The sequence below is a fragment of the Pogona vitticeps genome, chromosome 1 (genome assembly GCF_051106095.1).
Source record: "Pogona vitticeps strain Pit_001003342236 chromosome 1, PviZW2.1, whole genome shotgun sequence".
In the NCBI taxonomy this organism is placed as follows: domain Eukaryota; kingdom Metazoa; phylum Chordata; class Lepidosauria; order Squamata; family Agamidae; genus Pogona; species Pogona vitticeps.
In genome coordinates, this window is record NC_135783.1 from 319854571 (window position 1) to 319926394 (window position 71824).

The 71824-nt window shown below is 42.7% G+C and overlaps 2 protein-coding genes and 2 long non-coding RNA genes across 7 annotated transcripts in view; 3 read left to right on the forward strand and 1 right to left on the reverse strand.

Annotated features, from left to right (window-relative positions):
* LOC110079080 (uncharacterized) overlaps positions 1-24 on the forward strand; it is a 6882-nt gene extending 6858 nt beyond the window's left edge. For both annotated transcript variants that reach the window (XR_002300550.3, XR_013544901.1), the window contains one exon: positions 1-24. This exon is cut by the window's left edge and continues 1390 nt beyond it. This is a non-coding gene — a long non-coding RNA (uncharacterized LOC110079080).
* A 6710-nt stretch (positions 25-6734) lies between these two features.
* On the reverse strand, positions 6735-12868 carry LOC144589048 (uncharacterized). The gene is made up of 2 exons (XR_013544913.1): positions 12514-12868; positions 6735-11840 (listed from the first exon to the last, which is right to left on the reverse strand). It is a non-coding gene; the product is annotated as an uncharacterized LOC144589048 (long non-coding RNA).
* JDP2 (Jun dimerization protein 2) lies at positions 12858-34174 on the forward strand. The gene is made up of 4 exons (XM_072986444.2): positions 12858-13226; positions 24735-24958; positions 32337-32441; positions 33018-34174. The coding sequence occupies exons 2-4, from the start codon at positions 24758-24760 to the stop codon at positions 33201-33203; spliced, it is 492 nt and encodes a 163-aa protein (XP_072842545.1). The 5' UTR covers positions 12858-13226; positions 24735-24757; the 3' UTR covers positions 33204-34174.
* Positions 34175-64011: 29837 nt separating this feature from the next.
* The window catches only part of LOC110079107 (basic leucine zipper transcriptional factor ATF-like), a 107713-nt gene continuing 99900 nt past the window's right edge, over positions 64012-71824 (forward strand). The window contains exons 1-2 of one of the 3 annotated variants that reach the window (XM_020793915.3): positions 64012-64506; positions 66384-66488. In XM_020793915.3, coding sequence (XP_020649574.1) covers positions 64441-64506; positions 66384-66488 — 171 coding nt within the window. In that variant the 5' untranslated portion in view covers positions 64012-64440. Of the gene's footprint in view, positions 64507-64583; positions 64762-66383; positions 66489-71824 lie in introns of those variants that run through there. The other 2 variants (XM_020793914.3, XM_078392921.1) reach the window with 2 other exon arrangements.

Below are 71824 nucleotides of genomic sequence, written 5' to 3' on the forward strand. Positions count from 1 at the left end.
GGAAAGAATGGGTGTAGTATCCCAAACGTGGTTGATGATTTCACTGCAAGACCAGGCAGAAGGAATATATGGTTTCCTCCTCCAAGTTCCATCTGTCAGTTTATTATTTTATGTTGGCAGAATGGTAGGGAGGTGTGGCCTGGAATATCAAAGAATTAGGTGAATCAAGATTGAGATAGCGAGGAATTGAGGAAACCTGTTTTGGTCAAATGCACAATATTGTAAAGGCTTGTGCTGTGCTGCTTAATATATCCTTCATTTTGATATTTTCATTACAACTGCAGAAAGAGTCTTCAGGGTGGCTACTCCCAGGTTGTCTCTCTTCCAAAAGAGGCTTGATTGCCTTACTCTCTGGTGTCTTTCTGCTAGCATTCAAAATACCTCTTTATTCAGGCAGCCTTTAGCAACCAAGTGATTATTGAGAAAATGGTTTTATTTGAAGGTTGCTGCACTTTTCCCTCTGGTGTGGTGTTTTTAAATGGTTACATTTTGCTGGTTGTTTTAATCAACAAGATACTCTGTGTTGTTCTTACATTCTATTTTTTTATTTTTTGCTGTGTACCAAGGGGCTTCTGACTTATGGTTACCTTATTAATAAGCAACCTCCAGAATGTTCTGGACTTAGCAACCCTGCTCAGCTCCCGTAGACACAAGCTTGTGGATTGCTTTAGAGATTCAGCCCATTTCGTATTTGCTTTTCCTCTTTTCCTGCTGCCTTCAATTTTTCCCACCATTATTGTCTTTTACAGAGAGTCTTGCCTTTTCATGATGTTCTCAAAATAGGATAACCTGCCTCCAGAGATATTTCAGGCTTGAATTGATCTAGGACCCACTTATTTGTCTTTCTGGCAGTCCAGAGTATCCTCACTGCTCTTCTCCAGCATGACATTTCAAACGAGTAATTTTTTTCCTGTCAGCTTTCTTAACTGTCCAGCTTTTGTACTCATACACAGTGATCAGAAATACAGGAGGGTGGGTTATTTTTTGTTTGTTTGCTTGCTTATCTGTTTATTTATTTGATTTATATAATACCCTTCTAGCCATTCATGACTCTGGGCAGTACACAGCAAAAAAAATAAAAAATAAAATGTGAGTTATATAATTAATAGAAACACTAAAAAATCACAAATAGAAAGAAAAAAAGATAAGACAGGTGGCAATAATCATTACAAATAATAAATTACAATATATTTTTCTTTTATCCACTGTCCCAGCTACTTGGAGATAACCTCCCCAAAAGCTTATCTGAACAGCTGTTTTAGAGAATTTTGAACGTATGGCGAGAGGGCACCTGCTGTATCTCGTGCAAGAAAGCATTCCACAAAGAAGGCATCATTGCTGAGAAAGCCTGGTTTCTAGTTGTCATTTTCCAGGCTTTAGGTCTGTGAGGATTGAATCAGATGGGCAGCCAGTCTTGACAGATGTTCAGACAAGTACTGAGGCTTTGTATGTTAGAACCCAAGACCTTAAATCTGGCACAGAAGCAGAGTTGGAGCGATAGGGTCCAACATCCTCAACCCAGTCAATCTGTATTCTGGATCTCCTGAAGCCTCTGTACCAGTTTCAAGGGAAGCCCCAGGTAGAGTGCATGGCTGTAGTCAGTTTTTGAGACTACCAATGTGTAGACCAATGTTGCTAGGGTTCCGTCATCCAGGTAGGGGCACAACTGGGTAAAGGGCTGAGCATGCTACAGCGGAGACCTGTCTTTTCATGGTTAGTGCTGGCTCTAGGATCATGCTCAAACTGCACATCTGATCCTTAACAGGGAGAGTAAATTCCCACTTGATCTTGGTCTCCAGTGACACAGCCTTACACTTCATGATTTTTTAAAAATTATATTTTAGTTGTATCTGTTTTCCTGCAATGTTTAAGGTGCCTTAAGGTGTATTGGGGAAAATATGGGAGATAAAATAAATTAAATTATAATCAGACATTTTTCAGTGAATCATTTCTAGCCATTCAGTGTTGTCCTGGAAGCCTGTGCCTATATATAAATGAGCAGAAAGCAGACTTTTTAAAGGATATCAAGGGACCCTGACGTGAGGCAGCAGGGAGTTAAGTAATCTTGAATGAAGTTTGCTTACAAACGCAGAAGCCTGTGCTAACAACCTTGCTTTGTGTCATTCGGAAGCATAGGCTCCAGTCCTTTCCGATTTCTCACCTGTCCAGACTCGTTGAGAGAGCAAATGTATTTTTATTGAGGGCTGAAAAGAAAACGGCACCTATTACAGCATAATCCCTTCTTCAGCTTTAACCCTTCATTTGCAGTGGTTCTCAACAAGATATCCCCGGACCATAAACACTGTGTGCATTTGTCCAAGATTATGAATACTATATATATAGTATGCACACAGTGTTTATCTCTCTCTCTGTCTGTAGTTATTAACCCTTTACTTGCTGGTACAGAGATGCTTTGTTTCTGCATATTTCTAGCTTTTGCAACCTAAATCACAATTGTTTGTGTGTGTGTGTGTGTGTGTGTGTGTGTGTGTGTGTGTGTGTGTGTGAGAGAGAGAGAGAGAGAGAGAGAGAGAGAGAGAAGAACATATATTAGTCCATGAAAGCTCACATTAAAATATAGCAGGCAGTTTTTAACGTGCCACAATGCTTTTGTCTTCTTTATTTTTCTTTTGGTTTTGCCTGATATGCTAGCACAAATTAACATAGCTCTTTTGAAACTATACTGTAGTTAATATATATTCCTATGCTCCTAATCTGTGTGTAACATGCAGTTGCCAGTGCTGCTGTTGCTTCTTTGTTCATGTCAGAAGTAATCTAATGGTGCTTTTGGAGTGGAAGACCAGCGAAAAGGGTGCTGTCATTACTCAGGGGATGCTTGAATGTCCTCACATTGTCCTCACATTCTTCAGGGAGGCTCCTTTGTGTCCCCGAATGGCCAGTGCTGTTGTGGGATGTCTAGAAACCCAGGTCCCAGTCCCATCTGATCACACTGTTCAGGCAGACAACTAATTTCAGCCCAAATTATCTGACAGGTTTGTTGTCAGGTTTGTTACTAGCAGTGGTATAGTGAAGCCAGTGGTTCTAGGGTCAAAGCTATAGGACTTTTTGAATAGTAGGGAGTATGACATCATCTGTCATTCATCTCAAGCTTTCTTATTTCATTTGAGCTACCACTGTTACAATAGTTGTGACAGAAATGGATTTTGCAGGATCAGTATATGGTTGAAAGCTAACCCTGTGATAATTCAAAGTACTGTATTTGAGAGTGGTGATTAATAGGTGATTAAGAGCATTAGATTTAAAAAGAATTGCCTGTCATTTCTTGTAAGGGGGCCATCCAATGGTGAGTGTTTTTAGAGTTTCTTTGGGGGAAGGAGGGCTATTACAAGGACTATCATGATGAACACCTGCACTTTAAAATTCACCACTACTCTGAACTCCCTTGGAGGAAAGATGGATTAAAAACATTATAAAATGAAATCAAAGTCCCTTCATTTGCTATCACCAGTACAAAAGTTGTCCGCTTATAGAAAGAACACTTTCTGAAAAAGTCAATGGCTTTGGACACAAGGACCTGACAGAATGCCTGCTCTCATGACAACTTGTCCATAGTTAAAGATTAGTGCGAATTTCTATATATTTGAATGTACTTTATCAGGAAAGACTTGGGTCCACAGCAGTCTACCCTGTTTTGAATTTGTTAACTGGAAGACTTTGTTGAAATAAAAATGTGCTCAGATAGCAATTATTCAGATTGTCATTTATACTGTTTATTGCATGGCCTGTGTTTGTGTTGTGTCCCGATCTTAAGGTATTGCAAACACCAGGCAAGGCACTAATGGGTTTAACACAATGTGCCTCAGTCCAAAACTTTAGCTGTTGTGTATCAATCCTGTCCTAGCTAAAACCAGATATTGTGGCACTGGCTAGTGTTGTAATGTTTCAGGGAGCACAGGCCACTTGATCAGATGCAAGGAGTGCCACCTTATTTGCCATGGCACTATAGTGTTAGGACTTTGGTCTATACAGTCTCAGCAGTGTTGGGGAAAGTGCGACCCTCCAGATGTTAATAAACTGACTGGCTGAATAGCAGTTGAGTGGACTGGGAATTCAATTTCTCACTGGGCCTCCTGGAAAAAGAGCCAGCCTGTGTGGCCTTGGCAAGCTGCACTGTCCCAGAGTGATCCTATAAATGGTAAACCACTCTAAATACTATATACTTAGGAAACAAGTTGATTCTGCTATACGGCAAAATCAGGTTATAACCTTAGAACTGCAGAGCTGGAAGGATCCTGTGACCATCGAGTCCAGCCTTGTCAAGGAGGCACAGTGGAGAATCGAACTCCCAACCTCTTGGCAGCAATACCGAAACCAGTGAGCTGTCTGGCAATTCTATTGAAGGCATGTAATTATTAATATAAAAGCTGAACATGCTGGATAGGGCTCGTGGGAATTGTAGTCCAGCAACATGGGACTAAAGGATTTTTTTGGGGGGGGGTACTTCCCTCTCCTTTTTCTTCTGCAATGTTATACGTATTGGAAGAAATTGCCAGCAGAGGAAGACATAGTTCTTTGATGAGAGCCAACCTTATCATTAGGCAGGGTGAGGTGATCTCCTCAGGTAGCAAATGCTGGGGTCAGCTGTGGCAGGTTCCTGTTACTCCAAGATAACTTCTTGTTATCTACCCTGTGTTGCACAATGTTCTCCTGTTGCCAGTGCTAAAGTAAGACTGAACTGCCATCCAGCTGAGCTTCTGCACAAGGAATGGAGTGGGGATGAACACTTTCAGTGTGGGCAGGAAAAAGTCTTGCACCAACCGTCTACAGTATATGAGAAACAATCTTATGACTGACTACTGACTTCACCACTTCAGTATCAAGTCAAAGAAAGGCTTCTGTGATTTTTATAATGCCTTGTCTGATTGACAGGCCCGGAAATCTCAACATTGCCCACCATTTTGTGCCTTTAAAAAACACAATGCCTGATCACCGGCTCTAGAACATTGTATTTGCTTGGTATCCTATCCTGTGAGAGCAGCAGGGTATCCACCTTCAAATGAACCCTGTTTTAAAACTCAGCAGTCTTTGTCTCCACCCTTTCTTATATAATATTGCGGGCAACCATCTTTCGTCACCCAAACAAAGGTGCTGCACCTTTACTTTATCAGCTGAATAATGCACACACTTGGCAAATACAGTTAATCCTGTCACTGCATCATAACCACTAAAACCACATGGACAAAATCTTCAGGCCTGGAATTTCTGCCTGCCCTGCAGCTTTTTCTGCCAATAAAAAAAAAAGTGAATATGAGAGCGTATAAATCTTTGACTATGTATAGCACCACCCCCGCAGAGGGCAGGGGAGCCCAGCTGATTGTAATTCACCAGGGTTCCCACTAAAATAAATCGTTTATTCACCAAACGATGCTTTTTCTTTTCAGTGATCCATGCTGAAATTGCCACAGACGGCTTTATGTTGGAATAATGTTTTGAAGAGCTTCCACTGAATTCCCTCAGCACCCCCGCAAACCCCGGAAGGGTGAGGAGTTATGAGCCTTCTCCTTCTCTCCTCAAGAGATCATTTGTGGTCCCTGTCGGGCTTTTGCCTTTCATCCCCAGCTCCCAAGCCTTCCCGCCCCCTTCGCGGCTTGTTCCCTCCTTCCCTCCCTCTCCCCCAACTTTCTTTTGATTTCTCGGAAGAAATCCCGGCCTCTGGCCTCCTCCGGCTGCAGTGTTGTGATGTTGTTTTCCTCCCGTCGCTATGGCCAGGGATTTCCAGCAGGGAGAGAAAAAGGGCGGGAGAGACGGGAAAGGAGGCGTGGTTCCAGGCGCTCGGAAGGGAAGGCCAAAGGGGAGCCTCAGGGAGCCCGAGGGGGACGGAGGGGCCGAAGAAGGAAGGCCGGGAAGAGGCGGGCAAGTCGCTCCCCGTCACAGGCCAGGGTTGCCGCTCTCTTCGCCCCGACGCGGCTGCTCTGTTTTCAACACGTTTAACAACATCCACAGAGCAGGAATTCTGTTCCAAACAACTGCTGAGGGGAAGGGGAGGAGTAAAGCTTATCGAGACTAGAACTTAGGAAAGTTACTTTTTTGGACAGCTCCCATACTTCTCCATGGCTAATGACCATACCAAAAAAGTAAAATTTCCAGTCTCTGATCCAGAGACTATTGTAACACTATGTATTGAGGCAAACCATACTTTTCTAAAGAAAACTTTCAGCAAAATCCGATGCCTGTCTACTCAAAAGAAAGTCCGAATGAGCTGGACGAAACTTAAATCCAGGTCAGTGCATATAAGATTGCACAGGTTTAAACAACAATATTCCATCAAACTAGTTAAAAGACAGAGTTACTCATGTTATCCTTTTGCCTTTGAGCACCTTTACCTCCTGTCTGACAGCTTGGTATTTTGCATAACACATTTCACCGGATCTGTGGTTGAAACAAATACATTCTCTTAACTGATCAGCTTTTACTAATAACTGCTGTTCTCTATTTATTTGATTGAGGCCCAGTGTAGTAGAGCATAGACTGATCAAGACAAGGGGATCTGCATTCAAATCCCCATTCAGCTATGAACACTAATGGGGAGAGGATGGCACCAGCAAAACCATTCCTGAAATATCTCACATACCTTGGGTTACTGTAGGCGGCATGTAACATGATGTCACATAACACACACTCATTTGTTCATTTCTTTACCTCGATTTAATTTCTTCAAAAGTCCGATTGTTGTTCTCAAATTCAACACAGCACTCCCCAACTAGTCATGGGGAAAGCTTCTTACTAGTGAGATTTCTGTATGTCATTCAGGTCTTAAATGCACAGAAACTCCTCCATAAAAGGCTAAAGTAATAAAATCATTTTGAAAAACTTGAGTTCTTACAGTGTTTAATGATGACTTAACAGAAATAAAATTGTAGCCTGTCAAAAGGAAGACTGCACCATTTCATTTATTTTCTTGTCGGCTTCCCATTGATATCTACTTGATTGCTACATGAATGAACTGTTGATAGGTAGGCATTTGATTTGATCTATCACAATTTTTCTCAGGTTCTTAAAATACAGCAGCGGTTCAGAAACACCATTGTTAAAAATTTCACCATTCCTTTCATTCCAGGAAGCACCAGTTGAGAGTGCTAATACAAAAAGTTATTAAATAACTAAATATTGTTATTTGGGAATAAAATAAACTTGAGCACAAAGCAATTTTCTAAATTGGAAAATCTGAAATCTGTTCATGGTTTTCAGATTTCTGTTACATTTTACTAATTGCAATTAAAACATAGGTACCACACTGATAAAATTGTTATTAATTATTAATCATGCTTGCCTCAGTCAGCCGAATGGTAGGGCTCCCCACAAACAATAGATTCACTTTTGTCAATTTAAACTTTTACCTAGGTGGAATATAGTAGATGTTCCTCCCCCCCCCCATTTTGTACTATATTTCACTAGTTATTAATTCTGTTAAAATACATTTTTGGTTATTCTTATTTTTTTCTGCTACAGCAGAATAACCCCTTTGCTGTTCTGTTTTTCTCAAGGTGTGATATAAGACAAGTATTTGATATATAAGCATTTCTTTCTGCCTAAATAATTATCAAGGCATTTGAAAACTAATGATAGAATTTTATGCCTGGTGTTTGCAGAAATAATAAGAGACAGTGGAAAGTAAGTGTCAAAATCTAGCTAGTGGTAGGTAGTCGGGCAAAAAATGGCGAATGCAGCTTAGCACAAAGTGCAGATTAACACTGGCTAGTCTGATAAATGTATTTATTCTACATGGTTTTAGGGTTGTATACCACTGTAACTGATGCTGGTCTGTTCTAGAGAATACTGGGAGTTGTAGTTTAGTGCTTGCATTTCTCTGCTAGAGTTCTAGTTCTAGTTCCTGGACAACACCACTAAGGTTCTCCAGGCCAGAATTCTATGTAAGTGCCTCACCAAACTACAAATCCCAGGATTTTTTTTAGGATGCAACCATGCCAGTAAAGTGCCATCAAATGGCTAGAACTAAGTGTAGTGTGCAGTATTGGCAAAATAAAAAGGGGGGGGGAATAAAAGAAAAAGAAGAGAGAAAAAGCAAAAAACGATGACACTTCAAAGACTAACAAATTTATTTGTGTGAGCATCTGTAAATCAAAATGCATTTCTTAGATAAAGTCATGGCCAAAAGTATTGGCACCCTTGCAGTTATGTCAGAAAATGCAACCCTTCTCTCAGAAAACTGTTGCAGTTGCATGTGATGCTCCTTTAATTTGTATTTAGACACACCTGTTGCAAGTAAGAGGTTTGGGCAAAATAGTAATCACACTTGTAACCAATTAAGATGGAGAAAAGTTGAGAAATATTTTTGGCCATGACTGTATACTAAATAGAGAATCCAAGGAAGAGAAAGAGAGGAAACACTTCCATGCTGATAGGGTCAGAATTATTAATAGTACCACTCCTCTACAAAACAGTGGTGTGAAAATAGATCTCAGGGAAGTAGGATTCTTTGGTTGAGACTACAGGTCTTTCTTATGATATACAAAGAGTTAACACTGTGAACCAAAACCACTGACATCATCACCATCTGTGAATGAAGCAGACCATGTCCCATGTGATGCTCAGACTCCTTCACATTTGACTTGCTGTCAGCATATTTCCGCTAGTGATGGAATGTTTTCTCAGGTCAAACGTTGATATTGTCTGGGCTTGTTCAATTGGATTCCAGGGTGTTAAAAATGCTGGTGGCCCTACAGAATTTTGTGTATATCTTTACCACTATGGATACTAAATCTTGATAAACACAGCTGTGAAGTTGAGGTGGGTAGGGGAGACAAGTCAAGTGAAGGTATTCTGTACATCGTTATTACATAAAGTTTGTAACTGTAGGGAATGATGTAACAAGGAATGTGACCATTTATGAGAGGAGTAGCATAAGGGCAAAGTTTGAGAAAGGATTCACGTAGTCACATGGTTTTAGTCATAGGATATCTCAGATATAGTATATATGTTGTGAATGTATTTATCATCTAACTGAAAATGCTTGGCTGTGTTTTATGATAGGCCAGTCCTGTTAGAATGTTATTTTTTAAGATCACAACTCCCAGAATTTTTCAACCAGCATGGCCAATGCCCACAGTACAGTAGTTGGGAAACTTTGGAAGTTGTAGTCCAAAATGTAGCTTTCTCAAGTTCTGAACCCATACATGCTTAGTGCTTAAATAAGTTCCATTCTGCTCAAAGAGGTTTATTCCACAGTAAATATGTATAGGATTGAAATATCTGTGCAGAACAAGAATTAATGCTTTTTAGTGTCCACTGTCTGTTTTTGTGTTTCCTCCTCACTCCGAAAGCACTTTCTCAAATAAGAAAAATGTTGTTGATTGTGCATTTCCATTAAGGTCTTTCATGTACCATATTCTTTGTATCTCTTATTTCTTCATCGTAATGTTTCATCTTCTTTCATTTCTCATTTAGCTTATTGCCATGCAGACAAAACAAAATTACATTCAGTAATAACATCACCACAGGAGAAAAACTCAATAAAACACTGCTTTTGGTGGTATTTTATGGAGGGGAGTGTTGGGAGTCTTCCAGCCCCTTTTGCATGCACTGGAACTCCTGATTATTCCCAACTGGTGCCACCTCCATCAAATGGTGGTTTCCCTTTGTCAGAGGAAAGGCAGCCACTGCCACCACTGTTCAAAGGAGCAGTTTGCTAGTCGTCCAGTTCCTCACCTTTCAACTGAAGTTGCCTTTTGGCACAGTTCCTTTCATTGGTGAAATGCTTTTAAACCAAGCAGACTTATACTGTATCTGTGACGTGAATGTGTTTCCTTCATGCCTGCATTCACCAAAAACCTGAACTGGGATTTAGGGTTTCCTGTCCCAAGAGCATGCATACTGCAGGTTCTTCATAGGGGAGCTAAAAATAATAACCAATTTTTCTCATGCCTCACTACTGGCCAGGCTAGCTGGGGCTGATGGGAACTGGAGTCTAACAAGATTTATAGGGTGAGAAATCCTACACCCTTGCAACACCTTCCTCATAAAGGTTCAATTGCTATCTTATACTCCAGACAAAGTGCCCAATAAATTAATTTGGGGCCACATTTTAAATCAGGATACACAAACATTTTCCTGTAAAAATAATAATCAGGGAGGCAGAAGTGGGAATCTGTGGCCCTCCATATTCCTCATCACACTTCCATTGCTATCCTATACTCCAGACAAAGTGCCCAGCTGAGGTTACATATTACAGTACTGATAAATGAAAGGGACATAGTCAATTTTTTTTTCTCTTTTGGAAGGGGAATAAATTGTGCTAGATTATTGTTGATCGTAAGAGTAGTTCTGCTCCACTGCTGCAATATTACTGGAATGGCCAGGATGGCAGTGAAAGCGTGGCAGGAGGTCAGAGAAGTGATTTTTTTTGTTTTGTTTTGTGCAAAAGGACAATAAAACTGCTTTTTTTTAAAGACTGGAAAGTCAGCCAGTTTTTCAGGGCCAGCTCTACCACTATGTAAACAGGTAGCTGCCTCAGATAGCAGATTCTGTATGCCATAAAAGATTGACAAGGTGTTCGTTACTTAGTTGTTCCTTGTCCTGTTTCTAATGCCTGTAATGTAAATAAGTGCTTGTGGATTTTTCCGCCTCAGGTGCCCAAATAATTTGTAAGGCTATGGATACAAGGGCCCTCAAGCTGAGGCAGCATGATTTGCCACTCCACCATAGGCAGCCTAATATCTTGGACTAGCTGTGGATGCATAAGAAACACATCCATCCTTTTCTGAACCTAGTTACAATCATAGGCATACCTTATTTTTCTTCTTTGAAATGTTCTTTAAAACAATAAATTCATTTGGGGCCACATTTTAAATTTTAAATCAGGACACATAAAACATTTTCCTGTAATCCTTCTGGATAAAGATCTAATAGTGGATTTGTAGTGTCTATTTACGGACTCTGTTTATTCTGGTTTTCTTAAAATCCAGGCCTGGCAACTGGTGGCCCTCTACATGTTGTCAGATATTCCCACCACCCTTGTCTATATTCCAGATGGTGTTGGAATTGCAGTCCCACAACATCTGGAAGACCACAGGTTACCAACAAGTACTCTAGTACTTCCCTTTCTAGAGAAGATAACAAAACAAAACAAAAGGAAGAAAACAATACAGAAAGGAACAAAACAGGAACAAAGTAAAATACGAAAAAATGCATCTGGGGTAGAATTTGTCCTTCATTGAAACATAGCAGATATGGAACAAAGTTCTCAATGTCTAGCGTGAAATTAAGTGAAGGAGAATAGCTTTTACTGAGCAAAAAGTTTCCTGTCCTCATATTTTATAGGAAACATTGGAAATGAACCACTTAAAATCAAAATATCAATCATATGTTTTAAAAAAAGAGATTACCGTATGTTGATCCACAGAAGTAAACCAGCTTTTAAACAGGCCTCTGAATAATAATAAATAAATAAATAACAGATTTTAATAAGACAAAATTGAATTTTGAAATTTTAAAAGTAAAATTTGAAATAAAGCAACATCCAAAATCCACAGGATCAACTATAAATGCAAAAAAGAAAGAAATAAAATGTTTAAGTTCTTCAAAACTCCTGCATCAGTTCCTGTTTTTTACCACCACACCTGCAGAAGAGTTCTAGAGAATGTAAGGCCGGAATCCAATTGTGACTTTCAACTAGAGAAGATCCACTGAATAGTGCTGGTGGCTCCATGTTCAGCAGTTGGTTTAATGGGCCTAATTTATCTGATATTGTCAGCTGGACTGAAGCCAAAATATTGTAGCAACATATCCATCTCAAACTTTTTGCTGGCAGTGTGTCCGTTTATCAATCTATTTCTTAATAACCTCCATATCTGCACATTTGTCTATGTATAACAAAAAAAACAACAAAAAGTATTAGAGCATCATAAGGAGTAGCAGATTTGTGTTTTTAGCTTTTTCTTTTGTTCTCATTTTATTATATGTCCTGAAATATAACACAGCTGTCTCTTTTGGTAAACCACTTCTTTACCTGGAAAACCTTTAAAAAGGGTTGCCATAAGTCAGAATTGACTTGATGGCATGTGAATATTATTATTATCTCCTTGAAAATTGCTAGTACCTTGAATAGTTCTACTGTTAGATCCAAGAGAGTGTTGTGCAAATGTGATTTTTGAAAAATCGTGTTGCGTGTGGAACCATTGACAATAAGAAACTTCTTGGAAGTTTGGAGAAGGAAAAGAGAAAAATCCCTAAGACTAGAGTAATATGAGACAAGATCGGCAGAAAGGGAAGGGACAATTTAGTTTATCACAACCCCTCCCCCTAAATGACTGTAGACCTGGACTGAAATATTTGGAAGGGCAGAGGTTTAGGAATGGGATCAGAATTACTGGATCTTTCCTGATTTCCCAACCGGCAGCTCTCCAGATGTGCTGGACTACAAATCCACTAATCCCCAGTCAACCCTAGTGTTTTGCGTGTGCGTCAAGCCCGCCCCGCCCCGCTTTTTATCTGTAGACGAGGGAAGATGCTGGGGCCGAAATCACGCCCTCTGACCTGAAGGCACGCTCCCTTTCTTACTCCGGATGTGTTATGCAACCCAAGTCAGCATTCTGCACATGCTCAAGAAGCACTCTCTGTGTGTGTATGTGTGTGGCTCGGCACATTCCAGAGTCCTGACACTGAAAATAGGTTCCGGGCCTGATCGCTGGCCTTTCTTAGGAAAAGAGGCGGCGGCTGGCGAAGGACGAGAGCCGGGCGAGGAGGAGGAGGAGGGCGCCCCGAGGCGCTGCCGGTAGCCAGCCGGAGCGTTGCCCTTGGAGGTGGTCCCGCCTCCCGGGCCGGCGCTCTCCTCCCCTGCGGTCCCCTCTTCTCCTCCCACCTTGACGTCTGGAGCTGGCAGCCCGGCAGGTTCCGCATTCCCGACCCCTCCCCGCCAGCCCAGGGGCCGCGCTATATAACCGGGGCTGATGCAACCTCCCCAGCCGCCCGACGCAGCCGACGGGAGGGACGCCGAGGGAAGGAGCCGGGTCGCCGCGACGGGACGGCAGTGGGTGCCGGCGCCGCTACCACCGCCACCACCCCCGCCGCTACCCGGGCGTCTCGGGGGCCTCGGCGACCGCCCTCGGGACCGGCCGAGGCGCGGCGCGGCGGGCCCGAAGGCGAGCGGGGCCCGAGAGCTGGGCGGCTGCGGCGGAGCTGAGCGGGCAAGCCGCTTCCCGCTGCAGCCGGGCCCCCGGGGCACCCCCGCCGCCTGCGCCGTCAGCTCGGTGGGTGCAGCAGGAACGGCTCGCGGTGGGGCTGGGGCGGCTCGGCGGCCGGCTGGCTGAGTGGGTGGGTGTGTGGGTGTGTGGATGGCTCAATGGATGGATGGCCGGGCGGGCGGGAGGGCGGCCCGCTTTCGGAGGCGCCGCGCGCGTGGAGCAGCAAAAAGCCTCCTTCGGACGGTCCGCGCCGGGCCCTTTGAGCATTTCCCGCGGTCGAGATGGCTACCTCCCGAGCAACCTTTTTTCGACCACCGTCGTGCTGACATGCAGAGTGGCAGAAAAGAGTAGGATCTGCTGCCGCTGCCCTTTCAGTTTCTTGTTGTGGGTGAATTGGGAATTGTTGTAATATGATATTACCCCTTAGCACTGGTGATGGAGGAGAAAACCGTGGCGCTCAACTCGTTTAGGATTAATTTATGCAGAATATCAGTAGGCACACGAGGTGCCCGAATACCTTGGGAGGTTTGTGTCATGCCTACTGCTACTTTGGGGGCTTATCGGGTGCCCTTTTCTTCCTTTCCAGGCCCAGATCCTTGGGACTGCAAAAGGACCTGGAGTTTCTTAACTAACCCATTGCATGCTGGTGAGATCCTCTCTAGTGAAAACTTACTACATCAGTAGGTAGATGAGGGTTGCAAGTTGCAAGAGAGCCAAAGGTGACCCTCTAATGGGTGTGAGCACTTCAGGTGACTTAGAGGGCTGGATTTCTTTGTTAAATGCAGGAAGTATTTTTTTTAAAATTTCCCATCTCAATCCATTGCTTTCTTTTAAGACAATTTGCTCTTAATCCTTCTTTCTCATCGCCATCCAAATAAGTACCCTCTTCTTATTCTACACCACCACATCTGTTTTGCTTGCACCACTGTGGGTGAAGCTCTTCTCTTTGCCTGTGATAAGGCCTGCCTCCCTCTTCAGTCTCCCAAGTTTTGCTCTGTTGCTGTTTATTTATTTATTTAATTTATATGCCGCCCACTCTACCCAAACGTCTCTGGGTTCCCTCCACACCTCCCATAACGAGGGCTGTAGGAGCAGAACAGAGGTCTCCCTACTCCCACCAGCACCACCACAGCAATTCACATATGGGAGAGACAATCTGTTAAGGATGGACTGTACAGTTTGGCTTCCTACCTGCACCAGGCAGCAAAAAATGGACAGGCACTCCGCACCGACTTGGATGGTCATTGGTGCGACTTTTGTTTGTTCCCACCAAGAAGGCTGCAGATGATAGACAGAGCTGGGAAAGTTACCTTTTGGATGAGAGCACCCCAAATTGGCTGTAGTTCTCTCCCCCCAAAATTTTTTTCCGAGCTCAAAAAAGGGATGTTTGGAACTTGCCCAGCACATATATAGCAATCTGGCAACATCTTGCATAGGCCTGTTGTATACTATGTGACAGTGGTAGCCCAGTGCTTTTCTGCCCCAGCTTGTTTCCCACATGGTATTCTTGTTGATGTTCTTGTGGGTGCCTGTTCTTTTCCTCCCAGGAGTGCCCTTGCTGATAGTTCCTGGGTATATGGATCCCCTTCATCCCTGTGTCAGGTGAAGCTGCAAGGAAAGTTTCTGCTTTGAGACAGAGGCTCGCTAGTTATGACAGCATTGTTGCGTGAGCCGAGTGTCATGGACATGCTGGTGTTACTTAAACTGGGCTCGGCCCTGCCTGGAGGAGCTAGAAAAGTGCTTTCAGAGGCTTGCAAGTTCCACAGCTTTAGTCATGTCTTGTTATTTTAGCCACACCTTTTCTAGCACGTTGAGGCGGACATGCAGGTTAACTTTTGCAGACTTGCACGAGGCATGGAGAGCATCTTTCTAGGGCAGCATATTTTCTGTGTTTTGTCTGTTTTGTTTGCCAACATCTTTTTGGCTGTTCTTTCCAACTGGATGCTGGACTTCCGGGCCCTTTTGACATTATCCAAGAAACTGGTTCATGTGTTGCTTGGAAGATTATTAGCAAATTCGTCTTCTCTGAGCCAGTGAGTTTCTCTCCTCCCTACCTTAATGTTGTGTTTTCTTCCACATTGGGCATCATCCTGATGATTACAAGACAGCAGTGTGTGGCCCTATGCTCCTTATCTACAGAGGGACAGAGTGGAGAAAAACTGAGTCTTAAGCCCTGGAGTATAGTTTCCAGTTAAAGACATAGGGTCTAACAAGTGCCCATTTTGTTGAGTGCAACAATGGGGAGGGATTCTGTTTTTCTGTCGGTAACTTTTTTCCACTCCACTGGTTTGCATGGTGTGATGACACGAACAGATGATTGTGTGAGTTCAAAGCAGGCAGATCTCTGTCCCATGGGAGACCTTCTCGGGGGGGTTTGTGAAGAGATTGATCGAAATGTGCTGTTCTGTGAATGTTTCTCCTGCTTCCATCTCTCTTAAACCGGAGGGAAAGGGAAGGGTCCCCTTGAAACTGGATGGGTGATTAGAGGCAGTCCTAAGTCCACTGTTTCAGTTCAGCAGTCAGGCATGAAAGGGAGTTGAAAATCTGTGCTCTGTTCCAGAAGGCATTTCTTGCTTTTCTCCACTCCCTGCCCTTGGTAGTAGGGAAATGGGCTGAAGATCAAATTGAAGGGAAGGCAAAATACCAAATGAGAGAGAAGGGGAGAAAAGAGTAAGCAGGAGTCACATTATGTTTCCATTTTCCTTTTAATGAAGGCCCTGTGGAGGTGTGTTTGAAAACACAGGGTCTCCTATGCCCTCAAGGTGGGTGAGAACACTCTCTTGGCTGGTTCCAGGGCCATATGCAACATATAGTGGCCAATGAAATGGGGCCTGGCTCGCTTTGTTGCTTGTCTTGGCAGCTTGCTTCATAGCTTGTATTACCAGCCCTGGAACGCAACCACTGCCAAACTTTCTCTCTCTCTCTCTGTGTGTATTGGGAAGCTTAACAGAGACAAATGCTTCACTGAGTCAGGCTAGGAATTTTTCAACTTGTTTCTTGAAGCCTGCATGAAAATTATCTGCAGATTTTTGCCAGGGATCTCCACGGGGAATCTGCAAGATTTTGCAGTGGTGTCTGGGATACCAGTTGTTGGGATGTCAAACCTTTTGTGCACCCCCTAGTAATTTATAAAAGGCTTATTTGTGGGGGCAGGTATTGCTTGCTAACCAATTCCAAATCTACCTTCCCTGCATTTGGAGGTCTTGGGATTTCTTGGCTTGCTTTGGGGGATTTAACAGATAAATGAAAGGTAAATTGCTGTCTTTTGTCCTCTAATTTCTGACTTTTTGTCCTGGCCTTTATCTTCCTAAAGTTTGCAGGTATCTAATTCCCTTTCACAAATATTAGCAATGGCTGCAGATCTTGCTGTTGTTGCAATGGAGGGATTTCCAGAATAGACCATGCTTTCAATAGTATGCCATTGTTTTCCTTTCTTTGCTAACATTTTATGCTGAGTTTGCCTGCATGCTAATGTTGAACTAATAGGCTCCTCAGTAGTTTGAGAAGTAACTTGTTTCAATTGATATTTGAATGAGATGTTTTGAAGGAACATCTTTGAAGACTAGGTGTAGGATTTCAGCTCCCAGAAGACCTGACCACCATGGCCAATAACCAGGAATTCTAGGGCCGGCTGGGGAGGGGGGAGGATAAGAGGTTGAGAACCATTGCTGTAGAACAGCATTCCCCAACCTGATGGGTGCTGCCAAAAACTAAATCAGGGACAAGGGGCGTATGCCTCTCCAGATATTGTTGGACTGTAACTCAGATGGACCCTAACAAAAATAGGCAATAATTGAAGATTGATTTGGAGGACCACATGGTCCCCATCCTTGGATTAGATTTGTTTTTCACGAGCCTTCATAGGCAGGAGCCAACTATGTCAGGAGCACATGGGAGAAGGAGGATGCTAAGTAAGCAGAGTTTGATGATATCTAAAAAGCAAACTCACTCACTTCTCTACATGTGGGTGCGTGCATGCCCTTCTCCCTTCTGTTGCGGATATGGTCGCTATCATGTTTATGGGGGGACACTTCTGGGTTGCAGGCTCCACACATTTGTGCATTTATTTCTTCTGTCCCTCCATCCCCCCAAAAAAAAGCAGAAAGGGGGAAAAAGTGGTTGGGCTAATGCCCCAGTTGACACTTATTTGGGGTATGGATGGCAGGGTATCTCCTGAGCATGACTTTATTTAAGAGCAGGAATGTGTGCCTCTTGTTTCAATGCATGAAAAGCATCTGGTCTGAATTGGACCAGCCAGGTTTCTGTCTAGGTGGGTGGGACTTTGTCTCCTTATCATCTCTAGCCAGCATAGCCAGTCACCATATTGAGTCATGGATGATAGGAGGCATATTCCAATGTATCTAGAATGCTATAGATTCTCCCCTCAGCCAGACAGTGAGGGATGTAAAAGAATATATTCGCGAAGGTTTTCACGGCCGGGGTCTAATGGTTGTTGTGGGTTTTTCAGGCTCTTTGGCCGTGTTCTGAAGGTTGTTCTTCCTAACATTTCACCAGTCTCTGTGGCCGGCATCTTCAGAGGACAGCACTCTGTGCTCTCTTCAGAGTGCTGTCCTCTGAAGATGCCGGCCACAGAGACTGGCGAAACGTTAGGAAGAACAACCTTCAGAACATGGCCAAAGAGCCCGAAAAACCCAGAACAACGATGTAAAAGAATTTTCTTGGACTTGGAAGGTGACTGTCAACAGTAGCTAGACGAAGAGCTATCCAGGGTGGAGAACTAGTTAGGGCTGGTATAAGACAGATTCTTAGGTTTCTCTCAGCTAGGATCAAATTGGGCAACTTACTTTTTGGATAACAATTCTCAGAATCCCTTGAGCAGCATGGTTGGTGGCTATGCTGGCTGAGGGATTCTGGGAGTTGTAGTCCAGCAGAATACCTTTTGCAAGTTCTGGCTGTAGTGCTTTGCAGACTATGAACTGCACTGCAGAAAGCAACCTTAACTTTGGGCAGTGTATGCTTATGACCACATTTTCTTTTGCCTCTGCATTCCAGAACGTTGTTCATAAAATGCCCCCCCTCCCCGTTATGCTCCTATCATTCTAGTAAAAGTAAACAGATACAGAAGGCAAGTCCAGATTCCTGTCTCTGCAGGAACCAGGCCTAGTGTTTTACCCAGTATAGAATAATTGCACGTGCCTCCCATCCCACCCTGCCCCAATATGTGTGATTTCGCTACTGTGTTAATTAAAGCCCTGAACTTTCTAGATCTTACACAAACACCAGATAGCGTTGAGCCTAACATGTAACAGTAATGATGTTTCGAAAGAGATCTGCACTGATCTTGAAGGCTCCAGTGTATTCTCCACTCCACCCCCCCCCCATCTTTTAATGGTGAGATTAGTTTACTGGAAGGTTTTTTATTTAAATGACAATTTGCAGACATCCTCCTGCATTAGCCAGTTTGGCATGTCTTCTCTCATAATGCCTCCTAGGCTTCAGTAGAAGAAACACCCTTCCGAATATGTGTGAAATAGTACAGCCATATCCTGAGGGAGAAGATTTTCTTTACATTGCACCCACCTGACCAGAAGTGGTGGGAGGCATGTAGCCACTCAAATGTTGTGGGTCTGGAGCTCACATCATCCCTCATCATTGGCATGCAGTGCCACACAGAGTTCAAGGAAACCTATTGTTATCTTAAACATGGCCACTCAGATTGTGTGTCAGGCTCTGTTGAATTAAATCACGAGAGAGCAAAGTGTAGTCCTCCAAGACAATTTGTGTCCCTCACTGGCCACTTCTAGTTTTGGTTCTGGCATTGTGGGTAGTCTGAGCAGCCTAAGGAGGGTCCTGGGGGGTAAATTGTTGGCTCTGAGACCCACGGAAACAGTTCACCCCCTGAGTTCAATGGATCTGGCTCCTCCTCAGCAATGATGTGCAGAGAGTTGCAGCCTAAGGCTATAGGCATATGACGGCTTCTCTGGGACCAAATCCCTTGAATTCTGAGATAAAAATATTGAACAGAAAGCAAGGCCTGAGTTTAGGAGAGTTGGCTTTCATTTAAATAACTTCAAATTTTGGATCAAGATGGGTTTGGAATAAGTTTATTGAAAGATAAGAAACAAGTACTGTACTGTATAAGTGGCTAGAATAATTACATGTTGTCAAGTCAGTTCCAACTTGTGACAGCTGTTTCAAGGGTTTCCATGGTACAGAGTACTCAAAACTGGTTTACCGTTTTCTTCTTCTGGGATATTCTGGGACTGTGGAGCTTGCACAAGGTTACATACTCTGGCTTTTTATCCCAGGAGGCATGGTGAGAAACTCCTGACCTCTGGCTCTATAGCCAGGTATTTAACCCACTGTGCTATCCAGCCAGCTACAAGGAGTTATATTCTCATTCATTTTTCAAGTTGTGAATCTGTGTGCAATTTGTTTCTTAAAAGCTAAAGTAAAAACTGTGTTCTAAAAGGCATAAGCTCTAGGGTCATAAATCCTTACAGTCCATCTTGGGATATTGTACAGTTCAAATAGCAGCTGATGTGGATTGGGCTAATGGCTAAGAATCCTAAAATGTTGTTCCCTGTAGGAATATCAGAAAGTAAAGTTCTGAACTGTCTTAAGCCTTTCAACATCATAGTTCGGAACATGTTTCTAGTATTCTTGTACATGTCTATGCAGAAGTAAGGCCCACTAAATTCAGTGGGTCTTATTCCCTGGTAACTAGGTACAGGATTGCAGCTGGAGGCTATGACATCATCATCATCATATCATCATCATCATCCTTATTATTATTAATAGTACTAGTATTAATATTAGTATTATTATAGTGGCTAAATAATAGTGCTGGAACCTGCTGGTATAGCCATGGCGGCTGGTCTTATATTGGGTGGGAAAGCCATGTGGGTCCTTAAGATTTATCACCCCTGTAAAAAATTGGAAAAACAGATAAAATAAGTTGAAATAAATGAATACTTTTAAAATAAGATATATTTAAGGGAGGAGATAGACTTTGGAAAATTTACTTATTTGGACTATCATCGTTTAGTCGTGTCCAACTCTTCGTGACCCCATGGACCGGAGCACGCCAGGCCCTCCTATCTTCCACTGCCTCCCGTAGTTGTGTCAATTTCATGTTGGTTGCTTCGCAGACACTGTCCAGCCATCTCATCCTCTGTCATCCCCTTCTCCTCTTGCCTTCACACTTTCCTAACATCAAGGTCTTTTCCAGAGAGTCTTCTCTTCTCATGAGATGGCCAAAGTACTGAAGCCTCAGCTTCAGGATCTGTCCTTCCAGTGAGCACTCAGGGTTGATTTCCTTTAGAATTGATAGGTTTGTTCTCCTTGCAGTCCAGGGGATTCTCAAGAGCCTTCTGCAGCACCACAATTCAAAGGCATCAATTCTTTGGCGGTCTGCTTTCTTTATGGTCCAGCTCTCGCTTCCATACATCACGACAGGAAAAACCATAGCTTTGACTATTCGGACTTTTGTTGGCAAGGTGATGTCCCTGCTTTTTAAGATGCTGTCAAGGTTTGTCATCACTTTCCTCCCAAGAAGCAGGCATCTTTTAATTCCGTGGCTGCTGTCTCCATCTGCAGTGATCATGGAGCCCAAGAAACTAAAGTCTGTCACTGCCTCCATATCTTCCCCTTCAATTTCCCAGGAGGTGATGGCACCAGTGGCCATGATCTTAGTTTTTTTGATGTTGAGCTTCAGACCGTTTTTTGCACTCTCCTATTTCACCCTCATTACAAGGTTCTTTAATTCCTTCTCACTTTCTGCCATCAGAGTGGTAATCATCTGCATATCGGAGGTTATTGATATTTCTTCCGGCAATCTTAATTCCAGCTTGGAATTCCTCCTGTCCAGCCTTCCACATGATGTATTCCCTGCTGTGTAGTCATACCCCAATGAGTCCTGATATCATGGAATCATAAATAACTGAGTTGGAAGGAACCTATAAGGCTGTTGAGTCCTGCCCCCTGCTCAGTGCAGGAATGCAAATCAAAGCAGATCTGACAGATGGTTGTCCAGCTTTCTCTTGAATGCCTCCAGAGTTGGAGCATTTACCACTTTGCAAGGTAATTGGTTCCATTGTCATACTGCTCTAACAGTTAAGAAGGTTTTCCTGATATTCAACCGAAATCTGGCTTCCTGTAGCTTTAATCCATTATTATGTGTCCTGCTGCACTAAGGGATGGTTGAGAACCGATGCTGCCCCTCCTCTGTATGACAGCTTTTCAAGTTTTCAAGTATTCAAGAAAAGTGCTATCCTATCTCCCTCCAGTCTTCTTTTTTTAAGGCTAAACATGCCCACTTCTTTCAGTCTTTCCTCTTAGGGCTTGGTTTTCTTTCTCCTGATCATCCTTGTTGCCCTTCTCTGAACTTGCTCCAGTTGTTGATATCCTACTTAAAACATGATTTCCAGTATTCTAGATGAGGCCTAACCAGTGCTGAATGGAGGGGGATTAGAACCTCACAGAATTTGGAGACTGTACTTCTGTTAATGTATCCTAAAATATCACTTGCCCTTTTTTGCAGCCACATCGCACTGTTGGCCCATATTTAGCTTTTGATCTACAACAATTCCAACATACTTTTCACTCATAGTGTTACTGGGCCAAGTGCCCCCATCTTGTAATTGTTCTTTTGTTCCCCTCCCCCGGGTGTAGAACTTTGCACATATCCCTGTTTAATCACTCCACTGTGATTATCTGGAAAAGTCTTCCCTATTGATGTTTTTCATTTGTTTGGTACTATGTCCTCTTTGACAAGCAAAGTAATTCTGAGCCCAATACAGTTTATGCCCACATACAGCCATCCCACCAAACTATCCTGAGAAAACTGATCTCAACTTGTTTCAGAGACTAACCAGGGTTAAATCTGGGTGGTACTTGTATGGTAGATCACCAAGGCATACTGGAATTCTCTTGGTAGGGTTGGGAATAAATCTTGGAAAGCAGCTGGCTGGCTGGACTCATAGTCTGACTCATTCTAATTCAGCTCATCTGTGCTAATTTTCTTCATTCTGCCAGCTAAAAAAAAAGCAAAGTGTGCTGTTTATATACTACCCCATAGCACTTTAAACACTCTCTGGGCAGTTTACAATTTAATTATGCAGCCTACACATTGCACTTACAAATGAACAGCTGTATGTCTTGTATTCAATGTGCTATAGTGGATACAGTGACAGACTAGAATTCAGGAGGCCTACATTTGAAACCATGCTTGGCCATGAAAATTTAGGCGTGGTGGCTGAGTGGGCACAGGTGAAACTGCTTCTTAAATGTGCTTAAATACCCTGAAAGCCTTATTAGGTCTCTGTAAGCTGGCTGTGACTTAATTGCACACAACACAGGTCTTTATTTCCATGCTTTTGCATTAGAAGTGGTGCCTTTGGATTCAGAAATTATTTTCTAGAGAACAAAAATAGCTTCATCACCAATCCAAGTGTGAAAAGAGAAAAGAAAAGAAAAGGCAGCCATGATGGCATGCCTGTTTTGGGAGTTATAATTCAAAAATGATTCCCCCCCCCCCTTAAGCTCTGAACGAAACCGAGGTTGCATTCGCCCTTGCCACCTGGCAGCCTGTAGTCCTCTAGCTGATGAATGGGCCAAAAAGTGTCCTTCCCTTCCGTTTTCTTCACTCAGTTGCAGGGCAAATGGCAGTTCAAGTCGAATGTTTGTTCTGGCAAGGAACCGGGGACGCAGACTTCCTCCTGTTGCTCCTTCTTTGCCTGATGGATGGGGCCAGGCTGGACTTCCTCTTCTTGCCACTGTGTTTTTTTTCCTCCTTGGAGGGAAGAAGTGTAACCTAGTTAGCTCTTGAGCCTTGGGCAGCTGGGCGCAGATAAGGAGGCGAAAGTGGCTACATGTGCTTTTCTTCGTCAGTGTTATTAAATATGCGTTTCTTAGCTTTTTCTTTCCTCTCGCAGGGAGGGCAGTCACAAATAAATCCTTGGCTTTAGAGGCAGATCTCTGAAACGGTTACAATGGTGGCGTCATTAGTTTTGGTGCAGTCCTGCTATTCCTGGGCATGAAATAAACTTTTATTGCTTCCGTTTCCTTCCGTCACTGCATTCAGTCCAGTGGATTTTTAACCTAATACATGTGAAGAGGTATTTTTGAAAGCTCTCTTCATTTACTCCCTGTGGCAGACTGCAATGAACACATATGGAAATAGGATCTGGGAGGAGATCTTAAATGGCTTTCCTCCCACGGTGCCATCCATGTAGCCTGCAGGTCATGTGCTTTATAGGTTTTGTCTGCAGAAACAGTAGGCTTCCTAGTCATAAATAATCTCTGCCACTAGTTCACTTCCTCCTTGTCATTCCGTCTTCCTCCTTGAGGTCATAAATATCTTAAATATGCCAACTGTTTAGGTTAGGTAATTATTACTTCTTGTTTGTTAATGAGTATTAACTTCAGGAAGCTGGTGTAGCAATCAGTTTCTCCCGCCTCTGTTAACCAACTTTCTTTGTACTTGTTTGAGTAGCGGTACAAGTTTGGGAAGCCATATGAAAATGCACATTATTTAGTGATCACCTAGGGATCCTGTTTTCCTAGTGTGGCTGTTTCACAGCATAGCACACATGTGGAGATATCCTGGAGGAGACTCGTCTCTCATTGGTTGTCATTCAAAAGAACAACATCTTCAAGCTCAGGAGACGATGCTTCAGCTCCCAGACTCTGGAACTCCCTCCCACAGGAGGCCGGGCTGGCCCCATCTTTGCTGCCCTTCCACAAGCAGACAAAGACCTTTCTCCTCAGACAGGCTTTCCCTTAATAACTAATTGATTGTCTAGGACAGTGGTCCCCAACCTTTTTGACACCAGGGACTAGTTTAGTTGAAGACCATTCTCCCAAGGACCAGTGGGGGGGCCTGCTTGTTATGCAGTAGGTTGTTGGAGGATAACTTTGAATCGAGCTCATAAAGGAAATGGTGAGCAGGAGCAGCAGGTGAGGTGCAATTGAAGCTCCGCCTCCTGTGAGATCAGTGACGGCTTAGAACCTAATAGGAATGCAGATTCCTATGAGATTCTAATGCCACAGGGACAGCTGACCTAGCAGCAGGAGGAAGGGAGCGGGGCCCAAAAGGCCGCCTCCTGTCAGATCAGCTGCAGCGTTAGAACCTAATAGGAGCATGCTGTCAGAAGGCGGAGCTTCACTCACCACTGCCCTCCTGCTCATCATTCATGTCTCCTGGCGGCCCAGTTCTTCTAAGGCCACGGACCGGTACAGGTCTGCAGACCGGGGGTTGGGGACCCCTAGTCTAGGAGACAATGAAACGAAAGGTTTATATTTTGTTGCTTCTAAATCTGGGTTTTTTGTATTGCTTTCTAATTTAAAATTTTAATATGTTATTCTTCTTTAATATTTGAATAATTTTCTGTATTTAGCTTTTAATGTTGTGTTTTTAATGACGTAAGATGTCTTGGGTTCTTTTTAAAGAGAAAGGCAGGGTAAAAATAGTTTAAATAAATAAATAAATAATTCATAATTCATGCCTTTTTGTCAAGGTTGCAAAATGTACGATGAATGCGGTGTCTGTTGGATCCTTATTGCTCAGTTTCCTGTTAATGACTGACGGGTTCTCTTTCTTTTCTTTTGTAGGGTGTGGGATTGCACATCCTGCTATGATGCCAGGGCAGATTCCAGACCCATCCCTTACAGCTGGCGCTCTGCCTGGCCTTGGCCCCTTGACTGGACTACCTGGGACCACCTTGACAGCAGAAGAGCTGAAGTATGCTGACATTCGCAGCATTGGGGCCATGATCTCACCCATGCATTTTCTGGAGGTGAAATTGGGTAAGAGGCCTCAGCCTGTGAAAACCGAGGTGAGTTTCTAATAGATTTTTCCAAATAGCACTTTTTCTGTAGTCTAGACTCTAGACCAGAAGTACCCAACCCCCCCGGTCTGCAGCCCGGTGCTGGTCTGTGGCCTGAGCCGGACCGGGCCGTGGAGACAGACCTCCCGCCCCACCCACCTGCAGCACTCACCCCACACAGCTGATTTGCACATGGGCGTGCATTTCAGCGCGCCCGTGCACGCGCTGTGCCGCTTGTTGTGCATGTGCACTCGCACAAGCCCTGTGCCGCCATTTGTGCATGTGCATGAGTGCTTGCACCCGCACAAATACTGTGCCGTCATTCACGCATGCATACGACCACACTCGTTCGCACATATGCACAAGCACGGGCGTGCCCCACTTTCCCCAGCCGGTCTGCGGGGTGAAAAGGTTGGAGACCCCTGGTCTAGATTATGAGGAGCCTTTTGAAACTGGGGGGGGGGACATTTCCCTTTGATGAATGATGAGAAATGGTATGCCTCTACCTCCAACATTGTGAGATAGAATCTGAGAGGAAAAACTTTCTGTGCTGGTTTGGGGGGGATGATGGGATTTGTAGTCCAAAAAGTGATGTTTCCAAGCTCTGCGAGGTTAGCACATACCGAAGAGCTGCCACTATTGGCTTTGCAGTCAGATTGGTGGTATACAGATCAAACAATAATCAAACAATGAAATGTTGATGTTACAGGTATGGCTTCACTCAGTTGTAAGACAGACTGGTGGTTAATAGATAACTTTAGTAATTAAGGTAATACATAATATATTTACTATTCAGGTTTTTGTAGTTTTATATATGACAACAATTGACCACATTTACATATCTTAGAATTAGATTTGTAGATTTCAGAAGGAGCCATACCCTTCAGAACCAGAGGGTTCTGTCTAGTCCAGCCCCTTTGCCAAGGCAAGAAATTCACAGCTAGACCATCCTTGCCAGATGGCTCTCCGACCTCTGCTTCAGAACCTCCAGTGGAAGAGAGGGCCTGTCTAGATTGGGTGTATAGATCAGTATTTGGTTTGCTCTTGGTACAGTTTGGTTCAAACCAAATTGTGTTATCTGCATGTGTTTTCTATTTAGATAATCCCATCCTGCCCTTTAAGAGATGTTTCGCTGCTTTCTGGTACAGAGTTAGAGGCATGTTTTTTGTCACAATTCGACATAATATAATGATCCCATTATAATGATCCCTAATCATTCCATTGTGTAGCCTGTGTGGATGGTTAGTTTGCACTCCACTGGAACTGTGGGCAGTGTTATCAGAGGCGGCAACCCTTTGATTTAAGAGGGGGATTGTGACATTAAAAAGGAAGACAGAGTAACCCTGCCCTCTGTCTCTGTCTTTTTTTAAAAAAATTCCCTAACTGATACAGCAGAATTCTAATACCATACTAGATTGATGTATTGCTCTTTATGTCACTTATTTTAACAATGAAAATGGAAAGCCACTGTGGCCCACTGAATAACTGCTGCAAGAAATGGCAGGAAAGAGGCTGTGTCAACTCCATAAACTCTGTTCCCACAAGGCAGCACAGCCTTAGCAGAGCCCCGACGGAGGAGGAAAGTTGGGGAAAAAGGTGGGTGGGTGTTATCTCCCTTCTGTCTCCTCACCCGTCACTCCAGTGTTTTCCCCTCACGCCAGTATCACTGCTGCAAGCTTGCTTTACTGCTGCTGGCTGCTTACTCATGAGTAGACTGGGTACATGTACGTGTGTCTAAACCTGCAATCCAAAGACTTGTGTGAACCCTTCTCACAGGAAAATAAATCGCTCAAGTGAGAAGTAAAATAGATCATACCTTTTAAGTGTGAACCAGACCATTTCAAATCCCCCTGTCTGGTCAGGTCCAGAGTCTGCCTCTTCTGAGGTAGACTGTTCCACCGATGAACAGCTCTTACCATTGGGAAGTTCTTCCTAATATTTAGTCAAAATCTATTCTTTTTATATTTGGATCCATTAGTTTGGCTCCTGCCCTCCAAACCAGGAAAGAACAAACTTACCCCAGAGGAAAATCTTTCATAGTGCTTTAGTTTCAAGGTCTATCAGGAGGTTCCTCTTTTGGTTTCTGGTTATTTTAGGCACATGTCCTTTTGGTGAACCCCCAAATACCCACATCTTTCTGGTTCTTTTGATTTGGTTTCCCCATTCTGGTTTCTGATGCTAGAGACAATTAAGCCCTACAGAACCTTCCAAACGAGTCCAGAAAAAGCAGCAATAGACAATCATCCAGTCCAAAAGTGGGCAACAACAGCAGTATATGAGAAAAAAATCCATCAACCACAGATCTATGCAGGTCGTAATAGTACATTAAAGTTCTCATTTATCATCACATCCTCATCATCTTGAAGTAATGAAGGAAACAGTACAGGTGAGAAAGAGAAATGATCATGATCATACTCAAAATAAAACAGACATACGGTCACTAAGGGCAACATACCCAATCCCCACCTATCCCAAACCCCAAAATATGGTGGATTGGTGAGACTGGTCTCCCTCCTACCACTTTGATAGCTTTGTCCAGCAGTTCAGACATTAATCTATCAGAGGAAGGGCAGGCAGGCACTCCAGGCAACAATAAAGGAAATGGGGGAAATCCCTCAAAATATTATTAAAAGGCAAAGTAGTAGGGTAATTTGAAATATGAAGTAGCAAGAAATCTACAAGTTTTATTAACTTCTCTTTTGGAATCCCAGATATTTCATATTTCAGAGGCTTGCTGTCATAAAGCCACAAAATACTCTGAAAACAAAAGAAACATTCTGTTCCGTTTATTCCCCATCTGAATTAACCTGGATGTGTTAACTCCCTGCTTACTCTGTCTACCACATAGCCGCCCAGTACTTGGCTGTACCTTTCAGTTTTCTCTTTTCCAGACTAAACATATCCAACTCCATCTATCATCCATCATAAGATGAAGTTTTTGGCTTTTTTGCCATATTTATGGCTGTTGGACATTTTCCTGCCCAGTATCCTCCCAACAACTTAAATCACTCGGATTAAGCAGTGTTCCAGGGATTAGCAAAAATTCACAAGGTTAAGTACTTTGGCGCTCATGCCAGCCCCACAAGGTAGAACTACCAAAAATACTGTGATTGGGTGCAGTTCCCCCTTCTTTTTCTGCTTGTTCCCTCATAGATGACTGTCGGACATCATCAGTTAACATCAAAGATTCTTTAATTTTTTTTAACAAATTGTTGCTGCCAACATTACTAGCCATCTCTTCCTCTTGCTTCAGAGGATTTCTTTCCAGTAGTTTTTCTTCAAACAGTAACAAATCCCTCTCAACATGTAGAGGTGTGGGACTAAACTCTTTATATTGCCATTTACAGGATATGCCTGTTTCCTTTGTCACCACATAACTCAACCCCATTGATGAGGTTGAAAAATCCAGTCCATCTGAGGCTCCCAAACCTTCTTGCTTGGGTTTAGCTGTAATCTGGGTCAGAAAGGACTCTCCCCAAGGAATCTCCCAGGGCTTGTGGTACATCTTTTGCTCTCACACCACTGAACCTCCCTCTCCTGCCAGTTTCTGGATTTCTTTCATTGTTCTCTCTCTTCAGTTTCACCCCAATAAGATGGTTTATATCTGTCTTTTCCACACTTTCTCAGCATAATTCCTGGGTACCATGAATTCTGTCCCTTCTCCCATCCAAGGATCTACCTCCACTATCTCTACCCAATCCTCTCTCACATCCTTCTCCTCAGTCACCCAACAACATGTCTCCTCCTCCCTCTCTTTCTCCAACTCCCCCTTCTTACTTCCTTTATTCTCTTTTGTATCCCTCCCTTCTCCCACCAAAATACTGCCCCCTATCAGGTCTCCCTCTTCAGGTCTTTTCTGTTAGTCCTCTTCTATACACAGCCCTCTCATGGTCTCTTCCACTGCTGAAATCTGTCTCCTCACATCTTCCGTAGAGGAGGTGGATGGCACACTCTAAGAAGTCCCTGTCAGGCCTCACAGATAACCACAAAATACACAGGCTTCTTGTAGATAATTGAGTGAAGGCCTGGTTTTGTACCAACAACCCTCTTCACTTAAAATAACCAAACAGGTGTAAAATTTTATATTTTATTAAAGGTGTGGAAAAATAAAAGAACAATGTTTCCAAATAGTTTCAAAAGTTACAGAAACAGTAAAAAAGGAGTGGAGGAAATAAGCATTGAAGCTAGAACAATTCCACAATGATCCCGCAAGAAAATAAGAAAATTAGCTATCTTAAACTAATACATTTTGGCAGAACCTACGCATAATTCCAGAGCATATGCAGCATGCAAGCCAGGTAGCTGAGGAGCACAGCATTCTCCTAAGAGAAAACTAGGCTAAACATCTCTTCCTAATTTTTATATCTAGCATTCCAGTTTCTAGATCTTTTTAGTAGATCTGTTAATCAGGCATCGAATTGCCCTGAACCTTCCAGAAGAGAGAGTAACTTCTTTTTCCCCTTCCTTCCCTTCAGCTTAAAGTATTCCTCTTAATTACCTCTATACCAAGGAATTTGCTCTGGCCTTACAGTTTTCCTTCTCACAGAGATGAAGCACAGGTATTATGGCTTTCCAGTTAACTTTGGACATTTTCTTCCCCTTTTTCTGGTCAGCTTATCCTAGGCACAAACTGCAAGGCAACTGAAACCATGATCCCCTGTTTTCTAGTTTCCTGACATCAGCTCATGAATAAGGCTAGGCAAGATAACTAAATCAACTCCAGTTTCTAGTACAATATAGATATTCAAGAACCAACCAAGAGCAGTCCAGAAATAATCAGGTGCTCTTAAAATAAATTAAAGCATAGAATTAGATCAGAATGGTTTTCATGAACTTAAAATCCTAATAATGATCTTGAGAACAAACTATCAATTGAACTTGCAAATTGATTAAATACTGGTCTTGATTCTTTACCAACTGTTCACAAAGGGCGAAGACAGGATTTCCTGGAAGTGGGAGTTCAAACTGGCCAGTAAGGATCTAGGATGACTGGATTGGGTATCTCAAGGTGATTCCTGCACACAAAGCTAAATCAGGGGCACCATGGAAAGCCTGAAATGTCAGCTTGGAACATACAGAAATTGACATTTCACTGCATTTTGAAGCAAAAATAGGTCTTTGGATACTAGGGCATGCTTTTTGTTCGGAGATACAGTCTAGTACTGAGCATGGAGTGTTGGGTTTATCATAGGAAGCCTCTGGGAGCCGCATGAGATAGGTGAGAGATCTCTTGCCAGGAAGAAGATCAGGGTTAAAAACTAAAGCGGGTGGGAGCCAATCTGCACTGGTTTTTGGATGACACAATAACAAATGCATTATCATTAGAGGTGGAGATACTATTCGTATTTGCAAACAAATATGAATATCCCCATCTCTAATTATCATGTATAACACATGTATTTGCACATACACACAATTAGGATTTTGACGAGTGTGAGCGGGGGACAGATGGGAGGCTGCAGTGATTTTTACACGCATTCCCCTTCATGACAGCTATCCTGTGACTGAATCTTTAACCTTTTTTTCCATCCATCAAGTCAGCTTCTGTAAACTAACTCTGCTAAAATCATCAGCTGAGGCTACTCTCCTGCATACATTTGCCCTGGCAGTAAATCCTGTTAAACTCAGTAGGGCTTACTTCTCAGTAATGTATAAGATAGCACTCTGGATAGACAAAATTACCAGTCCAGTTCTGAATTTATTTATTTATTTGATTTATACCCCGCCTATCTGGGCTGCCAGTACACTCTAGGCGGCTAATGATTGGCTAAAGCTTCTGTTGTTCATTTCTAGATCATTCAACCTGCATTTGACTTCTGCAGAAGTTATCCCTTACAAGGAGAAGCTGGTTCCTCTTTTTTGTCCTGGCCAGTGGCTTATTACTCACATATACTAGCGTCAATGCGATGGCATAAGCTGCAGCAGCAAATTGCTGTTAGTTGATGAGTCAATGCTTGTGTTCTTTGTTGCGTGCAGACTGGCATACAACAAGGAAAATAGCAACAAAGCAGTGACAGTTTCTTGTTGCAGTTAACACCATTGCACTTACACGAGTGTAGGTAAGAAATGGGATTTTGACCACTTTTTCTTTTGAATTAATACATTTGATACTAGTTTCATTTACATTTTCCTGCCACATAATTGTACAGCATTATCCTATACAAAGGTAGAGTAGAAATGCTAAAGATAAGGCATTTAAATACCAATGACTGTCACATCCGAGTGTGGTAATAATAAAAACTGAAAGGGCATGTTTAGTAATGCCTTTTGCTGTGCCTAATTGCTCAGGCAGTGACAGAATGCAACTAATTCATCATACTGATGGCTTGATAAATGAATACAAATATACAGGTTGCACTCCTTTGCTTAAATATGGTATCGTGAACTGTTCTAGAGTTGCAGTTGCTTCGCAGATTTCCATAAGATTTGATGTGGTGGCCAAGAGTACCCTGAAAGGTCCTGGTTGAAATCTCACTTTACCTTCACTGCAAACTCAGTAGTATTTATATACCGTATTTATATACTAACTGTTAGCCAGAGTTTACACTTTTGTAGGATTGGCAAGCCAATTACTGTGGAACAAGCCTGCGTTGTCAGTAGTGGTTGGAATGTTGGCTTTGAGTTAGCAAACTCCAGATCCCAAATCTCCACTTGAGAACTGATTGTGAGGTTCTTTGTGTGATTTTTGGACATGTATTATATAACTCAGACTAATCTACCTCCCCTGGTCACTGTGAGGATGAGGTGGGGAGTGGGAGAAGAGGGTGGGCTTCCCTGAGCTTTATGGAAGAAGGTCAGTATTTTGCTGCAGTAGCAAGACAATTATAAAACATTTTTCTACACATTCATTCAGAATGAAGTCCTGTCCTAATAACAGGTGCAAAGGGAAATTGGATAATGCTGGTGCTGCAGAGGATAAAGTAAGCCAAGACAAGATGGCCTGTGGCCTCACCAAGGGGTGTGTGTGTGTGTGTGTGTGTGTGTGTGAGAGAGAGAGAGAGAGAGAGAGAGAGAGAGAGAGAGAGAGCCCAAAAAATGGCAAGGAAAGGCATCCTCCCGTGCTTGGGCAATAGGTGGCAGCGAGCAAAGCTGTACAACAGTTTAAGCTGGCAGGAATAAACTTTGGCACAGCTGTGAGAAAGAGCCAATGGTCTGGGCAAAGCATTCGCCATGGGATCTCAAAAATATCTCGGGAGACAGTATGTCTGGGGTGTTATATTGAGGGCGTTACCAAAAACAGTGGAAGGTTACTTGAAGATTCATGTGCAAGAATAATGCAGCATTTGGTTTTGGTTTTGGTTTTCCCATGAGGTTCCCATAAAGATACAATTATGTTTACTTCCTTTTATGTCCACTTGTAATGGTTTGCTTGGGACTTCCTTTTTAGCTAGATGAAGAAGAGGAAAGGAGGAAAAGGCGGAGAGAGAAGAACAAAGTAGCAGCTGCTCGATGTAGGAACAAGAAGAAGGAGAGAACAGAATTCCTGCAACGGGTGAGCCTTTCTCTTCTCCTGTCCAGTAAACAGAAAAGTTATGCTCACTAGAGTATTCTGGGTATGGTAGCCCACAGAAGTAATTTTGCTTCTAGTCTCACCAGAATAAGGGGTTAATAATTTTAATTAAGATGCATGAAAAAAGGTCCAGAAAAATCTTCTCACTGTGTTATTTCTCTCATTTAAAAACTCAGGAGTGTCAGTTAACAAAGAAAGTTTTTAAAAGTACCGTATTTTTCCGTGTATAAGACTATACTTTTGTCTTAAAATCTTTAGACTAAAAATTGAGGGTTGTCTTACACATGGAAGTAAACTGAGGAGAGAACAAAAACAAGTGGAGGGGAAAGCAGGGATCAAAACAGTCCTGCGGTGCTTTGATCCCTTCCCCCCTATACTTGCTAAGCCCCACTTATTTTTTCTTAATTTTGGATTACAAAAGTGGGGGGTGTCTTATACATGGGGGTGTCTTATACACGGAAAAATATGGTATATGGTGAATTTCATATCTATTTCTATTTAATTTTTTTTCATACGTGGAGATCTAAAGTTTCCTTCTTTCTCTGGTTCTGCTTTAAGGAATCTGAGCGTCTGGAGCTCATGAATGCTGAGTTGAAGGCCCAGATTGAGGAGCTGAAGCAGGAGAGGCAACAGCTGATTCTGATGCTGAATCGTCACCGCCCCACTTGTATTGTGCGGACAGACAGTGTCAAAACCCCCGAGAACGAAGCCAACCCACTGCTTGAACAGTTAGAGAAGAAGTAAAAGGGGGCTTTGCATCTAGCAAAGACAAAATAGTTGCCAGAGACAAAAGCAAGATCTCTGAGAGTCTCTCATCTACATAAGTGTTATGGTCCTGCACACTGATGTTTGGTGCAGACGGAACACAGTGAACTTCCTTGGGGATTGACTGCATATTCCAAGGGAATGGAGGGAACGATTACAGAAACACCACAGCTGCCAGAGGGAGGCCTTTCTGGTGCTTTGCCCTGCCAAACTTCACTTGCAGGGACTCTTTAAGCATGGCCGCATACCCCCAAATCTGGAATACGTCAAGACTCCTAAGAGGTTTTGTTGTGACTTCACACTGCCTCTCCTTCTGTAGCGAGTGGCTGATGGTCAGCAGGGACATAAAAGTCTGAACACGAGAGAAAACAGGGTAAAGGGAAGCTGGCAGCAGGCAAAGCTGCATGTGAGCATTAGTGCCCCTTCTTGTTTGGCCCGGGCCTCTGTGTGTGCGTGTGTGCGTGCACACTCTTTTTTACTCTCCCTCCTCCAGAACTAAGCCAGAAACCAAGAATGGCAAACACTTGACACAAGACCTGCCTCATTGCTGGGCCTGCCTGTGGCACTGTGGCGCAGGCGCCGCCACGGGCACCCCCTCAGTATAATGTTTACAGCCCAGCTGTCCAGGCCATACTGTTTTTAAAAAATGCACATTTTTACACTTTTTATATTTTTATAAAGTTTTTTTATACAATCTCTATATGAATTTATATAATCACTAGATGTGATCTTATAGAAATGTATGTTATTATGGTCTCTTTCGTTACAAATGCATATGCCACAGTTATCTCCATTGTGTTACTTGTTTTGGTAGTGGCTGGCCCCTTTCCCTTGGCATGCTGGGAAACGGGCCTGGGCCTTTTACATCAGACTGCACTGCCATGTCCTCCCATGTATGTCCTTCATAATACTCAGTCCTGTATCTCTCAGTAAATGTTAACTTTTACGTATCCTCCCACGTATTGTACTTTGTTTTTCATTTTGATTTCTTGGGCTTTCTTAAATGTAAGGATGATGTAACCAACAATCATACTGAGTGGGAATCCTGGGAGCTGTAGTCCAAAAAACCCTCAAAAGACTTCCTACCTCTGTTTTTGTCCCTGCTTCAGATAGTTGGCTGCTCATGGTTGAATGATCTGAATGCTGAACTGTTCAGATAAGCTCTGACAGCAGTAAGGCCTGAGGCCAAAGCTGTTCCCTTGAGTGATAAGGAATGCAGAGCAGGAAGCTGACGCTGTTAAGAAGAGCCATGCTGGCTTTCTCCACTGTGAACAAGATAACACAGCTTCTACACCCAAAGGCTCTCTAGATGTTGTTGTTCTTGTTATGTGCTATCAAGTCATTTCCAACTTAATGTCAACCCTAACAGAGTTTTGAAGGTGTGTGAGATGTTCAAAGAGTGGTTTTACCACGTCCACCACCAGATTTTGTGTGTTTCCATGACTAAATAGGAGATCTTTGGGCTGAAATCTTCTGAGTCCTAATCTTACACTGTGTCCATTAAACCAGTGGTTCTTAACCTTGGGTTACTCAGGTGTTTTTGAACTGCAACTCCCAGAAATCCCAGCCAGCACAGCTGTTGGTGAAGGCTTCTGGGAGTTGCAGTCCAAAAACACCTGATTAACCCAAGGTTAAGATACACTGCATTAAACCACACTGGCTTTCAGATATACTGGACTGTAAATTCTATTGTCTTTAATCAGTGGTTGGGGATGACGGTAATTTAATTCAGTACCTGGAGAATTCCAGTGCAGGGAAGTGTAGAGGAAATTGACATAATGTTTTAAATTGCATGTGAGGAAGACTATTTCAGACTCTCTCACTGTAACTCTTCCGCATCTGTCTCTTGGTTGTCTCATCCTGTATGTCTTCAAGTCTTTATATGCCACTTCCATAGTTTCATATGAGACAAGAAATATCCATTACTTATCAGAGAAGAAAGAAACTGTACAGGAGGATACGGAGGCCACTATCAGAGATATAGTGTGGTCTTTTGTTAACAGTTACCCATGCACATACTTGTAGAGTATTTAACATTGAGCTTGTGTTGACACTTAAAGACTGTTCCATTCCATCGGTCGTCCTTTTTCAATACCCTGCCACTTATCCTTTTCGGGAATCTGATGCAGTGGACTTGTCCAGGAAAGCTTAGACTGTAACCAGTCTGCCTTTCAAGTTGCTGTATTTTTCTTCCTGTAAAGAATAATCCTGAAAGCCTACCATTCAGCTAATCAGCACCCTGGCTTTCATAATCAGATGACTTGTGAAATCAGGGTTTTTCATAAACTCCTAAAGCAGGGTTTGGGGCAATGTGGCCCACCAGATATGCGGGGACTGTAATGCCCATCAGCCTTAACCAGCAAAGGCAATGATGGGGGATTGTGGGAACTGTGGTCTAGCAACACCAGGAGGGCTATGCGGTCCCACCTTTATCCCAGAGCTCTGTCCAAAAAGAGCACGTGGAGTAAATCCATTGAAGACAACATAGCTGTATTAACAACCCGGCTGTTCTGGCGCATACGATTTAATCTCTGCCAAGCCTTCTGTTATTTTATTGTTGGCAAAATAGACAAAATCACAGTCAGTTGCTGTGACTGTCTGTGCTTAAAACACACATAATACATTACACAATAGATGTCATTGCAATAAGAGGTGCCTCTTAATGCCAGCTAAGGCACAATGTGGGTGACTAAGGCATGCATCCTTTCCAATTAGCAGATCCCACTGTGAGGGCAGGGCCTGGCATGTTCCTGAGCAAGGCTAGGCACCACTAAGCTAAGAACAGCTGCGCTGGGCTGATGCCAGTGTTCCCATTGCTGTTCTCTCACCTGGGCCAGTTGCTACAGTGCCAGATGTGATTAGCTGGCAAACCACTAACAGGTTTCATGCTGCCATTTGCATTGACTTGGCTCCTAGGAGTTCCTTTGGTAACAAAGCCATCTTCCCAGGGATACTCTTTACCATTGGAATTCACCACAGACAAAAAGAACACTCCCTATGGAGCAGGTGTGTGGAACATGATACATGAAGATGGAAACCAAAGCTGTGGTTAGGGCAGGGCTGGGGAACGCGGTGGCCCTCCGCTTGCTGATTACCTGATGCTCCCATCATACTTTGGCATGGGTGGTCCTACCTGGGGCTGATGGGATTTTGGGAATAACCATGGATTCAGGTGTTGGTGCCATCTGATGTTTTGCTTCAGGTAGCAAAGTGTTGTTAGTAATCCCTGAAAACTATTTTTGGTGGTGTCAAATGGCTCTTAGAAGCCAAAATCTTTTCTACCTTTGGGGCCACTGTGGTGTTTTTTTTTTTGTTTGTTTGTTTGTTTGTTTGTTTTTGGGTGGTGAGGGCACTGCCAGATATTTGCAATGTAATTTGCTTGTTGATTTATGTGGATCAAGCATCTGGTTTAACACAGGAAAACATGGGCCATCCCCCCCCCCACGACCAGTTGCAAACCAGAATCCTTAGTTATTCTCATACATTCTTCTCTGTTCTTAGTATAGAGATTAATACATCTTTCTCTGGGGATGATTGTCTTTTGCTGCCTGGGGCAAGGCAGCAAACTGGGTATCCCTCTCCCCACTCCTGCAAATGCACGTGATACCCCAAATCAATCATATTATTTTGCAGTTGGAGGCAGGATGTCTTAAAAGCATCCCATTCAATCCTTTGCAATACAGAGAATTTGAAAGGAATAGTGCTTCATATAACTAGATCTCCACACAGTAAAAGGACACATTTGTAGCTTTTTTTGGATTGTTTGAAAAAGCACTCAATGTTCTTTGTCCTGAATCTCTCGTTATTCAGCTTTATTGGATGACATCAGGTTCTAGCATTATGGGATGGGTTGGGAGTAAACATCTCCCTTTGCACCTTTTCCATACCATGAACAATTTTATACACCCCATCATGTCCTACCCACCTAAGCTTTTAAAAAAATCCAGGACACTGTTAATTGGTTCTCATAGGTGAGATGTTACATTCCCACATCAATTTGGTTTGTCTTTTTTGCACTTTTACCACCATTATGGTATCCTATTTGATGTGTGGGGATCAGAACTATATAAGGTATTCGAAGAATAGCTGCTGCATAATTTTTATAAAGGCATTTTTGTCGTGTTTTTTTTTAAAAAATAGGTATGTCTCCACCTGCTCTTTCCAGGTAATCTTTTTTGAGGTGTAAGGCTTGCTGTGAGAAAAATCCACTTTTAATGTCTGAAGAGTCTTATTTTGGGAAAGTTGTGATTCTGGCCTTCCCGGTCTTGGTCTTGCTTTCAATGAATTAGGGATAAAAAGCAGTATCTGAAGCTGTCCTCTAAATTAAGGCCTGGCTGACTCCCTTCAATCAATGCCCTGTTGGCTTCTGCTTAACTTCTCTCTTTTTTCAGTTATACTTGGCTCAATCTCAAGCTATGATCAAATTAGTGTAATTAGTAGGATTTCAGCTGGAAAAAAAAGAGAGAACAGATGAGCTGCTCCATTTGAAGAAAAGTGCAAAATGAACAGCAGTAAAGAAACTTGGGTACTCAGTGTGGTGTAGTGGACAGAGTGATAGACTAGGACTCTGGAGACAAGGGTTCAGATCCACAACTGGCCATGGAAACTCACTGAGGGCGTGAAACTGGTAAAGGCACTCCTTAAATATCTCAGCTTGAAAGTTTTATCAGGGATGCTATAAGTCAGTTACAACTCAACAGCATATAACTAACTACAGAGAACCTCAGCTGAAGTAGTTTTTCAAACATTTCATGTAAGAACCACTACCACTCTTTGATCACAGACCAGAAATGCTCTCAGTACTATCATGATGGCACCCGCATCTGTCCCAGTTGTCTCCCAAGCAAGAGGAAAGAGAGAGAGAAGAATCTGTTTGAGTATCCACAAATTAAACTTTATCCCAGAAGATAAGGAATATGTGGCCTTCCAAATGCTGCTGGATAGCAAGTCCAATCATCCCCTATGATTGCTGACAATGGCTATGGCTGATGGGAGTTGTGGTCAAGCAGTGTCTGTAGGGTTGCATGTTCTCCAACACTGCTTTCGGATAGATGTGCGGAAATGAAAAAGGAAAATGATGCCCCACATCTTCATCTCTATGTCAGAAAAACCTGCATCCATTAATTTTTTTTGTTATTGTCAAGAACACGCCCAGTAAAAATGCTGTAAAATTTGCTGCCTGGGTTCCAGGAATAACAAACTATTGCTTTATCTATATGGAATCTCTGTCTCAGTGTTTATGTACATGATCCTATCCATCACCATAACAGTGTTTGTGATATTTTCTGATTACAGAACACAGCAAGTGAACACTTAAGAGATGCTGAATTGCCCAGCCTGTCTGGAAAAGCACACATTCCAGGAAATCTGTAGCCTTCCCTTACTGTGAATGACTGCATTGCGTGCCTTTCCAGAAAGGGGCCTGCCAGCTGGAGGGAATGCTTATGCCCTAGGTGTTGCTAACACATGCATCTACTGCTCTCTAGTGGTCTAAAGCCAGAGTTTGCTCACCCTGCTTTTTTTTCCTGTGTGCCGAATAGATAACCCAACTAGAATGACTGATAGATGCAAACAAGGAAAAGGGTTCCTGTACCTTTACCAGTTGTGCACAAAGGCAGATTTTGATGCAGCTTTTCAGGTGAGGACAAACTATTTGCTGAAATTCCCTCTTCCATGCCCATGTGTAAGGATGTGTTACTGGAGACCAAGATCATCCACACTCTTGTACTCTGATCACTATGTATGGGTGTGGAAGCTGGATAGTTAAGACAACTGACAGGAAAAATAATTGATTCTTTAGAGATGTGGTGCTAGAGGAAGCTTTTGGATACCCTGGATTACCAGAAAGATGTACAAGGGGGTCCTAGATCAAATAAAGTCTGAACTGTCTGTCTCTGGAGGAAAAAAAATATGAAACTGAGGCTGTCCTTTGGGCCTATCATGAGAAGGAAGAATTCTCTGGAAAAGACAATAATTCTGGGAAAGGTGGAAGGCAGCGGAAAAAGAGGAAGACCACGTACAAGATGGACTGATTCCCTAAAGCAGGGGTCCCCAACCTTGGGCCTCCAGATGTTCTTGGACTTCAACTTCCAGAAAACCTGGTCTGCAGAAGTGGTGGTGAAAGCTTCTGGGAGTTGTAGTCCAAGAACATCTGGAGGCCCAAGGTTGGGGACCACTGCCCTAAAGGAACCAAAGGCTTGAGTTTACACAAACTAAGCAGGGCACCTGAAGACAGTACATTTCTGGAGATTGCTCATTCACGTGTACTGCCAAGTTGCCATACGTCAGAGGTGACCTGCCAGCACATAACAACAACCATAACAACCCCCCCCCTGTTAATTATACATAAGCTCTGTGCATTTGCTTATCCTGCCAATCAGAGACAGGAAACCTTTGGTTTGGTAGGTGTTTCAAACCCCAGTTTCCAGCTGCCTCAGTCAACAAAGCGAGTTGTGAGGGATTATGTGGGTTGTAGTTCAAAGCTCTCTGGAGTCTTGTAAGTTGCCCACCCTGGCTAGAGACAACCTTCATAAACAAATCAAACTTAAGTAAAGTTCATGAAAGTTGTTTTTCTGAACTACAATTGTCAGGAGTCATGCTGACCAGCGATTCTGGAACAATAGTACAAAGAATAATGTTTGTAATCTTTGAACCTAACATTTGCCTTCTTCACCCGCCATAAATTACACACAAACTATTCTCCAAAGGTCACTCCAGCGTAAAAGGTGCAACAGTAGCATGCATTTCTGTCAAATCAAGCAATTCAAAACATGCAACTGTATCTCGGTGAGAACTTAAATGGATGCTGTTTTGCCGGCAGCCCCATAAGGCCAAGTGCTCATTCCTTTAGACCAGAGGAACAAAATATCTACAGTAGTTCTCAAGCAGCCATTTGGGAGGATTTTTTTAAAGATGGTCTCCATGAAATGAATTGTGAGCATTTTGACCTTGGTTAGAATGAAAAATTGCTGAAAGGTAGGAACCAGCAATAACATAGAATTATGACGCAGTTGAAACAGGTACTCATTGTAGGGTAGTGGACAGAGGAATGGATTAGGACTCAGGAGACCTGGCTATGTTTCCATGTCTCTGCCAAAGAAACTCACTGAAGGGTAGAACTGGTAAAATCACTCCTTAAATACCTCACTTACCTTGAAAGTGTCACTATAGGTTAGTTCTGACTTGGCAGCATATAACTGCAAATAGTTGAAATGGCATACCCAGGGTGATAATGATGGCTAGTGTGAGGATCTAGGACTCATTAGACATTATATTTCAATGTAAACTTTCATGGAAACAACCCCTTTGTCGGACATAAAGAAACAGAAGGAAATGTAGATGAAATATCTGTTTCACATTCTAAATGTTCATTGCTTACATGCAGTAATTAGGCCTATGTTTGTTTTAGGAGCCTGATGTAAATTTCCCCAAGAAGACAGAGAAGAGAGACCAGGTCTGAGTGGGGCTGAAGGAAAGAGAGAGAAGAGTGTGCTGGGAGGTGTTTAAAGAGAATGTTAAACTTCAAGAGGGGAAAGAAAGAAGTTAGCAAAGGAATCATGGGTATTAATGTCAAACCACAATACACAGAAACCATTTGAATCGATCCTGTCATTCTGTGGAAGATATGAAAGTCCCTATTTTAGAACAGAATCATTACAGATCAAGGATACAGAGAGAAACAGCTGAAATAAAATGTATATGTATGATGGACACCATAGAACTGGATTTAATATAAGCCTAGGTTTCTTAAGTCATTACCAAATGTAACACTTCTGTTTTTATTCACTGCCACTGTTATTTGCTTCACAACTACCAAGCCCATTTCTCATCACAAGGCTCTAAGGTAAAAACAGTCTGTATTCCCTACATTAATATAGATTATTCCTCTGCTAACCTCTTCCATTCTTTCTTTCTCCTCTTGAGGTTTAACTCAAGCATCTTGAACTGCATCTTCAACCCTCATCCCCTTCTCTCTCTCTCTCTCTCTCTTTCTCCACTCATCACTACTCAGACCTGGTGTCTGTTCTCTATCTTCTTGAGGAATTTTTACATCAGGACCATAAAACAAACAGAGGCCTAATTCTTGCATGTAACCAATGAACATTTAGAACATGAAATTGATATTTCATCTACATTTCATTTCATTCTTTTTCTTTATGTCTGATGAAGTGGATGTGTCCACGAATGCTTACATTACAATATAATACTTAGTCTTTAAGGTGCCACAAGTCTTTGTCTTTGTTTTATTTTGTTTCTTTGGATTTTGCCTGACATGCTTGCACACACTAACCCGATTTCTTAAAACTACATTATTTTATAGTTTCAATTCTTCCCTTCTCTTCCACTATTTTTTCTTGAGAATTTTCCCATCACTATTGATACTAGTTTTTTAAAAATGGCACTTTGTTTCCTCATTGACATCACACTTGACTGAGATATTCTAGAAGGAAAAGCTGCCCCATGGCATAGATTGACTTGATTGTGAAGTGCTAGGCAGCCTCGTATCATCTGGAAAGACGTAAAATACATGCTTTTTTCGCCACCTGCTGGCTACTGTGAAATACTAACAGCAGATGATTTGGAAGTAGTGTGCCATTCACTTTTCCTGGAAGTGCCCTGGTAGAGAGAAATTTTTATTGAAATTATGACTATTATTGTTTCCATAGTAAAGGTAAAGGTTCCCCTTCACATTTTTAGTCCAGTCGTGTCTGACTCTAGGTTGTGTGCTCATCCCATTTTCAAGCTGTAGAACCAGCGCTTGTCCAAAGACATGGCTAGCGTGACTAGGGAACGCCGTTTTACCTTCCCACCAAGGTAGTACCTATTTATCTACTCGCATTTACATGCTTTCGAACTGCTAGGTTGGCGAGGAGCTGGGAAAAAGCGACGGGAGCTCACTCCATCATGTGGATTCGATCTTACGACTGCTGGTCTTCTGACCCTGCAGCACAGACTTCTGCGGTTTAGCCTGCAGCACCACCACGTCCAATGTGTGTTGTTTCCATCGACGTCGTTTAGTTGTTTAGTCGTGTCCGACTCTTTGTGACCCCATGGACCAGAGCACGCCAGGCCCTCCTATCTTCCACTGCTTCCCGTAGTTGTGTCAATTTCATGTTGGTTGCTTCGCAGACACTGTCCAACCATCTCATCCTCTGTTGTCCCCTTCTCCTCTTCCACACTTTCCTAACTTCAAGGTTTTTTCCAAGGAGTCTTCTCTTCTCATGAGATGGCCAAAGTACTGGAGCCTCAGCTTCAGGGTCTGTCCTTCCAGTGAGCACTCAGTGTTGATTTCCTTTAGCGTTGATAGGTTTGTTCTCCTTGCAGTCCAGGGGACTCTCAAGAGCCTCCTCCAGCACCACAATTCTAAGGCATCAATTCTTCGGCGGTCTGCTTTCTTTATGGTCCAGCTTTCACTTCCATACATCACTACAGGAAAAACCATAGCTTTGACTATTTGGACTTTTGTTGGCAAGGTGATGTCTCTGCTTTTTAAGATGCTGTCTAGGTTTGTCATCGCTTTCCTCCCAAGAAGCAGGCATCTTTTAATTTTGTGGCTGCTGTCACTATCTGCAGTGATCATGGAGCCCAAGAAAGTAAAATCTGTCACTGCCTCCATATCTTCCCCTTCAATTTCCCAGGAGGTGATGGGACCAGTGGCCATGCTCTTAGTTTTTTTAATGTTGAGTTCCAGGCCGTTTTTTGAACTCTGCTCTTTCACTCTCATTACAAGGTTCTTTAATTCCTCCTCACTTTCTGCCATCAGAGTGGTATCATCTGCATATTGGAGGTTGTTGATATTTCTTCTGGCTATCTTAATTCCGGCTTGGGATTCCTCCAGTCCAGCCTTCCGCATGATGTATTCTGCATATAAGTTAAATAAGCCGGGGGACAATATACAGCCTTGTCGTAATCCTTTCCCAATTTTGAACCAATCAGTTGTTCCATATCCAGTTCTAACTGTTGCTTCATGTCCCACATATAGGTTTCTCAGGAGATAGACAAGGTGGTCAGGCACTCCCATTTCTTTAAGGACTTGCCATAGTTTGCTGTGGTCCACACAGTCAAGGGCTCTTGCATAGTCAATGAAGCAGAAGTAGATATTTTTCTGGAACTCTCTGGCTTTCTCTATAATCCAGCGCATTTTTGCAATTTGGTGTCTAGTTCCTCTGCCCCTTCGGAATCCAGCTTGTACTTCTGGAAGTTCTCGGTCCACGTACTGCTGAAGCCTACCTTGTAGGATTTTGAGCATAACCTTGCTAGCATGTGAAATGAGTGCAATTGTACTGTAGTTGGAGCATTCTTTGGCACTGCCCTTCTTTGGGCTTGGGATGTAGACTGATCTTTCCCAATCCTCTGGCCACTGTTGAGTTTTCCAAACTTGCTGGCATATTGAATGTAGTACCTTAACAGCATCGTCTTTTAAGATTTTAAATAGTTCAGGTGGAATGTCATCACCTCCACTGGCCTTGTTGTTAGCCAGGCTTTCTAAGGCCCACTTGACTTCACTCTCCAGGATGTCTGGCTCAAGGTCAGCAACTACATTGTCTGGGTTGTCCGGGATATCCAAATCTTTCTGGTATAATTCCTCTGTGTATTCTTGCCACCTCTTCTTGATGTCTTCTGCTTCTGTTAGGTCCCTCCCATTTTTGTCCTTTATCATATTCATCTTTGCACAAAATGTTCCTCTAATATCTCCAATTTTCCTGAACAGATCTCTGGTTTTTTCTTTTCTGTTATTTTCCTCTATTTCTTTGCATTGTTCATTTAAGAAGGCCCTCTTGTCTCTCCTTGCTATTCTTTGGAAGTCTGCATTCAATGTTCTGTAGCTTTCCCTATCTCCCTTGCTTTTTGTTTCCCTTCTCCTCTCTGCTATTTCCAAGGCCTCCTTGGACAGTCACTTTGCTTTTTTGCATTTCCTTTTCTTTGGGATGGTTTTTGTTGCTGCCTCCTGTACAATGTTATGAGCCTCTATCCAAAGTTTTTCAGGCACTCTGTCCACCAAATCGAGTTCCTTAAATCTGTTCTTTACTTCCACTGTGTATTCATAAGGGATTTGGTTTAGATTATACCAGAGTAGCCCAGTAGTTTTTCCTACTCTCTTCAGTTTAAGCTTGAATTTTGCTATGAGAAGCTGATGATCAGAGCCGTAGTCAGCTCCAGGTCTTGTTTTTGTTTCCATACATACATATTAATTAATTATTGTGCCATCATGTCAGTTGCAACTGACCTGATGGCATATTATACAAAGTGGTATAAAATACTTGGATACCCAGTGTAGTGTAGTAACAGATTAGGGCTCAGGAGACGTGGGTTTGTGTTCCTGCTTGGCCATGGAAATTCACAGAGATGGTGGTGACACTGATGATAAAACCCTTCTTAGATATCTCACTTACTTTGGAAACCTTATTAGGGCTACTATAAATCAGATGTGTCTTGAAGGCAAATAAAATATATAAAAGTACTCAGAAATGGTTTACCAGTACTTCCTTCTGGTGGCACCCTGGGACAGTGCACAGCTCACCTCACGCTGCAGAGGTTGGCTCTTCTCTTGAAAAGCTCAGAGAGCAATCAAAATCCTGAACTTACAGCCAGATACTCCAATCCATTAAGATATCCAGCCAGCAGCTTACAAATAAGTACATGCAAATTGCATGCAAATTAATTTGTTTGTTTTTTTGTTTGTTCAAAATACCCTGCCTTTCTCCTTGAAAGGTAGCTTACAACAGTAAAGGACAATATTTAAAGTAGAAAACTATGAGCATACAACAGTGGTTAACATCATTAAATGACAATATTTAAAGCTAAGAACAATGAGTAAAGAGACATCTTACATCGTTAAAAGGTAATATTAAAGCAAAACACAGTAAGTATATAATTAAAAAAAGATTTTAAAAAATGCCACTCTGAGAAATGGAGAACACAAAAATGGAAGACATAAGTAGTACTAGAAATCCAGTCAAAGCAGCAATGCATAACAATCCATCTTGAAAAAATCACGCACAGGTAGCTAGTCACTGAGGAAAGGATTGCCTGAAGAGGAAGGTTTCTGCCTGCTTGCAGAAGAACAGCAAAGATGGGTCCAGTTTGGCCTCCTGTGGGAGGGAGCTCCAAAGTCTGGGATCAGCAACAGAGAAGGCTTTCTTCGGTGTCCCCATCAGATGCAACTCATAACTCTCCACCTGTGACCTCCACCAGTTCCTCTCTACATGGTAATGCTTGATGTACATAATGTCAAATATTCCACTCCCAAATAGTTGGTCCCCCTGTGAGAGTAAGAGTCAAAGTGAGCCGTCCCCTCACGAATGAGGAAAGGAAGGAGAAATTAAAGGAACAAAAGAACCAGCTGCAGAGACGCGTGAGGAAAAAGAGGAAAGAGACAGCTGCGCAGGAGAACTAGAAAGGTCTTGAGGAGAAAGAGAAGGCACGAGGAGGAAAGAACCGTTGAGGCAGTTGGGGACTGAGACGAGGGAGAGGATAAGTCAGGAGAGGGAGCAAGTAGATGTATTTTTGACTACAGAAATAGGAGGGACATACACTGAGACTGAGAAAGTGAGCATGTATCCAGAACAAGAAACAAAGGGAATAGAGAAAACAGGACATTTCTTTTCAGTACCCTGAAAGAGAGTGGCTGAGAGTGTAGAGGACCCAGGAGAAGGGACCTCCTCTAAAGCAAGTTACCACCCTATTATTCCAGGACTGAGTCCTATAGAATGGACTGTCATAATATATCCCAGGATTCCCGGTCCAGAGGGATCAACCCCCACAGGAGACTCGAAGAGGGTGACAGAGCAACCTGTAATGGTAGAATGGGCTCGTCACCCGTGTTGCGGGACACTGTGTGTGGGACGCAATCAGCGTTTGAAGAAAACAAACAAGACAGAATAAGAGAAAAAAACCTGTTGTTAAAAGATGTTGATGAGCGTTCTTTGTTGTGGTTATGGGAGGAATCCCCTCCCTAGTTATCTATCTGTTGTTCAAGTGAAGTAAACCGAAATGACTCACTTGATGTTAATAATAAAAATTCTTTTATTCATAACTCTGCTGCATCATCTTTGACTCAAGATAAGGAACAGCCAGATTTGAACCCAGAACTTACTCACACCCCCTCCTTCCCCTGCAACCTAAATACCTCTACCTTCATGTTTTCCCTTTGTGCGCTAAACTCTCACCACTGCCCCTCATTCCATGTCCTTCTCCTTAGCTGATTTGCAGATGTCATGTCATTTATACTCCTCAACATCTGCATCGTTGAATTAAGTGGGATGGAGAAGGGGTTGATTCTGTAGCATACAGTGGGGTCTTGACTTGAGAACTTAATCCGTATTGGAAGGCAGTTCTCAAGTCAAAAAGTTCTCAAGTCAAATCTGCATTTCCCATAGGAATGCATTGAAAACCATTTGATCCGTATCTGCTCTTTTCCGTCCATAGAAACTAATGGGAAGCTGCTATTCCGCCTTCAACCACTAGAGGGGGGTATTTTGTTTCTTTTTTTCTTAGGTCAAGAAAGGTTCAGGGAAGGCAGGGAAAATACAGTCCAGGCAGTACAGTACCAGGCAGTCCGAAGACTGTCTCCCAATCCACTCTCTAAACGCTGGGAGGAGTGAGGAAGCAGACAGGCACCCTTTTCACTGGCCAACAGTTAACTGAAAGTTCAAATTTTGCACTTTCCCTGCCTCCCACGTGGTTTTTTTTCAGTTCTTAACTCAAATCTAAGTACTTAAGTCAAGTCAATATTTTCCTATGAGAGCGGTTCTTAAGTCAAAATGTTCTTAACTCAAGCCGTTCTTAAGTCAAGCCCCCACTGTATTTGTTTAGTTAGTTAAATTTAATATACTGCACCCATTATTGCCGCAACACTACTCTGGGCGGTTCACAATAAAATGCACAATCAAATTATTAAAATAATAAAACCATAGACAGTCTAACAACATAAAAATAGAGGATACCATAGCATTAATACAACTACTTGAGGCAGAAAAATACAGATAACAAACAACTGGACAGAGACGTAAGAGTACCTCAATGCGACAAGGGTCAGTGTGGAAGGCCGCCCTGAAGAGCCATATCTTCAATTGCCTCTTAAATCTCATTAGGGAGAGGGCCAAGGCAAATCTGCTCCAGCAGCTGATCCCACAAAGATGCAGCCACCACAAAGGCCCTAGCTCTCATAGAAGACTTATGGGTCTCCCTTGAGGCGGCGACCCATTTGTGATGACCTGGTAGGTTGAGCAGTTGACACTGGGGCAGACACTCTGACCAGCAATACAGAAGCAGATGTTGACAAGCCACCCCTGTTCCCAGCATCTTTACATGTTTCCAACTTAGTTATTCTACAGGCTGTTTTCTATCTTTCCTTCTTTCTTGCTGCTTTCCTCCAGGATGAATTTCCTTGGGAATGTCTCATTGAATTGTCCATGCAAAGATCCATAGTAATGGTAAATGGTGTTCCCACAGATCTCTCCTCTCTCAGCGTGTGCAGCTTCAGAGAAGCACTGGGCATGTTGTTCTGCACTGTTCATGTATTTACTTCATTTCTGGACGTGTTTCATGTGGAGGTTTCCATACTTGGACTTCCATGGTCTGCATGGCCGAGAGAGAGAGAGAGAGAGATATCATCTGTCAGCTCAGACAGCAGCTAAATATGTTAGTTTGTCAATTTGTCTCAGGATCTATCTGAGCTGTGCAGCTTGGGAACTTTGGGCTACAACTCCCAGAATTCCCCAGTTAAAAACACAAATCTGCATATCTATCTACCTATCCATCTAATTTGTTACCTTTATTCTGCATTTCTTCCAGTGAGTCCACAGTGGTATAAAATGACTCTAACTTTCCCACTTCATCCTTATGATAGCACAGGGAGCTAGCTCAGGGTAAGAGGCAACATGATTAAACCAAAGTCACCTGCTAAGTTTCATGGCTCAATAGGGAGTAAAATGTGAATCTCCCCAGTACCAGTCCAGCACTCTGAACCATTATATCATTACACCGTGCTGGCCAATAGTTTATGCTGATTGAGATTATAGTCTGAACTATGCTAAAAACACCATGTTGAGGAAGTTAGCTTTGCTATGACTTGATTCACAGCCTGTATTATGTTTGAAATCGCATTCAGTGCTCATACAGGGGCTGTGGATTGAGTCCTGAGTCCATGTTTCATAGTGGATGTAATGCGATTTGCATTCCAGCCCACAGCCCTTACTTCTTTCTGTCCTTCCTCTGGTCCCTCCTTTACCAATCTTTCCTTCCTCTGCTGACCCCTTTATGGCATGTGAATATGGAAAATAATAGTAATGATGATAATAAAAACTGCCTACATCACTGAAAACCCCTCCCCTCCACTTTATAAGAATGTATCACAACTAACCCCATGTGGAAAAGCCCGTTCAAATACTTCTGGCTTGAAAAAAGTAGAACTCCACAGCAGCAGGGAAGGGGAGCTGCTTTGGGTGCAAAAAGTAGTGGACTGATTTGAATCAGCCTTTGTGTCATTTGGTCATAAAAAACACTTTAAATTCACCAATTTTATAAGTGGAGCAAGTACCACGGTATTTGGCTATGTAGTTGCAGCCTAGGAAAAGGAAAGCATTGCCCATGGAAAGGTAACACAGCATTTGGACTAAACACTGACATTGTCAGGCAAAACAAGTGAAGCTGCACAACCTAATCCATCATTTAAAATTAACTAACGTATGGGAAATGTAAAGACGAGAGATGGATACAAACCAGAAAACCAGTGGTTCATGATAGTTCCTGGTTCCTGGTTACACATGAACCATGAACCACCCTCCAAACCCCAGGAAAATGTACCATTTTCATGCCTGGGGGAGGGGAATTTATTGCCTCCACCCCCCTCTGATAGGCTGGGGTGGAGAGACGGAGCTGGGCCACTGGCTCTGAATTTATTTATTTATTTGATTTATACCCCGCCTATCTGGTCTATTTGACCACTTTAGGCGGCTGAAGATGGCGGCGGTGGAGGAAATGGAAGGGACACCAAGAAGGGGGTGGGCTTTGGCAAAATGAAGCCCCGAGCAGAGAAAAGGCTGACACTTTTTTCATTTCAGCAAATTGGTTTCCAGAAACCAAAGCACAAACTAGCCCAGTTCGTGTTTGTTGTTGTTGTTCAATTTGTGCCCATCTCTAGTAAAGACTGTCCGCTGGCAGATTTGTCTCCTGTTCCTTCATTGGCTGCATGGCAGGGAGACGTTTCACTGGCACAGCTTGTTTTCCCAACCTGTTGTGAGGACCAGAAAAGATACCCCATTCTCAACACTAACCTCTTCCAGGTAGCAACTGGGAAAGTGAGCAAAGAACTCAATTACCTGCCAGCTGGCCTCTTTGCTTAGTTTTTCTGATCATTAGCCAAAAGAATAATTACCAGCTTACTGAGAAAGGGATGCTAAACACTGACATTACAGGCAGAAGATTAGAAACCTATTCTGGCAAACACTCTTAGGCCTTCTTGAAACATGTAACAGAGTAAAATGGTAGAATTCTGAGTTGATAAAGAGGGCAGCATTAATCCTTGTTGCGGGTAGGAGATTCTATTTCTGAATGCTGTCTTATATAAAAACAGCCACCACAATAGCATCCTGCAAGGGGAAAGTGAGCTAATCAGGGAAATATTTTCTAGTAGCCCAGTTTGCTCTCCCCTGTGCTAGTTTTTACCTTGCAAATATATCAGCCCCACGTTGCTCACTATACATGACGTTTCCCATCTGTCCATCTCTCTCTCTTTATTTCATGTTACTCATTACTGGAGAATTCCTCAGTATGTTAGTTGTTATTAGCATGTTTACTTTCCGTTGCTCTTTAATCAATTTTATTCACAAACATACACCCATGAACACTAAATAAATGCCATAGATGTATTGCATATTTTAAAAATACAAAAATGACCAAACCCCTCCCCCCAATATTAAAAAAAAGGTTTTCAGGAATAAATAAACATGACTTGTTACACCAGAAAAAGTAATGGTCTTGCTGTCTTTTTTTAAAAAAGTAGCAGTGTTGGTAATGTTATTGCCCTAGAAGAAATACGTTAGAGGCAACACCATTCCTTGTAAGATATCCAGAGCCCTGATTCTATGATAGGATTCAGTTTAATAGTGACTGGTGCAGGGTGACCAATGAAGGTGAAGCCAGGTGGCGATAACTAGGTGTTAAATGGGGCTAAGTAGGGACTTGTTCACCTCCTTCTCCCTTGCATTGACACTACAGATTGGCGTAACTCTTACAATTTAACTCCACTGAATAACAGGTTTTTCCCCCTTTTGGTTTAATAGGTTTCTATACTATAAAGGAGGAGAAGAGGACGACAGAGGACGAAATGGTTGGACAGTGTCATCGAAGTGACCGACATGACTTTGACCCAACTCTGGGAGTCAGTGGAAGAAGAAGGGCCTGGTGTGCTCTGGTCCATGGGGTCACGAAGAGTCGGACACGACTAAATGACTAAACAACAAAACAAATACTATAAATCGTGATCCATTGCTTGAAGGCCATGTGGCCCTTTTCTAACCACCAGGTGGGGGGGGCAGTGCCACATGGACTGCATATGACACTCAGTAGCTAGCATTTCAGCATGTGGTTAGGAACATTCATACCCTGGGTGCCTTGATGATCAACCCCAACCATTGTGCACAAAAGTAAGAGGACAACAGAGTTCATACTCAGAAGTAAATGTAAACCACAGACGCCTTTTGGCTTTAGCCAGAGAAAGCACTGAGGATATGAAGGCAGGACCTGCCTTCGGATATTAGAAGTTTAACCGTGTGGTTTGGTGTCTCTCATGAAGCTTCAGGAATTGACTCTCATGCCGGTAACATCCACTTTGCTCTGATGCTTATCAGCATTCTGCAGAATGAACATGCTGAGCTGTTATTTGTGGTGCTTTTGGGGAAACCCTAGACCTTTCTGACACTTCAGTCTCTGCCTGTATTTGGACTAGAGATACAATTCCAGCAAAGGGAGGAAGAACGAGTGTGTGGGTGGCTGGATTTACAGAAAAGCAGTTGAATAGGAAACATACTCTGAATCAAGTAACTCCTCTTGTGCTAAATACAGTGCCCTTTATACCCATCTGTCTTTCATTAATTCAGAAATGTCCAAGACCTATAGAAAGTTACAGGTCTACTGCTGCACAGAATGAGTCCTTCTCCCTCATCTCTGCAGAACAGAAGACCAACACTGTAATCTGTATCAACCCTGAACACAAATGTGTATCAGAATTTATTTGTTCATTTGATATATTTATATCCACCCTTCCTTTAGTCATCTGAAGGTGCCCTCCATGGCACACCTCCTTCTCAATATAGCTTTGAAACAGCCTCCAAGAGGAAGGGCAAGTTTGAGAGAATAAGATAGGCCCAAGTTAATCACAAATCTTCATGAATAGAAATTTGAACCCATGTTTCTAGAGTCCTGGTCCAATACTTCATTGGCAGGATAAATGAGGGGAGAGTGATCCTCAGACATTTGGCTGCCAGAGGTTGGGGGTTCAATTTCCCTCTGTGCCTCCCAGGAGAAGAGCCAGCCTAGGTAGTCTTGGGCAAGCTATAGGGTCCAAGAGCACCCCTAGAAGAAAGAGATGGTAAATTACTTTTGGTTACTCTCTACCTAGATAGCCCTGAGAAGTATTACCACAAGTCAGAATCGACAGCATGTAATTGTTTTTAATTGAACATGCTATTCACTACCCTACAGTAGCTCTCATAGCTTGAGATCAACATTTCTCTAGTTTGTTTTTTTTAATTTCTGAGAAACCATTATGTGTCTACCGTCTCTTCTTATCTTATCTCAATTTATGCAAAAGTTCTATTCATTATTTAAAAATCAAAAATAAACACAATGTTTTAATTTTTAAAACTTAAAATAAGCATTTTTGGCCACAAAATGCTATATTTCACAAATATTTAATTATGTAATAAATAAACATTAATTATTGTCGAACAGTTTTTACTAGCTAGCATTTATTAGTGAGTATTGTGGCTAGAGATCCACTACACTGCTGCGGGGAATGCTGACTGATATTTAATGCCACTGTCTTATCACTGTATGTATATAATGCTAGCCAAATGAAAGACTTTTTCAATGGTGATAGGTTTTAAGCAGCTAATAATAATGCGTTGAGAGCTACATCCATTTGTTTGGCATGTGCTGATTTGTACCATATCACACTAGCGTTTTCTGCTGTGGAGTTCCACAAGGACAAAGCTCTTGCTCTTATTGTTTATGTGTTTGCACCCCAGTCTGATCCAGCCAGTTTCCTAAGTACGTATATTATTTGTGGTGCCAACTTTCTGTTTGGTTGAAATACAATAGATGTACAGTACTGGATTTGGTTGTTCAAAGGCATGAAACATTTAACAAAAAGGATGCATCATGTGTTGTCAAGGCACTTCTGACTTACAGTGACTTTAACAGGGCTTTCAAGGTATGTGAGATATTTAAGGAGTGGTTTTACCAGTTCCACACACACTCTAGTGAGTTTCTATGGCTTGAACCCTACTTCAAGCCTAGCTCTCCTGAGTCCTGTAGAAGGGATACAAGCACAAATTTTAATGCTCTACGTTGGAATTCATAAAGCAACAAAGGTGGTAAATAGTTTCAATTTTTTCTCTTTTGATTCAGATCATCCATAATTTAAAATTAAATCTGGCATCGTCATCATCATCATCATGTGCTGTGAAATTCTAATTTATGGCAGCCCTTTTCAGGGTTATCCAGGTAGAGCAGACCTGGGCAAAGTGTGGCCCGTGGGCCGTATATGGCCTGCGAGCTGCTCCAGTCTGGCCTGCCAGTTGTCGCTCCAGTCTGGTCCGCCCATCGCCACTCCTGTCTGGTCCACCCGTTGCCACTGAACTGGAGCTCCGGCTCCGGTTACCCAGCATAGCAGTAAGCTAAACCCGCGAGATCTGACGCTGGGATCTAGCGAGTTTTGACTGTTACTCTTGAGCTGCAGGCTGCGGAGACCGGAAGCGATCCTTGCTCAGGCGACATGATGACAAATTGGGGGCCTATTACTACCCACCTAATGGAGGCCTATATTTAAGTAAAGTTGGTTCACCCCCGGACACAATTCAGATTTTTCATGTGGCCTCCTATAGAAATTAATTGCCCACCCCTGAGGTAGAGAATACTCAGAAATGATTTATTATTCCCTTCTTCTGGGGGCACCCTTGGACTGTGGGACTTGCCCAAGGCCATACAGGCTGGCTTTTCTCCCTGGATCCAGAGTGGGAAATCAAACTCCCAACCTCTGCAGCTGGATAACTAAATCATTGAGCTATTCAGCCAGCTTAATCTGGCATACAAAATATAAATACTGACTGCTTGCAGATTTGTCTCCTGCTCCTTCATCAGCCAGCCTGTTCTGCTACTATATTGTGGAGGTGAGGGAAGATGTCCCCTCTCTCAACGCTAACTTCTTCCAGGTAGCAGTAGGGAATGTGAGCAAAGAACTCCATCAATTGCAGCTTCTTCTTCGTGGTCTCTGTGAATGCATATGAATGGATTACACTGCGCCTGCGCAGGACTCTTCAGAATATTCTAGAGCTAAAATGACACCTAGCCACGGCCTTTCAGAGGCTGAGATCATTTCTAGCCCAGTCTCGGTCTATTCTAGCCCCATATCCACCGGGTGGGCAACAGTGGCTCAGAAGTCGAAGTCAGAGATGCTACCAAGGCAATCTCTGTGGAAGCATCTCATGAAACGTTGACATAATTCAACAGACCAGCAACCTTCTCAACATTGAGATGCAATTGTGATTACATGCCCGTCTCAGCATCAAACTGTGGCCAAGTATGAGGGACCACTTTATGTGGAAGCAAGTTGGCATGGGTATCGGCGTCGATACCAAGAATATGACTTCGACCCATCGTACGTCGAAGAGTATTTTAGACCCAAGAGCAGAGGTGGAATTCAGCTGGTTTGCACCGGTTCTATAGAACCAATTCCTAAATGTACTATTGGTTCGTAGAAACGTTTGCTGGCTTGAGATGAATGAAAGAGGACGGGCCAGGTGGCGAGTGACGAGTGGGGGGGAGGGGGGTGCAATTAGCTGCCTCCCTTCCCACGCCACACTGAGCTGTTGGAGATGGAGTGTGAGTGAGAGAGATAAAGCCCTGGAAAGAGCAGAGGCATCACTGGGGGGAAAGGGGGGGAGGATGAGTCCTTGATGTCACTGGAGGAAAGCCCATGGCCTTGAGGCAGAGAGGGGGGGTGATTGACAAGGTGTGAGGGCAGGACACAGAGGGGAAAAGTTCTGGGGTGAGACCACTTCAGTCAAACACCCAACCGTCCTCGTTTTATAATGATTTTTTTTCAAGTTAAAGGTACCATATAAGACTGTTGCTCTGCCTAGAAACAGTTTTTTTAAATCTCAGAGAATATCCAATGCATGAACCGGTCTCACTGATCCCCACAAGGTACTATGCAACAGAAAAGTCACACCACAAAGAGACATACTGGTGATGACACTGTGGGAAGTTAATCATCTAGCAAATAGAGAGTGTGATTCACTGGGACTGTGAATTTGTCACTTGTCATGGAAAACGTAGCCCCCACAGTTTTCATGATAAGAAGACTTGTTTATGTTTCTATGCAAATCATTTGCTGTCACACATGCGCCCTTAAGGGCTTACAGTATTTGCATAAGATGTCACGCATGAAAAGATGCATGCGTAGACGTCTGGCAGTTGTGGAAGTTATGAATCAGCCTGAGTTTGTGATAAAATCATTAAAATCAAGATTTTGTGAGGTGTTAGTGCAGGTGGCAAGCAATGCTAAAGAGTTTAGATGGGAGTGTAGAGCCTTCAGCTATTCTTTCTCTCAGGGGAGAAATATCTCAAGAGGGCTTTGCTTTCCAAAACATGGAGTGGGCCAACCTTGAAGAAATCAAAGAAAAATTAAAGGAGGAAACCGCATAACAGTAACATGGAGAAAGAATAGAAAGAAAGAAAGAAAAACACCTGCATTTCCTCTGCACTTTTTCCCCTTACAGAGATCCATTGTGTAAGCATCACAGCATTTATGTATGCTCAAGGAGACATCCAGTACCTCCTTGAGAAATCGGAAGACCTTATGACAGGTGAACTTGGTTTATTTCTCTGTAGTGGATAATGGGTGGAAATTTAGGCAGAACTATGTCAACAGACCCCTTCACTGATTGCTGCCTTGTTGCCGTGAAGGGGCTTGAGTAACTCAGAGAAGCTATGGGCTATGCCGTGCAGGGACACCCAAGGTGGACAGACAGGTCATAGTGGAGAGTTCTGACTAAACGCGATCCACCTGGAGCAGGAACTGGCAAGCCACTCCAGTATTTTTGCCAAGAAAACTCCATGGACACAAACAAAAGGCTAAAAGATATAACACTGGAAGATGAGCCCCTCAGGTTGGAAGGCGTCCAACATGCTACTGAGGAAGAGCAGAGGACAAGTGCAAGTAGCTCCAGAGCAAATGAAGTGGTTGGGCCAAAGCCGAAAGGACGCTCAGTTGCGAACATGCCTGGAAGTGAAAGGAAAGTCCGATGCTGCAAAGAAAAATACTGCATAGGAACCTGGAATGTAAGATCTATGAATCTTGGCAAGCTGGATGTGGTCAAACAGGAGATGACAAGAATAAACATTGACATCCTGGGCGTGAACTAAAATGGATGGGAATGGATGAATTCAATTCAGACAATTACCATATCTACTATTGTGGGCAAGAATCCTGTAGAAGGAATGGAGTAGCCCTGATAGTCAACAAAAGAGTGAGAAAAGCTGTTCTGGGATACAATCTCAAAAATGATACAATGATTTCAATACGAATCCAAGGCAGACCTTTCAACATCACAGTAATCCAGGTTTATGCACCAACGACCAAAGTTGAGAAGGTTGAAATTGACCAATTCTATGAAGATTTGCAACACTTTCTATAACTGACACCAAAGAAAGATGTTCTTGTCATTATCGGGGACTGGAATGCTAAAGTAGGGAGCCAAGAGATAAAAGGAACAACAGGTAAGTGTGGCCTTGGAATTCAAAATGAAGCAGGGCAAAGCTAATAGAGTTTTGTCAAGAGAGCAAACTGGTCATCACAAACACTCTTTTCCAATAATACAAGAGGTGACTCTACACATGGACATCACCAGATGGGCAATACTGAAATCAGATTGATTATGTTCTCTGCAGCCAAAGATGGAGAAGCTCTATACAGTCAGAAAAACAAGACCTGGAGCTGATTGTGGCTCTGATTATCAGCTTCTTATAGCAAAACCCAAGCTTAAACTGAAGAAAGTAGGAAAAACCACTGGGCTAGTCAAGTATAATCTAAACCAAAGCCCTTATGAATACACGGTGGAAGTGAAGAACAGATTTAAGGAACTCGATTTGGTGGACAGAGTGCCTGAAGAACTTTGGATAGGGGCTCGTAACATTGTACTGGAGGCAACAACAAAAACCATCCCAAAGAAAAGGAAATGCAAGAAAGCAAAGTGGCTGTCCAACGAGGCCTTACAAATAGCAGAGAAGAGAAGGGAAACAAAATGCAAGGGAGATACGGAAAGTTACAGAAAATGGAATGCAGACTTCCAAAGAATATCAAGGAGAGACAAGAGAGCCAACAGTGCAAAGAAATAGAGGAAAAGAATAGAAAGGGAAAAACCAGCGATCTGTTCAAGAAAATTGGAGATATGAAAGGAACCTTTTGTGCAAAGATGGACATGATAAAGGACAAAAATGGAAGGGACCTAACAGAAGCAGATGACATCAAGAAGCGGTGGCAAGAATACAGAGAGGAATTATATCAGAAAGATCTGGATATTCCGGATAATCCAGATAATGTGGTTGCTGACCTTGAGCCAGACATCCTGGAAAGCGAAGTCAAGTGGGCCTTAGAAAGCTTGTCTAACAACAAGGCCAGTGGAGGTGATGGCATTGCAGTGGAACTATTTAAAATCTTAAAAGATGATGCTGTTAAGGTGCTACACTCAATATGCCAGCAAGTTTGGAAAACCCAACAGTGGCCAGAGGATTGGGAAAGATCAGTCTACATCCCAAGCCCAAAGAAGGGCAGTGCCAAAGAATGCTCCAACTACCTTACAATTTCACTCATTTCCCAGGCTAGCAAGGTTATGCTCAAAATCTTAAAAGGTAGGCTTCAGCAGTATGCGGATTGAGAACTCCCAGAAGTACAAGCTGGATTTCGAAGGGGTAGAGGAACTCGAAACCAAATTGCTAACATGTGCTGGATTATGGAGAAAGCCAGAGAGTTCCAGAAAAACATCTACTTCTGCTTCATTGACTATGCAAAAGCCTTTGACTGTGTGGACCACAGCAAACTATGGCAAGTCTGTAAGGAAATGGGAGTGCCTGACCACCTTATCTATCTACAGAGAAACCTACATGTGGGACAGGAAGTAACAGTTAGAACTGGATATGGAACCACTGATTGGTTCAAAATTGGGAAAGGAGTACGACAAGGCTGTATATTGTCCCCATGCTTATTTAACTTATATCGAGAATACACCATGCAAAAGGCAGGACTGGATGAATCCCAAACCGGAATTAAGATTGCCGGAAGAAATATCAACAACCTCAGATATGCAAATGATACCCCTCTGATGGCATAAAGTGAGGAGTTCAAGAACCTCTTAATGAGGGTGAAAGTGGAGAGTGCCAAAAATGGTCTGAAGCTAAACCTCAAAAAAACCTAAGATCATGGCCATGACAAATAGAAGGGGAAGATATGAAGGCAGTGGCAGATTTTACCTTTTTGGGTTCCATGATCACTGCAGATGGTGACAGCAGCCACGAAATTAAAAGACACCTGCTTCTTGGGAGGAAAGCAATGACAAACCTCAACATCATTTCAAAAAGCAGAGACATCACCTTGCTGACAAATGTCCTCATAGTCAAAGCCATGGTTTTTCCAGTAGTGATGTATGGAAGTGAGAGCTGGATCATAATGAAGGCGGACAGTGTCATCGAAGCTACCAACATGAATTTGACCCAACTCCGGGAGGCAGTGGAAGACAGGAGGGCCTGGCGTGCTCTGGTCAATGGCGTCACAAAGAGTCGGACACAACTTAATGACTAAAAACAACATGTCAACAGAGCATTACAATCAGCTGATGGCCTACTGGATTCAGCAAAACCTTTCCTCCAGCAGGAAAGACATATTTTACTGAAGATGTGTTTTTGTTCTGAGGCTCAGAGAGTCACTATTATGCTCCTGAGATCATTTGGTCAGTTTGTAGAAAACTAAACAAGGGATTTTGTGGGGCATATCCCTGTCATTCAACTTCGTCTATTTTTCACAAGAAGTTTCAAATCCTTGCAGTTTTCTTGGGGTTCCCCGAGTGATTCCCCAGTTCAACTAAGGGCACGCCTTGTAGTCTACACAGTACCTTGCTCTTATAGCTATGTCTTCTGGCCATTATTACTCAACAACATACTGAATGCAGAAGAAGAAATTTGAACAGCAGTGCACAGACCCAGAAGCCACTGCATCTCTGAGGAATTCCTTGCTTCTCACAGTTTGCACAAAGATTGAAACCTGGGCTGTAGTTTTAGTCTCTGTTAAGACCACAGATAACCTCTGCTTCTGAAACCCAGAAAACCCCAACGAGAGTTTGAATCCCACATCTGGGTCCTTGAAACACTCTTGGACAAAAGACTGACTGTTACGTTGAAAGTCATTGCCAGGTGGTTTTTGTTTGCATGCTACCACTAGTGCTCACATTTGGTGAGTTCTGCTTCTCGGTCAATCCAGGATTATCAACCTGTCATTAGGTATGTACAATACCATTAGTTGAGTGCTTGACTCACCATCATGCCTTCAGAGGGGACCAAGAGTTCCCGGTGATGGGTCAGGGGGATGCCATTGTATATGGCAGTTACACAGGGCTGTCTCAGCGCCTCTGACATGATGATCAAGATGACATCCCCCTCATGTACTATGCACAAAAGCCAGCTGGACTGCCAGTTGAATATTCCTTCAACATTCATAATAGGGTACAAACTACAAACACAACCCTTGATATTTGTTGCTGGAAGGTTTCTTCTGGTTCTCCTGGATATCTCTTTTGATACCATTAAACACACTGTCCTTCTGGACAGGCTCTCAGAGGTGGGGATTGTGGCTCTAGCATTAAGCTGGCTCCAGTCCTTCCTTGGAGACAATGTCCAGAGAGTGCAGCCTGGAGAGGAGGTGTTCACTCCTTGGATCCTCAAGTGTCAGGGCTTGTCAATCTACCCAATGCTCTTTAACAACTATGTGAAGCTGCTGGGGGAGGTCATCCATAGATTTGCAGTGTAACCAACCAACCAACTAACCAACTGACCGATCAAGACCAAGAAAGAAAGAAAGAAAGAAAGAAAGAAAGAAAGAAAGAAAGAAAGAAAGAAAGAAAGAAAGAAAGAAAGAAAGAAAGAAAGAAAGAAAGAAAGAAAGAAAGAAAGAAAGAAAGAAAGAAAGAAAGAAAGAAGGATGCAGGCCAGTCTGCCTTGAGCATGTTTGCTGCCTCCAGCTGCTCCGCTTAGGGCAAAAAGAAATACAAAACAAGCAAGCTTAGATCAGACCCTCCATGGCCACTACATGCTCAAGCCCAAGTGCTCCTTGTCATTCCTGCCCCAGCATACACCAATCTCATGTGACCAAAGCCCAGCCAATAGCACAGCACAGTCCCAGGAGCCTGAATTTCTAGTAACGGCTCTGGGCATCCTCTTCCACCACAACTGAAGGCAGCATACTATTTTAACAGGCATAGGGCAGGTCACACATTATGCTTGGTACACAGCTCTCAAACCAAGAATCATGTGGTTTCCTCCCAGCATCTGCCACCTGAGGCAGCTGTATAACTCCACTTAATGGCTGTGCTGGTTTGCATCTAGAGAGATGCACAAGTGTCTAAGATATCTTTGGGAAGAAATGTTACACTTCTCTATATTCAATCCTTATAGCCTGTGTGTTTCTTTTGGTTGGAGTTCTGTCCACATCCACTCTGCAGTATGACCCATGGAATCAGTCGCATCATCTCCCCCATGGAGGATCAAGCTAAACATCAAGATTTTAAATGAATATACACATTAATTAAATTGCTACACTTCACCATCTACTGGCATGCTACTACTCTGGGCAGTTCCCAGTAAGCGATATTACAAAACTCTGAGGAATATTATTCAACTCCAGTTCTTTGTAAAGCTTTGAGGACCTGAAACAAGGACAGTAACAAACAATAATTAACAATAATGGGTACAGTATATCTCACTTTTACATTAGTGACAGGGAGCCATCTAGGCTGGGTTGCTTTGGAATGGTGGGGCTTAATTAGATCGCTCCTTCCGTTCACATGGGAATATCGCTCCTGGAGCCCCTTCTGTTTTTTTGTGGGTCAGCATTAATACTGGGTTTTTATGCACACAAAGAGGGAGAGAACAGAATGATAGTCCATCCCACTCTGTAACCTCATTCTGGAATGATCGAGATCACTCTAAAAAAGTTTGGCTACACAATTTTCTACTTAGAGCACCCCCACCTGTTCCATGGGGGGAACTGATCCAGGTTGGGAACCTATTATTTATTTCAGACATTTAGGCTCAGTCCAAATAAACATGGTTTTCTTGCTATGAGATTGCCTAGATCACTCCAATGTCAGGTGGATGATCTGTTCTTCCTACATGTCAGTGGTGATGTGCAGAGGAGGGTGTGGCCTGGCCATGACAATGAATGGTACTCCCCATTCTATTTTGAAGTGGAAAGGGGCATTTTTGTTTTAATTTAATTTTTTAACTAAAAAAAAAACTTTCCTACTATAGCACTGCATCACTTAAGAGCTGTAGAGCTGAAGATATCCCGGCTCTGTAGCTTTGCCTTTACATATGTTTGTTGTCTGCCAGTTTTGCAAAGTTAACATTGCTTAACATCTGTTAATTAAGACTACATCGTACGATAGTACAGTAGGCAGTAATTTTTTTTAAAAAAGTGGGAAATGGATTTTGGAAATAAAAAGAATCAAAGGGTCTTCAGTGATGAAACAATGCAGTGCTATGCCACTTACAAAAATTAAAAAGGGAGAAGAGGAGAAATGCAGGGCTGGAATATGGCACTCTGTACCTCCCTTCTTTGTGTGCATAAAAATCTGTCATTAATGCCACCCCCCCCCAAGGAAACAGAAGCATCATGCGCCATCAGTTCTGGCTTATGGTGATCCTTTTCAGGGTTTTCCAGGCAGAGAATATTATTTATTTATTTATTTATTTATTTATTTATTTATTTATTTATTTATTTATTTATTTATTTATTTATTTATTTATTTATTTATTTATTTATTTATTTATTTATTTATTTATTTATACCCCACCCATCTGGTCTAAAAGACCACTCTAGGAAGCTTCCGGTATAGAATACTCAGAGGTGGTTTACTGTTCCTTTCTTCTGGCAGCACCCTGAGGCTGTGCAGCTTGCCCAAGGCCACACAGGCTGGCTCAGCTCGCAGGAGGCACAGTAGGGAATCCAACTCCCAACCCCTGGCTCTACAGCCAGATACCTAACCACTGAGATATCCAGCCAGCCACATTTAAGGTTAACATGTCTATTATAGCATGAACGTACAAATTTTCCACAGTATCAGACACAGAGACAGAAACAGAGACAGAGAGAGAAAAAGGGAACTCTTAGTTTCTTAGTTGCAGGTGGGATAGGAGATGCTGAAGATGGAAAGAAACGAAACACAATATGTACTGTCCGTATTAATTACATTGGCCAAAATCCTGTTGGTGATTTACATGTGCATGGGTTAAACTGCGCAATGCACCACAAGGAACTGTGGCTAACTAATACTGTCACACTAGTAGAAATGCACTGGTTGTGCAAATCAGGTACTTGTCTCATAATGTAACTAGTACCCATTGTTGTTATGTGCTGTCAAGTTGCATCCAATATATGGCAACCCTATGAATGAGCGATCGCCAGAAAGTCCTGTCCTCAGCTGCTCTGCTCAGCTCTTGTAAACTGAATCCTGGGGCTTCCTTTACTGAGTCAATGCATCTTGTACTTGCTCTTCTTTTCCTGCAGCCTTCCACATTTCCCAGCATTATTGTTTTTTTCCAGGGAATCCTGCCTTCTCATGATGTGTCTAAAACAGGACAGCCTCAGTTTCAACATTTTTGCCTCCAAAGAAAGTTCAGGTATTGATTTGATCTAGGGCCCACTTGTTCATTTTCCTGGCTGTCCAGGGTATCCACAAAGCTGTCCTCTAGAACCACATTTCAAATACATCATTCTCTCCCCCCCCATCAGCTTTCCTTGCTGCCCAGATTTCACACCCAAATATGGTGATCAGAAATGTAAGAGTGTGGGTGATATTGTCTTAGTCTTCTTCAGTGGCACATCTTTACATTTGATGATTCCCCCCCCCCCATTTCACTGTGGCCTTTTCTTGTCTCAGCCTTCTTCTGTTTTCTTGGCTGCAGTCTGCATTTGGATTGATAATTTAACCAAAGTATACAAAATCTCTAACCGTTTCAATTTCTTCATTGTCAATACTAAAGTCATGTACTTCTTCTGTAGTCATGATTTTTTTGTCTTCTTAATGTTCAACTGCAGTCCTGCTTTGGCACTTTCTTCTTTTTCTTTTACTAAAAGTAATTTCATTTATGCTTTCTGCCAGTTATATGGTGTTATCTGCATATCATATTGATGTTTCTGCTGCCAATTTTTACTCCTCCTTCATCTGAAACTAGTCTCTTTTTGTACGATATGTTCTGTGTACAGATTGATTAGATAAGATGATAAAACGTGCCATACTTACATCTTTGCCTATAAGAAACCATTCTTTCTTTCCATATTCTGTCCTAATGATAGCGTCTTGTCCACAATACAAGTGGTGCATCAAGACAAGTGCTGAGGCATACCTGTTTTTTCAGAACAACCCATAATTTCCCATGATCTATGCAACAGTCAAAGGCTTTGCTGTAGTCTATAAACCATAGACTGATATTTTTCCTGAAATTCTTTGGTGCACTCCAGTATCCAGCAAATATTTGTGATGTGATTTCAAGTGCATCTTCCCCCATTAAGTACATGGCAATTTGCCCTGTGAGTTATAAATTTTAACTCTCACACACGTAAATCTCACACTGGAAGATGGTCTCGTTATCATTGGTCATTCACCAAGCTGTTGCTAACATTGCGAATAACTCTGGTGCTAGGTGAACCAACCAATCAACACATTTGGTGCAGTAAGAAATCTGCGTCCTAATTTAAACCTCTGGTGAGAAAGTAGAACTTCCCTAATAAATTGTAACTTTGTCGTTTTCTTGCTGTAATCTATTGTTGAAGTTTCCTTGTTCCACAACAACTCGTTTGAAGTTCATGACAAAGAGGCTAAAGGGTTCTAAATGCACAAATAATTGCTGGGTGGGAAGGGCCATTGATGTAACTGCCCGAAACGTTGAAGGTGGTTTTGTGTGTGTGTGTGTTTGCACTGTCCAGAGAACAATCGTGGCAAAGTGGGGTCTCTTTTGCTTGTGTTAGCTGAAAGTATGCAGATTTTTAATTTTCCTTTGCGCTGGAAACCCTTTGGGGCGCGAAAAATGACTCCTGACCGGTTTTTAATTGTTTTTATTACTACGGAATGTTGCCGTTTACTGTTTCAGAGTCTTTGCTACTTGTATAGTAAGGAACAATCCTAAACAAGGTTATTGTAATTGACTATTTTTTTAGTGTAATGGACTCTGGTGGCCAAATTGTTTTCTTTTCTCCGACTCTGTGAATCCCCCACCCTTATTATGTTTCCCAACCCCTTTTAGCGTTTGTTACGAAGCTGAAACCCCCTCCTGTCCCACGCTACTCGGTTTTTGTTTTGCTTTTTTTTTTGAAAAAAATATCTTCACCCTATTTTGATTTCCCCAAAGGTGGCTTTTTGGGTCTTCAGAGTTTCCGCCCACGTGACTTTCTGTCGAGTCCCGTCGCTTCCGAGAAACCGCACAGACTACTGAGCTCTAAAGAGAGAGCCGGAGAGGCGAGCGAGGAGCAGACACGAAGAGGAGAGCAGTGTAGACACACTCAGGGAGCGAAAGTGACGGATCAGCCAGAAAAGAAAAGGCAGCGAGATTCAGAGAGAGAGAGAGATACAGGAAGAACCAAAGGAGAACGAAGGCGGAAACGCTCTGCTCAAGGCGCTTGAAGCCGGCAAAGAGAGGGAGTCTAAAAGGCGGGGGGGGGGGAGCCATGCCCCATAGCTCTGACAGCAGCGATTCCTGCAGCTTCAGCCAGACATCTTCATCCAGCAAACAGGTACAGTTTGGACTGTTATATCTGAATTAGCTTGATGCTTTTCACTCTCTGTCCGCTCTCTTCAGAGCCTTGGCACTTGTGTGTAGCAGCACAATATACAGAAATTCAACAGGTGAAGCTTGCTGCAGCATCAACACTGGATTGAAACATTTTGCTGCCTGGGATGAAGCACAACAGCATCAGCCTCCATCCATGATGGTGCCTGGTACCAAAGACCACGGCATCTCAGGCAGAACATCTACCAAGCAACTGTTGGTAAAAATGTAATTAATGATGATTGTGGTAGTAATAAATGTGCCTTTCATGGCCCTTTGAATTGGCTGCCTGAAATGGATGCTTTGTTAGACTTAATGGTAGGGCAAGCGCTCTACAAGAGAAAGGTGAAAGGACAATGAATGCTTCCAATGTTCAAGTTCTGCCTCGTTATGCTGAAACTACAGAAGGCAAGGGAATGGCGACACTCAGAATAACAGGACAAATCCTTCCGTTTGTATTTGGAAAGAGAGAAAGCACAGAGTGAGAACTAGGGAGATGGGAGAGAAACCTTTCAGTGGGGACATCTAGGAAGTGGCTAAAGAATAAACCGGAGAATATCTAATTTATGAATAGAAAAACAAAAGAGCAACCTCAGTAAATGTCATTCATTGATGTGGCAGCAGAAGAACTGGTTATATTGTTCATGCAACAGGAAACTGCAAATCTGCTTGGCACAGCTCAAGCTGAGCCATTCTCCTTAGCATGCATTAAAACACCCAGGAGAGAAGCATCTTTTGAGAAGAGGAAAGGACACATGTTGTCTGAGCATATTTAAATGAGTCAAACATGACCTTGAAAGATATATGTTGCTTTAAAATGAAGATCAGCTATTTACTTTGTTAAGAGCAGGGCCTTAAACTTGAACAAAATGCAAAGAGTTAATAGGTTATGTGAGTGGGACAGACTAGTCATTACATGGTTAAAAGCAGTCAGCAGATCCTTTAAACTCCCATACAGGAGAAGAATCTCTACCAAATCTTCATCAAACAAGAAGAGTTGCTGTTAAAAAAAGTAAAATTTTTAAGCTTTCCTAATCTACTGTCTTCTACATGTATGGGGCTGCAACTCCAGTCATCCCTTAGTATTGGGCATGCTGTTTGAGAATGATGGGCACTGTAGTCTAACAGCCATTCTCAACAGGGGCCATATGGTCCCCTGGGCTACCCCCACCGGCACATTTGAAGAAGACCACAGACTGGAAACAATTCTTCACATACCACCTTATGAGGTTCATTATGTGACTTATACCACTGGTTCTTAACCTTGGGTTACTCAGGAGTTTTGGACTGCAACTCCCAGAAGCCTTCACCACCAACTGTGCTGGCTCGGGTTTCTGGGAGTTGCAGTTCAAAAACATCCGAGTAACAAAGGTTAAGAACCCCTGACTTATACAATCCTGATTCAGCCTATATTTCTTATTATGTTCATGGTCATGGCCAAAGAAAGGTTGTGAATGGCTGGTCTAAGACATCTGGATAATGCTGCATTGGGGAAGGACAGTTTATCTCAGTGATGCACAGACCTGTATATTTAAAAGCCCTGGCCATCAGATGTGCTGGCTTGGGATTCTGGGAGCTATAGTCTAACAGCATCTGGGAATCATTTGTTTACCTCAACCTCTTCGTGGATTTACAGTACTTCTCTTGTGATAGGGATCTGGACAAACTTAGAGAGGGAGAATGTATCGATCAGTCTGACACAAATTCTGTTGCAAGTGAAAGAGAGAATTTCTGAGATGAATTCCATTCATAAGATTTACTGCTTATACGAGTATACTATCCTTAGATGACACTGGGAAGGCGTCACATTCTTCTGGATGTGCATTTGTCTTTTCCTCTCAGGAATCTTCTGATGACATGAGGAAAGTACAAAGAAGGGAAAAGAATCGTATCGCAGCCCAGAAGAGCCGACAGAGACAAACACAGAAAGCAGATACTTTACACTTGGTAAGTGTTCTGTCAGCTCCCCACTGGGATTGCTATGGCAGAGGCCTAGGAAATTGTCCAAACAGAAGGTGTGGTGGCAAAAGGGCTCCTGAGCTGAAAGTAGAGCTCATGTAATAAAATCAACCACAATGTGAAAGCCCCCTTCGCATAATTCAGATTTCATTTTGCTTTTGCCTTAACAGGCTGCCTGTTGAGATCCCTGCAGGTAGAAACCTAAGGAGAATAATAGGAGCCTAGTTTGTTATATATGCACAAGGATTCTTTCCCCCATAGGGAAGCATTCAGGTGTGTGACCCACCTGCTCTACCCTGTTTGCAAACAGTACTGTAGATCCAAGAAACAGGTTTGCCTTAATTGTTGCGTGTGTGACTGTCAGGTAAAATGATTCAGTCCTGTTGTTGATGACATTCAGCAGAATCGGACCATCAGACTCAGCTGAACCTTGCAGAGCAAGTGCATACTACACCTCTCCTTGCCCCTCCCAAAATATATATTGGTTTGTGATTCATTGTGATTGATTTATGATTCAGCTGTACTGTACTAGTTCTTTTTTATTCATTCAGAAGTATTTGTACTAATCTCTAGGGAGAATTTGACAGGGAAATCAGTAGATTCAATCTACTTTAGAACAGTTATTTCTGTTGCGTCTTCAATGATACCACAAATGGTGTTGAAATATAATGTTATACATTAGTCACATGATTATTACAAATGCTTAACCAAAATGTAGGTCTTGCATACCCATGGTATGCTGTTCATGTAGTAGGGCGAGTGCGTATACTCTGTGCCTGTTGCACATGAAGTAATGCCTGCCCTAAACACTATATGACAGTAAGCAGCAGTCACACATACAGGATACAGGGATGTACATCTCATTCTGGGGGATCCTGGCAGTGGTATACCGTACTTCCCTGAAAATAAGACAGGGCCTTATATAAACTTTTGCTCCAAAAATTCATTAGGGCTTATTTTCAGGGGATGCTTTATTTTTTTTTTCATGTACAACAATCTACATTTATTCAAATACAGTCACGTCATTTTCTTCTGGTTGCTGCACAATGGTGGAGGTTGAGGTTTTGCTTAACTGGGGCTTATTTTTGGGGTAGAGCTTATATTACAAGCATCCTGAAAAATCATACTAGGGCTTATTTTCAGATTAGGTCTTATTTTTGGGGAAACCGGGTAGAACAGGAAGATTGAGCATATATGAACTGCTAGATCAGTGGTTTCCACACTTTTTGGCGTCAAGTCTCTTTTTTTATTTATGTGATACCCTCACACTTCCTCCCCTCCCCTTTACTATCCCCCATCTGCTTTTAACAAAATAAATCTAATTTAACATTAAAAAACTGAATAAATATTTTAATGAAAAATAAACACTAGGGCTAAATGTTAACAAAAATATAATTTACCTTGAGAAGTAGCAGGCAGAAAACAAATTTAATTTTCAGGAAGACAAAAAATGCAGTTGTGTACCACCACCCCACCCCTAGATTCGCCACTTTGAGGTAGCAATCCAAGTTGGGAATCAGTGCTCTAGATGTTTTTGAACCACAACTCTCATAATTCCTTATTGGCAATGTTGTCTAATGCACATGAGAGTTCCAGTCAAAGAATATCTGACCATGCCTTACCCAGCCCTGACATAGAAGCTGAATGATGTATCCCAGTTGCCATGAACAGCAAGTGAGGGATAAAACTGTTCAAGCTGTATTGCTTCACAGCTACAGGTGTGGAGATCACATTAGTGCATCTGCCTCCACAGAGGTGGAGGGAGCCCTCCTTCCATTCAAAACAAACAAGATATCATGAGATAAAAGTTAGTCTTCTCTCTGTAATGCTAGTCTCATGTGTCCTGGGATTTTTCTTGAGGTTGCATTCAATTACCACCTGCAGTTTGAAGCGATAGCATCCAAAAACAGATGTAGCCTCTGTTCATCTTTCATACCCTAGTTTATGACTTATGGAAATGAGGTTCTTGATTTGCCCTGGTGGGTGAAAGGCATAACCAGAAATATCCAACTCTGTCTATACTATTCGCGAAGGCTTTCACGGCCGGGATCTAATGGTTGTTGTGGGTTTTTCGGGCTCTTTGGCCGTGTTCTGAAGGTTGTTCTTAACGTTTCGCCAGTCTCTTAGTGTGTCTTGTTGTGGGTGTATTGTTGTGCTAAGGAGAAGAGATTATCTGTCACTGTGGTTGATGGGTGTTGTTACCTCGTCTTTTGTGTGTAGTGATCCCCTGTCCTTGTGGCTGGGTGGAGTTCGACACACTAATCACCCATCTACAGAAAAAGATAAAAGCCTATCTCACAGCCATAAATACTGCACTCCCAAGCCAACTACACCAGAGCACAGAGTGCTGTCCTCTGAAGATTCCGGCCACAGAGACTGGCGAAACGTTAGGAAGAACAACCTTCAGAACACGGCCAAAGAGCCCGAAAAACCCACAACAACCATCTGTCTATACTGCTCCAGTGTCTTCCAGCTCAGCCAAAGCCTGGTTGCTACAGCAGTCATGTATCTGTCTCTTTGCTTATTTCGTTGTGCAAAAGTCCAGGCTGGGAGAAGTCATCAGACCTTTTTGCCAACAGAAAACAGGCAATCATGAAACAAACCAAAGATTTCCTCAGTGCTATTCCATAGGCAGACCATTTCATAGGTCTGTGATCCAGTCCATAGCCCATATATTACTATAGGAAAGGCCACTCCACTGTGGCCATAGCCCTTTTGTCCAATGTACCTTTGTACCCTACAGGTGAGACCTGATTAACAGTCTGTTCCACTTTTAAAGGACCGCATGTTGAAAAGTGGCTGGATTTTAAAATATAATGTAGTGTTTGAGGCGTTTGTGACCCTGCTGAGAAAATGTAGCCAAATCCTCATGACAGGAGCTCTGGCTTCAAGAATTCCCACTCACTCACAACAGCCTTCCTTGCTCACAGGACATACAGGAGGAGGCAAGCTGGTTTTTTTTTTTTTTTTTTGGTAATGATCGTATGTTAGAGAGATACAGCCAGTTTGCCTCACTGAACCAGAACCAGAACTAGCACATTGCTCTTCCCCTCTTTTTTCTGCCAGTCTCCAGTGAGGAGATAATGTAGTTGCCCCTGGAAAGACATATATATCACTCATATATATTGTATGTGCCATTCTTATTGTTGGTAAAAGCAGGCTTAATTTTGAGTTGGAGCTCGTGAGAGACCAGTCTTGTGCTTCATCAGTAAGAAATGGTTTCTCATAGTTTTTAAGCATTTAAGGCTCCCCCCCCCCCTCTCCCCGCCAGCCTTCTCGTCTGGTGAATTTCCCCATTACGTTGCTGCTTTCCCCAGCTGTTGAAGTAAAACCAGCAAGTGAGACTTTCCTTCTAGGCCAATAACTGGTTTCCTGTGGCAGGTGGTTTTTCTAGTTCTAGATGGCAGTTATTGACCTCCCCCCCCCCCCCCGTTCCCCAAACTCTCCTCACGGCCTGAGCTCTCTCAGACCAGGATGTATGTGGTGGCTTGGGTTGATAAAATATACTTTGGTGCGAGGCAGTGAGAGCGTACCGTGGAGGATACGCAGCTATCATTTCTCATAAATCACTGGCTGGGGAGAGAATGCGGCCGAGGGTTGCAAATGTCATCTGCGCTCGGCTTTGAGGCTGGCTTCCCTCCTTGGGTTTGCCCAGAATACGAGCTGACAGGAAGAGCGTCAGTCAGTTTGGAAACTCTGCAAAGCTCTACGACAAAAGCTTGTGAACACACGTCCACAGACCCTCTCCCACTTGACGTATGTTAATATCACATCTCGGAGACACCAATCCCATGCAGTCGATTTAAATTAAAAATACAAGTGAGTTAATAGAACTCAGTGTTTCTGGATTGTGGCAAGAGGGAGAAACCATTGCTTAGGATGTAACTGGGGAAATAATACAGCCCTTTCTTTCCTCCCTCCCTTTTTTAACGTACTGGGAACAAGGTGAAGCAAAGAAGGTTCTAAATGAAAATTGTATCTTTAAGAGAGAAAATGGTAATACCTCTTGCTCCTTGTCTACTTTTTTTAGATCTCTGCTGGATACATGCACAAATAAAAACTAATTTCCACATTTTTAAAAAGCAAAAACGTAAAATGTGCTGCTTATCTACCACTTCACAGCACTTAAAGCACTCTCTGGGTGGTGTACAAGTTAATTATACAGGCTACACAATGCCTCTCCCCGCTCCGCCCCCCAGCAAGCTTGGTACTCATTTTACTGACCTTGGAAGGATAGACGGCTGCTACCTGGGATTGAACCCCGGGCCATGAGCACAGTTTTGGCTGCAGTACAGAAGTTTAACCACTCCACCATGAGGCTCTTTTAAAATATAAGTTTCACATGATATCCCCTGCCTGTTACAATGAACATTCAACCATAATGGAGCCTTTTTTCTATTCAACACCCTCTAGATATGTTGGAGTACAATTCCTTGTCAGCACAGATAATAGCAATGCTGTCTGGGGATGATAGGAATAATTATCTAACACCTCTGGAAGGGAACACCTTGAGAAAGACTAGCGTAACGTGAGTCAGGCCCACCCAACCATCCAGTGCTCAGTCATGGTAGGGTAGCAATTTCTGCATGCTGGCCAATGTGTGTGGGATGGGGGGGGAGGCAGCATCCTTAAAGGAATCGATCCCAGCAGCCAACCTCAAGAGATCATCTCTTGAGGAGAAAATGATTCCTGGATGCACTCTCCTGAGTCTTTCTTTTACTTGGCAGCTTTGGAAAAGAGAAGCTAACTGAGTTGCTTGATCCAGACCTTCCATTTCCCCTGCAGGGGGAAATGAAATCTAACCATAACTTAATCATATAATAATTAAATGTAACCTCACCATAATAACTGAAGGAAACTAAGTTGCTTCTAAGATATCCTCTTACACTTTGTCAAAAACACCCTAACATTTACATAAAATGTGCATATGCTGATATATACCATCAAAAATGCTAACAGTGATTCATATAGAAGTACAGTGTCTGTCTCACCCTAGTGGGGAAGGCTGTAACTGGGTGATGATGTATGCCCTTCAGGTGTAAACTCTGGATGGGCAACTTCAAGACCCCTGCATTTCTCTTTTTGGGTTTTTTTTAATCTTTAAATCAGGCTTGGAATAGACACCCTTCAGACAAGGGATGTTTTCTAACAGGGGACTGTCCTCTGACATATGACCACTTTAATAACTTGTACACTGCCTTATTAATTAATTCCAGGTCTAAAGTAGACTTGAGTATAAATTTACCTTTGTATTTAATATGCATTCTTTTAAAAAAATGCAAATTATATCCTTGGGGGTAGGGCTGATATTAATCTGGATCCAG

What these genes read in the sequence shown, in the direction of transcription:
- JDP2 (XM_072986444.2), top strand. Translation starts at nt 24,758, where the DNA reads ATGATGCCAGGGCAGATTCCAGACCCATCCCTTACAGCTGGCGCTCTG. An exon ending in CTCAGCCTGTGAAAACCGAG is followed by an intron (nt 24,959 to 32,336) that starts GTGAGTTTCTAA and finishes CTTCCTTTTTAG; the next exon opens with CTAGATGAAGAAGAGGAAAG. An exon ending in GAACAGAATTCCTGCAACGG is followed by an intron (nt 32,442 to 33,017) that starts GTGAGCCTTTCT and finishes TTCTGCTTTAAG; the next exon opens with GAATCTGAGCGTCTGGAGCT.